Source organism: Eleutherodactylus coqui, chromosome 10, assembly GCF_035609145.1.
Source record: "Eleutherodactylus coqui strain aEleCoq1 chromosome 10, aEleCoq1.hap1, whole genome shotgun sequence".
Classification (NCBI taxonomy): domain Eukaryota; kingdom Metazoa; phylum Chordata; class Amphibia; order Anura; family Eleutherodactylidae; genus Eleutherodactylus; species Eleutherodactylus coqui.
Genome location: NC_089846.1, coordinates 97,231,167 through 97,303,255, shown reverse-complemented (window position 1 = coordinate 97,303,255; position 72,089 = coordinate 97,231,167). Strand labels below are relative to the sequence as shown.

The 72,089-nt window shown below is 44.4% G+C and overlaps 1 protein-coding gene across 1 annotated transcript; it reads right to left on the bottom strand.

The window, feature by feature from the left end:
* Window positions 1-34,044: 34,044 nt before the first annotated feature.
* On the bottom strand, window positions 34,045-52,449 carry LOC136580753 (mucin-2-like). Its single transcript, XM_066581580.1, has 4 exons — window positions 52,148-52,449; window positions 39,642-43,139; window positions 35,226-35,320; window positions 34,045-34,411 (listed from the first exon to the last, which is right to left on the bottom strand). The coding sequence occupies exons 1-4, from the start codon at window positions 52,203-52,205 to the stop codon at window positions 34,097-34,099; spliced, it is 3,966 nt and encodes a 1,321-aa protein (XP_066437677.1). The 5' UTR covers window positions 52,206-52,449; the 3' UTR covers window positions 34,045-34,096.
* Window positions 52,450-72,089: the final 19,640 nt, after the last annotated feature.

Here is a 72,089-nt window from a genome sequence, read left to right as displayed (position 1 = left end):
AACTGCATACACTAAAATTGACAACTAACATGAAGTACAGCGTGTCACAAAACAAAACGCTCTTTGAATCTCTTGCATAAGTAAAGCATTCACGGCACGCACGGAATCCGGCCGTGATCGAGCCCGGTAACCCCTGCATTTTTCTTCATACTCTGTACCACGGATGGACCGTCCGTTGCTCTGCCGCACATGTGCAGTACAGACATTCCTGTGCCGTCGCTAGACGATGACGCGGGTCCCGCGACCTTTCCGAAACTGACATTTTAGAAAGGCTGAGGGTCAGACATCAATGGAAGCCGTCCATGCGGAAAACACACCGAAATGGAGCATGCTGCGATTTTTTTCGCGATTTCCGCTTGTGTGCGTGGAAGAATCAGTTTTACACTAGATGCTATGGACGGACATCACTGCAGAACCTGTGGGCAGACGCCGCCCTGGATTCCGCAGCAAAAATCCATCCGTGTGCATTAGGCCTTAAAGTGACATGTCAGATTTGAAAAATGGGGCCTAATCTGACTGCAAGGCGGAAGGGGTTAATGATCAGGCAATATTTCCATTTTTGCACCATTGCATAAGAGTTTTTTGCAAGACTAGCATCTATCAAAACATCATTTTGGGGTACAGAGGGCTTACTGAGGGGACCCGAAGCTGTGGTCCTGCAGCATATTCTGCCTGTCAGCGCTACGAGTAACATTTTCTGTGTGCATTTACGCAGTTTTTGCACGCTTGCCCTTGTATATTTGAGTGCCTTTTTACCTTTTCTTGCATGCAATTATTTATTTCAATGGGCAATTAATTCCAATTACTTTAATACCTGCTATTTCCATGTACAATGTGCACAAAAAAAAAAACATTCTGCATTTTTTTCCTGGAACGAAATGCGCTCGCAAAATTTGCAAATATGAATGAACCAATTAAAATCAATATGTTCTATTTACTATGTATTAAATGCGCAAAATTTGCATGCGGAATATGCTGTGCAAATACATCTGTGTGAACTCGACCTTATAGCTAAGCTTGGGCACTTCTCACTCTCAACAGGGACGGGAAGCATCGTCCTGCAGGTTCTTTAACAGGTCGGGGACAGGGGGCATGAGAGGCAGAGTCCTCACTCATCGGGGCATTCTCAGCCACATCCTCCATCTGATAGACCAGAAACCCATACACCAGCACTGGGAACTAGCGAGAAAACTCTGAGTGACATGTTCTACCACGGCTACAGTCCGGCTGCTCCCCATCAGAAGGACTCAGATACATCATCTTGCTGCAACCAAACTTTATTAATGACAAATACGTCAACTTGCTTCACGGGGCTGTGCATGGATCGGCCTGCTCTCGCCGCTTCTTCCTCGCAGAGGTTCAACGCAATTTACTTCAACAGACGGAGCCTTTCCTTACAGCTTGCACCTCAACAGGGTCTTTGCATACTTAGCCCAAAATGGCGGGTACCACCTTTATAACTATCATGCGTTGCTTGGCAATCAACATGTCATGTGACTGATCACGCGGTAAGCAGACTCCTCACCTGCCACACTCCGGGGGTATACGACTTCAATGTTACAAACAGAGTACACAGAACACCCTAGACAACCTTCCATCTGCACCGTACGTCAGTCACCTAACGGTCATTGCTGCTCCTTTTATTTGCACTCCCGTCATCTCCAGAGAATTTCTGGTGTAATTAGAAGAGGAATAATTGGTGATTTAGGTAATTACGGCAATTTAGTGGCTGGCGCCATGCCTCACGCCCCAGGACATGCCTTCACGTTTACAGCTTTTATCATAAAATCCATATAGAAAAATAATTAGTGTTAATTGTAGATGACAAATGACCCTCATTACTGGGCGCTGCTGCCAGATTATACAATCGCCGAGGACGAAAAAGGGCCAGTACTTGGATGTTCAACAATATGAGATATCCAAGTCATGTAACTACAATTCACACTAAAGCCAGCCATACACATTAGATAAGAATTGGCCAAACCCACCAATGTGAGCAGTACCGCCTGACCATCCAATGTACAATAGGGTCCCTATTTCTCCACAATGACACATGTTAAAAGGAAGGATCAGACAGATGGAATTCACAATACTGGATCTTTTAGTTCTCAAGGGAGATAAGTCTCTGGACAGAGATGTCTGGAGAGTGACAGAGGAGTCTGGAGGTCGGCAGAGGAGTCTTGAGCCAACAGGGGAGTCTATAGGAGTACAGAAGAGTCTGGAGGAGAACAGAGAGCTCTCAAGCCGGACAGAGGAGTCTGGAGGGGACAGAGGGGTCTGAAGGAGACCAGAGGGGTCTGGAGGCAGCAGAGGAGTCTGGAGGAGAACAGAGGGGTCTCATGCCGGACAGAGGGGTCCGGAGAAGGACAGAAGAGTCTGGAGAAGACACAGGAGTCTGGAGGGAACATAGGTGTCTGGAAAAGGATAGCGGGGACAAACAGTCTGGAGGGTAACCGAGGGGTCTGAATGGGACAGACGGGTCTGGAGGAGACAGAGGAGTCTCAAGGGAATGCCAGCATAGGGCTAAAATGTACATTGACAGTAGCACTGTCTTGCTATATTGGCCCGGCCTTAGGCTGCTGGTCTTCATTAGGGTCAGGGCATTTGGCATCCTTATTAACCCCAGCTTTGGGAGCTTTGTGCTCCTCTTGTCGGCAGTGTATGTGTTGTAAACGCTTCCAGTTGGGATAAGTCCCTAGGGGTGGTGGAGCATTAGGTTCTGGGCCTAATAGTCCCAATTTCAAGTCATTTTCCACATCCCAATTGGTTTCTTTTACTGGAAGCCGTCCAATCTGTTCATTGGGGTGATGCACCGCCAATGTTCATGCCCCTTTCGGGCTCTCCTTGCAAGTAAAGAAAATCCGCTCGCCCTGGCTTAGATCCTGATGATCAAGGGGTAAGTCCATTTGGTCAATGGAAAGACGGTGAACAAATATTTCATCCTTCTATTAGAAGTCTTTTATGAATCCATAGCCATTATTCAAATCAAAGTGGACAATTAATTGGTAATTTGGGAATTTGGCATGTTCCTCCACAGTGAAAGTCGCTGGCCGGGACCTTTTAACTTTCTCCATTTTTATGTGTGTTGCATAAACCATAAGCCGTGTACAAACCTCTGGACACATGATGAGAGGGCAATCGCCCACTAACTATGGTGATAATAGTCTTTTACACTAGCCATCAGAATTTACACCCTGTGCTACAAGCATTTCCACCTGCTGAGTCTCTGCTGGCACTAAATGAGTCTGTGTTGGGGCCTCCGCAAGTTTGGGTATTTACTCCTGGTCATGCGCTGGCCCTTCCCACTTCACATCCCTCCCTGCTTGCAGCCAAAAAAAATGTAGAGTCCAGTGGGTCAGGCGGGTATGGATGAAAGTGGGGACAGAAGCAGACAGGACTATAGTTGAGAAGTGGCCCCCTGATAATGACCGCTCAGATATGGAATACAGAGCAGTGTAATAATCGAGTGAACAGGACGCCACCGCATCTTGCAAAGCTTAATGCTTCTTTAATGAAAACAGTCTTTCACGACTTCTTATGTCACGAAATGGGTCAGAGCGGTAGAGCATGCAGCGGTAGGGTACAGAAGTTTCTAGAATGTGTCTGAGTGATCTATGTGTCTATGTATTGTCAGTGTCTTCGGTGTGAGTTAATTTGATGTGTATTGTACCTCTGTTGCACTGAATGGGTTACTGTCTGGGTTATGGCTGTAAAATGTATTTTGCCGTGTGTCATGTGACTATGTTTTATATATGTGTTTGCAAGGTGCATTAGGGAGTCTTTCTCTGAGTGGAGTACAGCCTGAGTAAGTGAGCCTGTCTGCACACCAACACCTTCAGTACGTGTGTGGTGAAGATGGAAGAGGCCGAACGAATGCCATGTATGTGTCCTGGGCCCAATCTACCCAGGCCTCTATGCTATTGACTGGAAGAACAGTAAGTATACGAGAGCCCACTGTGCAGCGCTGAGTGCCCCTTCTTAAGCGTGAGTGTTGACCGTAGAGGGTAGGAGAGAGAGTAGGAGAGTGGCCAGGAACAGAGCCCCACGGATAACTTGGCCTGTTGATTCGTGTGTCATCTTGTGATTCCTCCCTCTCACACTGCTAATTTGCCTGCACCAGTGGATGTAATTTGTTGTTGGACTATTACAAGTTGTTCTCAAGTAAACTCTACCCTGCTGTCTCCTCGGATGCTGCACTAGTGGTGGGCAGGTTCCAGTAAAGATTCTTGGACTCCCTGAGTTAGGGGGTGTTGTTCAGGAAGGGCTTGGCTCTGGATCAAGTCCAGTTTAATGCCTGAACTCCTAAGCGGAACGTCAGTGGCCAAAGTGTCGGAGATACAATAAACTTGCATCAACATTAATTTACTCTTGCATTATACGCATGTAACTTCTGTTTTCGGAACCCCCTCACAGGATAAGTAAGGCCCCAGCGCCACCACACTTTCCCCTGTTAAAGGCATAGAGGCCATATAAAAGTTACAAAAAACAATAGCCAGCAATGAAATACATCAGAAGAAAAAAAAACTGTAGGGAGAGAGGGATACCCTCCTACACTACTGGGCTTATAAGACGCACTGAGCCATGACTCAGCACAGCTATACTAATTGCGTAGCACCGCTGTTACTCACTATATCACTATTCACCGCATAGTGGCCCCAATAGTAATAGTGACCCCCTTAATCGCCCCATTATTGGTCTCAGTAGCACGGTAATATTGACCCTATTAGCAGTCCCATTAGTAATATTGAATGCCATAGGGGCTTCAGTAGTAAAAGTGCCAGCCATACTGGCTTCTGTAGTCATAATGACCCCATTAGTGGTTCCAGTAGTAATATTGACCCTGGTAAAAGCCCAGAACTAATAGTGACCCTCATAGTTGCCCCAGTATTAATAGTGGCCCGAGTATTAATAGTTTTCCCCATAGTGGCTTTAGTAGTAAAAATGACCCCCTTACTGGACTTCCAGGTGGGCAACAACCACGCAAGCAGTGCGCTTTGTCTGCAGCTGAGGTTGGATGGCTGCCGTGCTGTCATCAGTCTGAGATCCTTGACCTGTTCCCCTGGTGTCTGCATGCAGGAATGCAGAGGTCGGAAGGAGAGGCCAGAGACTGAGTATAGTGCAGTGGCCACCTGGCCAGAGCTGCGGGCAGGGTGGGTGCACTGCTTGTGGGGTTGCTACATGGCCGTCTCAGCCATTAATACGGTCAGTAAAAAAGAAATACTGGCTGGGTAGCAACATTAGCGCCACCTCTCTTAGGTCCTACAGACTGCTGCCTGAGGTGACAGGCTTAGGTCGCCTCATGGAAGGGGTGCCCTTGATTGTGGTGTGAGTTATTAAAGGCTTTACGTATTTTTCTGGCATAAAAAAGCCTCAATTTATGGTGGACACTACAATTGTGTAATTATTTGTGACTTTTTGCTGTTTTATAGTTGTTCCACAACTTTGGAAAAGTGTTGAGAGAATAGATGAGGTTAGAAAAAGAGGACAGGGCCTCTAATAGATAGGCTATAATTTATGCCATAAACTAGTATAAATGTTCTACCGAGCTGCGATCGCTGATATGCTGATGGTCACATGACTGTACAGGATAATGTAAACAAGTATTCCTAGTATCTTAATGACAGGGTTATTTTCAGGATGTTCTCGCCTGGCAACAATTATTGCCAAATAATTCTCTATTGTCCCAGATTACTCAGGCTAAGAATATACAAGAAGAAACAAGACGTGGAGAACAAAGAAAATGCAAACAATACAAGAAAATGGACCACAAAACGTTTCTGCGTATTTGGATTCATGGCATAGAAAATCTACAGTCCATAATCACTGAGTACCAGAGAGGCTCAGTGACTAGGAGAAAATAACATAAATAACCTTGAAAGATCCTTAAAGATCACGAGAAGCTGAAATTATACACACACATAAAGCACTCATAAAGGACAAAGAAAAACACAAACTGGAATCACAAACTAAACATAATTACCAATTGAAATGGTATTTCCATCTTAAATATACACCAAATGACCCTTTTATTAGAGCCCCGGCCTCTTTATTAGAGCACCCAGTTCTTTATTAGAGCCCACACACCTTTAATAGATCCCTCAGACCTTTATTAGAGCCTCCAACCCCTTTATTAGAGCCCCCAGCCCTTTATCAGAGCCCCCAGCCATTTATTTAGCCTTTATTAGAGCCATTGGCCCCATTATTAGAGCCCCCTCCCCTTTCAGAATTGGAGCATCCCTGTATGGAAATTATCCCAATTACCCCGGAGTGAAGCATAAAAGCACGTGACAAGTTTTCCGTGGATCAGTTTCACTGTGAATTCATATTAAATGGTAAAATCCAGCAATATGAGCGACTTCCAACGAGGTTGGGCCATCAGGGATAGACTAGCATGCCTTCCTGTCAGCTGGTCAGAACATGTCAGCACCTCCATCTAATCTTCAGCAACTACAAGAAGCTTACTGTCCGCAGGGGCCAATATTCCTGCAAAATGGGTTTCACATCAAAAACTCTTGTTAATCAGGAAAATATGAGTCCCATGTTCATTATGGTGTCCATGGTCCAAATCGAGTACGGTGGGAGTATATGGGACTTACAGTAAGGAAGAAACATAGATTTACCTCTTCTCCATTGAACTCTATGGGGAGTAAAACCACTAAGGATTGGCATACCAGTAAGACCCTGGTTCTCCTATTAGGTGGAGGTCTATGAGATTTTCTATGGCAAGATTGGAAAACTCCTTTAAATAAAAACTAGAAAAATATTATTATATGGTATTATTTTGCCACAATGGACACCTAACCGGTCAGTTTCAGCCTGAGGCTCTTTGGGTGCACTAGGGGAAATTATCCTGAGAGCCACCCTCTGTTTTAGCACATATTTTGATCAAATCATGTTGACCCATATGCCACATCCAGGCAAACATTCCTTTCAGACAGGTCCTAAGACTAACAGATACCCCCTTTTGGACCTGAGCCTCCAATTGATTCAAGCAAAGCAGTAAATGTTATTATATGATATTATTTTGGCACAATGGGCACCTACCTAGTCAGTGTCAGACTGCAGCTTCTTGGGTGAAGCAGAGGAGCTGATTCTGAGAGTCACCCTCTATCTATATGGTACACATTTGAGTCTCTGGTAGGATACTCTGGTACAAACCACAGGTTACTTGTGCATGTCTAACATCCCCTCATCGGTGAGTCGCATGTAGTGGGTAAGAGCATTGCGAACCAGACAGTAGGGATGAGAAGAGGGGCATTTATAAGCACACGGGGGAATGGAGGCATCAGGTTGAGGGGAAGTCAGATGGGGCACTGGATCCTAAGGCCATCATGGAGTGGCATGTGGGCTGATGTTAAACCCGTGTCAGACCGGTGATGTGGCAATGGTCCAATGATAAGCCAGTAGATGTGCTGGTGATGCAGCATTGCATGGGTTGATGTTAAGCCAGTGACAGCCTGGCAAGGTGGTATACAAGTACTGCCTTGAGAAGATTTCAGCAGGTGGAGGCGGTCTCAGTGGAGCCGATTTCACAGTGCACGCAGGAGTCGATGGCAAACGCCGCCTGACTCACCTCTGAACCGGGTTTCAGGCAAGGGGCATAGTTCGTTTCAAATTGAATCTAGTCCATTGGAGTGTACAGAAGTTTCTAGATGTTTCTGAATGATCTATGTATGTCTTGTGCATATGTATTGCCAGTGTCTTCTATGTAAGTGCATTTGATGTGCATTGCATAGCTGCAGCACTGAATGGGTTGCTGTCTGGGTTATGGCTGGAAAATGTATCTTGTATGTCTGTGACCTTGTGTTATGTATGTGTTTGTGAGGTGCATGAGAGGGGCGATCTGTTTTTTCAGTCTCTCCTTGCAATTAGTTGGGAGGCTGGCTGTGCACAGACACGTTCAGTCTGTGGGTAGCAAAGATGGAAGAGACCGAGCAAATGCCATTTGTGTGCCCTGAGCCCAATCTACCCATGCCTCTATGCTAAAGACTAGGAGAACCGCAAATCTGTGAGAGACCACCATGCACCACTGAGTGCCTATCCTAGAGCGTGAGTGTGTACCGGTAGAGAGAGAGGGAGAGTGGCCGGGATTAGAACCCCGCAGATAACTTGGCCTGTTGATTCGTCTGTCATCCCATGATTCCTCCGTCACACCACTAATTCTCCTGCACTCGTGTCCTTACGATGGATGTAAATTGTTGCTGGACTGTTTTGCAAGTTTGTTCTCCAAGTAAATGGGCTTTACCGACCTTCCTGGTTCAGCCTTAAAAAGTCAACTCTGTGTGTGTGGACTCTTTATTACACCTGCTGGATTTACCGCAGATGACGGAACGGTGGCGTCACACGTGACAAGAACTGAAGGTAAACCCCAGTTGGGTTACCCCCATTTAATAGCCTGCCCTCGGTTCCTTGGATGGGTCCCTTTGCTATCCTCAGGGTGGGAAATGGTAGAGCCCTGTGACGAGGCCCAAACTATACCCCGCTGTCTCCTAGGCTGAGGGCCCGCTCCTGGGACGCTGTACCGAGATTTGGCATCAAGATTCTCAATGTGTGCTTTGTAAATCAAGAAGTGGCGAATGCCACAAACATTTTTGCTTCCTACCACAGAATCCCTATAACTGATTAGTGAAATTTGTGATGATATCAGCTTTTGACTAGCCAATTGGCATTGCACCAAAGTCATATAGTCCCCAGTATTGTAAAGATAGCAATGGACCTCGCAGGGTTTGTGCAGACTATAGAATGAACTAGAAAAAAGTAAATAGAGCCATCTGTAACTTCATTAACCTTAAACAGGGGGTCCGTGGCCCCTCATGACCTAATAAATCTCAAGTGTCAGAAACTCTGCAGGCAGCATGAGATGTGTCTACTGAATGTCACTTTAGACATATACAACAATGCTTTACAGGCCACCTTGATAGCATAGTGGAAGACTCTGGGAATAGAGACAAGTGGCGGGAAAAGTGGAATAATAGTGGTAGGACTGCGGCGTCCAGGCAGAGAATACGAGGACCCCTGTGTGTGCACGCACTGCACCTTGTAAAAGAGCGGTCAGCGACTGATGTGATTACAGACTGCACACCTCACTGTATAATATACTGCTGGTAAAAGCAAATGCAGAATAAATTATCTTTACGAGGTGTTGTGTAGTCGTCAGAGATAATATTCGCCCTCTTGCCTACAGGTTACTTGGGTTATTACTAGTTCACATAAGTGCAATAAAACATTTAGTGATAAAGAACAGGTTCTGTTATTCTGAGTGAACTTCACGCCCAGAGGATTTTAAAGGGATTGTCCACATGTAGCAGCGCCTCTCCAGTTCACAGGCTGTGTGTGGTATTACAGATCAGCTATACAGAAGTGAATAATGCTGAGCTGCAATACCACACTCAACCTGTGGATAAATTGTAGCGCTGTTACTATAGTAAGGTAGAAATAATTTTCTAATCCTGAATAATCCTTTTAACCAAGGTATGGGAGGCAGTTCCCACTAATGGGCGTACGTTTATGTCCTATGGATAAGAACATCAATCCCTACTGTTAACCCTTTACATTCCACAATCAATGTTGATTGTGGTATGTAAAGGGGTCACAGAGGAAGAGTGCTCCCTCTGTGACATAACTGGCCCTCGGCCATGTAATTGCAGAGGGACGATAGGTTGCCATGGCAGACCTAAACGCCAGTCAATGGCATCCGGGTTTGCCATGGTCTATGATCACTATGTTGAGTGATAATGCACTGTAGTACAGAAGTACTGCAGCATATTATCAGAGTGATTATAGCAGTGCAGGTTCAAGTCCCCTACATGGACATAAAACTGTAAAAAAAAATTGTAAAAAAAAGCATGTAAAAAAATTATTTTTAGACATTTCAGATCCTTGTTTGAAAAAATGTAAAAAAAAAAAAAGATTAAAAAACCCATGCTTGGTTTCATCACATCCGTAGTAACCTGTACAATGTATTGAATAGACTTTTTATCCTACACAGCAAATGCTGTAAAAATAAACAAAACTTTTTGTTTTGTTTACTTTTTGCCTCCGCCAAAAATGCTATAAAAAAAGTGACCAAAAAAGCCATAGGTACCTTCAAAATGGCACCAATAAAAAAATACAGCTTAAACACAGAAAACAAGTTCTCACATGGCCATGTTGATGGTACAGAAAAAGAAGTTATGGGACTTTGAACGAAACAACATGAAAAATAATCTTATCTAGAAAAAGGGTTTTCATTGTACAAAAGTGGTAAAACCTAAAAAAATATATTTGTATTTGTAAAAAAAAGAGCTGTGGTGATTAGATAAACGATCTTGCCACCTGAGGTCCTAAAAGTGGTTCCCCCCCTTGGCCTATAAAAAGGCTCTCGGAGGCTCCTTGTGTGTAGTGACCTCTTCTTCCGTTTGTGTAGAGCTTGTTGACAACTAGACGCCTCTAAAACACAGAGAAGAGATTTCGAGGCACACAGGGAACACAAACAATTCGAAAGTTGCAGAAATTACCAGAGTTATATGTGGTATTAAATTATTTGTAAATAAAGGGGGTGGGGTGATACAGAAGGTACAGGGACAGGAGGTGGAGCAAGGGGGGACATAGCAATGCGACAATAACATGTGATATATGCAGCGTCCCATAGGGAGACCCCGGACACCTGACATACGTGGGGAGCTGGGAGAATTAAGTGATGGCTTGTCACGACGGCACTTACCAGGCTCCTTTTCCTGAGTGACACACGGAGCCAAGGCCAAAGTATACCTGCAGACAACCAAAGACACCCGTAGGATAGGGAATGCCAATAAACAGGAAAGTGGGGGTAGTAGTTGTCACGGGTAATGCCACCTTTCCTACAAACCGGAATGATCCTCAGCGGAGAATAATCATAGACACAGATAGTCTTTGCGTACCTCGGGTCCCTTGGAACAGTTAGGGCCTGGTATAAACTTTACTTTAGCAACCTTGAAAACAATTATTACAAGGCAGTTTCATTAAAGTCTTTACAGTGCAAGCAAGACAAGAGATTTGAGGTCAGGGAAGAAACTCAGGATGACACCGGTCCTGCAGTCTATGTTATCTGCCAGGAACCGCTCCTGGAAGAGGAACACTCCGGAGAAGGAAAGGGGTAGGGATCACTGCACAGATACTCTGACAGAAGTTAGAAAGGGTGTGCCTCTACATGGTGATCCTGTCTGTGGAAGGCTGCGTAGGAAAGTGAAACAGTCAAAGAATTGATTAGTACCTCTTGTAGTGAAGTAAGGGGTAAAGTCCTGGATGGTGTGTATATACCACGGAGATTACTTAACTCCAGGATATAACTCCAGAGTTTGCATGAGACAAGGGCTGTCCAGGTCACACGTATATTCCAGTCCAGGAAGTACCTGAACCTGGAACACAGCTGAAACATAATTGAAAAAGGAGCAGGAAAAGCTCAGTAAGAGAGAGATTGTTGCAGAGTGGGTTCAGCCAGACCAGAGAGAGGACAGACTGTGTGCAGAGCCCTGGAAAGCCAGGTGAAGACAACCTGGAGAGCTGAGTGAAACGAAAGCCTCCGTTTGTTTATGACTGAGAGTTTGGCAATAAACCACCCTGCTTTACCATCACCTGCCTCTGCTGCCGCCTGACTTCCTACGGCGGAAACATACCTGTTGTGGATCCTGCTTACATATGGTGGAGGATGCGGGCATTAATTTATACAGCGGTGCATGTGGCTCCAGACAGCAGTTAAAATGCAAACAACCACTGCAAGTATGGAGGAGTTGGTGAAGCAACTAGTACAGATGAATGTACTGCAACACAAGACAATTGCTCAGCAGCAAAAAGCCCATGTGGAGGCTTTGCAGGTGCAGCAAAAAGCCCATGTGGAGTCTATGCAGATGCAGCAGGAGACAAATCGGCTCCTTGTGAAGCAGCTTGCTATGTCAGGGTGAAAGAGATTTCAGTCCACTTTGAGCAAAGTACTGGTAAAGATGCACTGAAAGCAGTGAGAGGGGCTTTACAAAAGATGACCCCAGAAGACGATGTGGAAGCCTTCCTAACCATATTTGATAGAATAGAAGAGAGAGGGAAAAACTGCCCTCTGAGCGGTGGGCTGATGTGGTGGCCCCTTACTTAACGGGAGAATCTCAAAAGGCTTATTATGACCTGACCCAACAGGACACAAAGGAATATAGCAAGCTAAAAGCAGAGATTCTTGCTTGCCTGGGAGTAAACATCGCGGTCCGAGCTCAACGTGTTCGCCAGTGGATGTATAGCGATAATAAGCCTCCCAGGTCACAGATGTTTGATCTATTTCATCTTGTTCAAAAATGACTGCAGCCTGAGACTTCCTCTCCCACGCAGATCATAGAAAGAGTGGTAGTTGACAGATTTATTCAGTCTCTACCTAAATCCATACAGCGCTGGGTTGCTCAGGGAGACCCAGAAAACGCAGATCAATTGGTAAACCTAGTAGAACGATATGTCACTGCGGAGGACACTAGTCGGCTCTGCTGGAGGAAGACTTCCTTACCGCGGCTTTAAACAGGGCGCCAAGCCTAGAGGAGCAAGGCCCTAAGTTGCCCCACAGTGGAAGCGGCGGAATAAGGAGAGGTTTCAGTATACTGGACAAAGTCCAACTGGCCCCATTATTTGCTGGGAGTGTCAGGTCCCAGGCCATGTTGCTGCATGCTACCGTACCCTTATTGAACCAATGGATTGCAGCTATGGACTCCGCCATTCTCTATACACACACCCTGTGTACAGTGCAGTTTCCTTATTGGAGCAACAGCCCCTACTATATCAAGTGAGCATTAACAATGTGACAGTCAATGCTCTGCTGGAATTGACGAGTTTGATCACCTTGGTGTCTGCCTCCCTTCTCCATGTGTTGATTCCACAGGAACGCATGAGAGTGCTATGTATTCATGGGGATACAAAGGACTATCCTGTGGCTCAAGTGTCTATAAACACCGAATGTCGGGTGGTCCCCCATAAAGTTGAGGCCATGGGAAATTTGGTGCACCCCACTATAATTAGGAGAGACTTTCCGCTATTCTGGGATTTGTGCGCTCGAGTTATACTTCCCAGGGGCCTTGGGGGTCCTAAAGGATCTTGTGATACTACTTCAGAAACTGGGGTAGAGACCCCGGTCAAGTTAACAGAATTTCCCTGGACAGTGTTAATAGGGGATGAAAAAGAGGATCTGCCGCAAACCCCCACTATACTTGATTTGGGGGTGTCACGGGACAATTTTGGTACCGAACAACTGACTGATCTTACCTTGGAAAATGCTCACAACAATCTGTCTCTGGTGAATGGGGTCCCCCAAAATCCCGGGGCTGAGAATCGGTTCCCTCATTTCGCCATGAATCAGGGCATGTTGTATCGGGTAATAAAAGTTAGAGACGAGGTGGTGGAACAGCTTTTGGTCCCGACTTGTTATAGACGCACAGTATTAAACATGGCTCACTCTCATGTCTTGGGAGGCCATTTGGCGGTCAATAAAACGCAGGAACGTATTCTGCAGAGATTTCTTTTGCCTGGATGTCACAAAGAAATCTTGAATTTTTGCCAGAGCTGTCCCACGTGCCAGCTAACCTCACCAATTGCCCATTTTAAAAGCCCGTTAGTTCCTTTACCGATAATCGAGGTACCATTTGACCGTATTGCTATGGATATTGTAGGACCGTTAGTAAAATCTGCTAGAGGTAACCACTACATTTTGGTAATACTAGACTATGCAACTCGGTATCCAGAGGCGGTTCCACTAAGAAATACCTCATCCAAATGCATTGCGAAAGAATTATTTTCCATGTTTACTAGAACCGGCATTCATAAGGAAGTATTAACAGATCAAGGAACACCGTTTATGTCCAAGGTTATGAAAGTATTGTGTAAACTGCTAGGAATTAAGCAACTGCGGAACTCAGTCTATCATCCCCAGACCGATGGTCTGGTGGAACGATTTAATAAAATCCTTAGGAGTATGTTAAGGAAAGTAGTTATGAAGGATGGCCATGACTGGGATTATTTACTGCCCTACCTACTGTTCTCCATTAGAGAAGTTCCTCAAGCATCCACCGGGTTCTCACCATTTGAGTTGTTGTATGGTTGACACCCATGTGGATTGCTTGATGTGGCTAAAGAAACTTGGGAAACCAAGGTTACCCCTCACAAAAGTGTAATAGAGCACATTTCCCAAATGCAAGAAAGGATTTCAAGAGTAATGCCTATTGTGAAAGAACACCTCCATAAAGCTCAAGAAAACCAAGCACGGGTTTATAACAGGGATGTGAGAGTTAGACAATTCAGTCCGGGAGACCGGATACTAGTTTTAATACCCACAGCAGAGAGTAAGTTTCTTGCCAAGTGGCCAGAGCCATACGAAATTGTTGAAAAAGTTGGAGAGGTTAAAGGGGTTGTCCCGCGGCAGCAAGTGGGTCTATACACTTCTGTATGGCCATATTAATGCACTTTGTAATGTACATTGTGCATTAATTATGAGCCATACAGAAGTTATCAAAAGTTATTCACTTACCTGTTCCGTTGCTGGCGTCCTCGTCTCCATGGTTGCCGTCTAATTTTCGCCGTCTAATGGCCAAATTAGACGCGCTTGCGCAGTCCGGGTCTTCTGCTCTTCTCAATGGGGCTCGGTGTAGCTCCGTGTAGCTCCGCCCCGTCACGTGCCGATTCCAGCCAATCAGGAGGCTGGAATCGGCAATGGACCGCACAGAAGAGCTGCGGTCCACGGAGGTAGAAGATCCCGGTGGTCATCTTCACCGGGTAAGTAAGAAGTCACCGGAGCGCGGGGATTAAGGTAAGCGCTGTCCGGTGTTCTTTTTTAACCCCTGCATCGGGGTTGTCTCGCGCCGTACGGGGGGGGGGGGTTGAAAAAAAAAAAACATTTCGGCGCGGGACAACCCCTTTAACTATAAAGTGCACCAACCCGGTAGAATAAAACCCTTTCAATTATATCATGTAAACTTACTAAAGCCCTGGAGAGGACGAGAGGCCCTTAATTCTCCTTGTTGTATGGTTGAGGCAACAAGTGGCATTCCGGACGTGATAATAGCGGAGGGCCTATCAAAATCCCAGAAACAACAGGGAAAGGAGTTGTTACAGAAAAACAAAGATTTGTTTACTGACTTGCCCGGTTTGACTAATGTAATTGAGCACGAGGTCATTACAGAACCCTACGTAAGAGTAAAAGTAAAACCCTATTGAATTCCCGAAGCCCACCCGGAGATAGTTTCGCAAGAGATAAAAAAAAATGTTAGAACTAAAGGTGATTGAAGAATCCCAACGCAAGTGGTCGAGTCCAATAGTCTTAGTACCAAAGCCCTTGGGGGAGTGGCAGTTCTGTAACGATTATAGAAAACTGAATGAAGTTTCTAAGTTTGACACCTACCCTATTCCTAAGGTAGATGAGCAAATTGAACGATTAGCTCCTGCCCGGTATATTACCACCTTAGACCTCACAAAAGGATATTGGCAAATTCCCATGTCCGAGAGTGCAAAGGAGAAGACGGCCTTCTCTACCCCGGAGGGCTGCTTTGACTATGTGAGGATGCCATTCGGGTTAAAGGGGGCTCCTGCCACTTTCCAGAGGGTAATGGACAAGATTTTAAGTCCCCACAAGAAATATGCCGCGGCCTACCTAGATGACATAGTTATATTTAGCCGGGATTGGGAGAGCCACCTGAATAGAGTTCAAGCAGTTCTGGATTCTATCAGAAAGGCGGGGTTCACTATAAACCCTAAAAAATGTGGATGAGGTAAAATATCTAGGCTATGTAGTAGGAAGAGGCCTGATTAAACCCCACGCCAACAAAGTTGAGGCAATACAGAATTGGCCCCGACCTTTAACAAAGAAACAAGTAAGAGCTTTTTTGGGAATTGTAGGCTATTACAAGTGTTTTGTCCCTAACTTTGCCACAATAGCGGCCCCATTAACAGAGCTCACAAAAGGGAAAAGCAAATCTGTCATGGCTCCATGGGCCCCAGAAGCCAAACAAGCATTTGAGGAACTGAAGCTAATGTTGTGTCAACAACCAGTATTGGTGGCCCGGACTTCGCAAATGAATTTATAGTGCAGACAGATGCCTCGGACGCGGGCTTAGGAGTTGTTATGTCTCCAGAGATCAACGGGAAAAAGCGCCCGGTTATGTTCTTGAGCCGAAAACTAACCCCGTATGAACGAAGCTATTCAATTGTCGAGAAAGAGGGTTTAGCCATAAAATGGGCATTGGACTCCTTCCAAAACTATCTGCTGGGTAGAAAAAATTCAAATTAGTTTCTGACCATGCCCCACTTAAATGGATGAGCGAACGAAAAGGGGATAATGCTAGGGTAATGCGGTGGTTCTTAGCATTACAGGACTTTAACTTCCATATAGAACACAGGCCAGGTAAATTACAAGGGAATGCAGACGCCCTGTCAAGGGTACATTGTGGGCTGGCAGTAGATACCCAGCCCCTCGGCTTTTGGCAGGGGAGGGGGGGATAAGTAGTGAAGTAAGGGGTAAAGTCCTGGATGGTGTGTATGTACCACGGTGATTACTAAACTCCAGGATATAACTCCAGAGTTTGCATGAGACAAGGGCTGTCCGGGTCACACGTATATTCCAGTCCAGGAAGTACCTGAACCTGGAACACAGCTGAAACATAATTGAAAAAGGAGCAGGAAAAGCTCAGTAAGAGAGAGATTGTTGCAGAGTGGGTTCAGCCAGACCAGAGAGAGGACAGACTGTGTGCAGAGCCCTGGAAAGCCAGGTGAAGACAACCTGGAGAGCTGAGTGAAACAAAATCCTGAGGAAAGGGTTGGGTGAGAATCCCTGCATCAGATTACAAAGACTTATTTTGGGTGCCTTATGGACATCATATTGCTGGAGAAAGCCTGTGATTGTTTATGACTGAGAGTTTGGCAATAAACCACCCTGCTTTACCATGACCTGCCTCTGCTGCCGCCTGACTTCCTACAGCGGAAACATACCTGTTGTGGATCCTGCTTACACTCTGCATTGATCTTGTCTGGAGAATTGCTTACAAATGCTCTCTCATCAATAGGACTCACTCCACTCACATCCAGTATTCAATCATCACGGGATATCTCTTCTCCACTTTCAGCTTCACCACAAGGAAGCTGAAGGTGCTTTCATGTAGCTCTGTGTTAGGTATCAGCCAAGATGGAACTCCTCTGAACACAGACTGAAGACCCTTTCCCACTCTCAGGCACTCCTACTTATACCCTCACGCATACCACATGACATGACTGACTGATACATTTACATGCAGACTATGATTTTATTAAAGTAACTACTCAAATGCCGCAGCTGTGCAAGAGCAATATTCCTGAGGTATATGTGGCATGTTCGGGCCAGAGATTGGATATGGGGGGTAAAGGAGAGGTGTGAATCCAGTGTGACCACAAGGCAGTGAAGACCCCCTGTCTGGGGTTATGATGTTGCTAGATACTGATATAAAGATGTTGGGGGAGGTCGGCTGGTGGAGAGCGGAAAAACAAGGAGGTCAGTTTTTAAGAGGTTATATTTGAGAAAAAGGGAGGACATGGTGTTAGAGACAGCGGACAGACAGTTGGTGATATTTAGGAGGAAATGGTGCAGAGATGTGGCCAGAAGAGGTGTATAGGTGGGTGTCGTCAGCATAGAGGTGGTATTGGTGGCCGAAACGGTGGATGCTTTGTCCAATTGGGGTTGTGTAGATAGAGAAGGGAGCCAAGAACTGAGCCCTGGGGGACTCCGACAGCGAGAGGAAGTGGAGAGGAGATAGAGCCAGTGAAGGAGACGCTGAAAGAGTGGTCAGAGAGATGGAAGGAGAACCAGGAGAGAGCAGTGTACTTAAGGGCAATGGAGCAAAGCATAGCAAGGAGGAGGTCATGGTCAACAGTGTCAAATGCAGCAGAAAGGCCAAGGAGTATTAGTATGGAGTAGCTACCCCTCGATTTAACCATCCTCAGGTCATTTGATACTTTTGTGCATAGGCGTAGCGTCAGGGGGTGCTGGGGTCGCCATGGCGACCCGGCCCCTGTGCTCAGGGGGCCCCGAGGCCGCCCTCTGCAATACCAACATGCACATTTAGTGCATTAATCGCTGGCCGTTCTGACTGCCGCAGAATTCTCATCATGCGGCAGCTGGAACGGCCAGCGTGAGAGGAAGGCTCGGCAGAGCAGGGAGGAGGAGGGAGGTACTCACATGGGCCGGCAGGGGAGGATGGAGGAAGTCACATGGGACGGCAGGGGAGGAGGGAAGAAGTCACATGGGGCAGCAGAGCACAGTGATCATGTGCTGCCCCCTGCTTCCTGCTGAACGGGAAGCTTCTGAGTTGCTGGCTTGCTGCTGCTGTCACATGAAGGAGAAGTGGACCGGGCCCTGGGGTAAGTGCATATGTGTGTGTCTGTCTGTCTGTCTCCCTCCTTTATCTATATACTATCTATCTGCTATCTATATACTATCTATCTATCCCATATCTATCTATATACTATCTCTCTATCCCATATCTATCTATATACTATCTATCTACCCCATATCTATCTATCTATCTATCTATATACTATTTATCTATCTGCTATCTATCTATCTATATACTATCTATCTATCTATATACTATCTATCTATCCATATACTATCTATCTACTATCTATCTGCTATCTATCTATATATATATTATCTATCGATATACTGTCTATCTATATACTATCTATCTATATACTATATATCTATCCCATATCTATCTATATACTATCTATCTCTATACTATCTATCTATCTATCTATCCCATATCTATCTATATACTATCTAGCTATCTATATACAATCTATCTGTTATCTATCTATATACTATCTATCTATCCCATATCTATCTATATACTATCTATCTATCCCATATCTATCTATCTATCTATCTATCTATCTATCTATCTATCTATCTATCTATCTATATACTATCTATCTATCCCATATCTATCTATATACTATCTATTCATCCATCTATCTATATACTATCTATCTGCTATCTATATACTATCTATCTCATATGAGATAGATAGTATATAGATAGATGAATAGATAGTATATATATAGATAGATAGATAGTGTATAGATAGATGGATGAATAGATGGTATATAGATAGCAGATAGATAGATAGATAGTATATAGATAAGTATGAAATAGATAGTGTACAGATAGATATGAGATAGATAATGTATATAGATAGATATGGGATAGATAGATAGATAGATAGTATATAGATAGATAGTGTATAGATAGATAGTGTATAGATATATATGAGATAGATAGATAGTGTATAGATAGATATGAGATAGATAGATATAGGATAGATAGATAGATAGATAGTATATAGATAGATATGGGATAGATAGATAGATAGATAGATAGATAGTATATAGATAGATATGGGTTAGATAGATGGATAGTATATAGATAGATATGGGATACATAGATAGTATATAGATATCAGCTGGATAGATAGATAGATAGTATATAGATAGCAGATAGCCAGTATATAGATTGATAGTATATTAGATAGATAGTGTATAGATAGATAGTGTATAGATAGATATGAGTTAGATAGATAGATAGTGTATAGATAGATATGAGTTAGATAGATAGATAGTGTATAGATAGATATGAGATAGATAGTGTATAGATAGATGGATGAATAGATAGATAGTATACAGATAGCAGATAGATAGTATATAGATAGATATGGGATAGATAGATAGTATATAGATTGATAGTATATTAGATAGTGTATAGATAGATATGAGATAGATAGTGTATAGATAGATATGAGTTAGATAGATAGTGTATAGATAGATATGGGATAGATAGTATATAGATAGATATGGGATAGATAGATAGTATATAGGTAGATATGGGATAGATAGATAGTAGATAGATAAATATGGGATACATAGATAGTATATAGATAGATAGATAGTATATAAATAGATATGGGATAGATAGATAGTATATAGATGGATATGAGACAGATAAATAGTATATAGATAGCAGATCGATAGTATATAGATAGATATGGGATAGATAGATATAAATAGAAATGAGATAGATAGATAGATAGATAGATAGACAGATAGATAGATAGATAGATAGATAGATAGATAGATAGTACATAGATGGATATGAGATAGATAGATAGTATATAGATATGGGATAGATAGTATATAGATAGATATGGGATAGATAGTATATAGATAGATATGAGATAGATAGTATATAGATAGATATGGGATAGATAAATAGTATATAGATAGATATGAGATAGATATTATATAGATAGAGAAATAGACACGTGTTCAGAAAACGCAGCTTGTGATCATGGCATTTTTACCAGGATTTCGAGCAGCATTTCTGAACACAGGTTACAGTGTGTGACAGCGCTTTTTAATGCACCCCATTGTTGTGAGGAGGTGTGTTAAAAACCACGACAACGCAAAAATAGAACAGACAGCTCTCAAAAATCACAGCGTTAGAAACATCGTGTTTGAGGGCCGGTTTAAGTAAGCTCATTAAAATCTCTGGGAGTGTTGTACCGCGGTTAGTACGGCGCTCGGGACACCGCGCTAATAGCGGTAAAAAGTGGTGTGTGAGAGCGGCCTGCGGGGCTACAAACAAATGTTCATGTGCAGGAAATGCATCATGTTTGGAAAGATTACACCAAGGGGGAGATCATGTATGCAGCACGATCTAGGTATGGGTACGGGGGAGTGTGGGATGGAGGCCCAAGGGGGGGCCCCGAACAGAACTTTTGCACCCGGGCCCCTGAGCCCTTAGGTACGCCCCTGCTTTTGTGAGAGTGGTTTCAGTCGAATGTAGGGAGCAGCAGTCAGACTAGATGGGAGCAAGGAGAGAGTTATCAGAGAGAAAGCATGTGAGGTGGGAGTAGACCATGCATTCAAGTTGTTTTGAGAAGAAGGGGAGGTTTGAGATGGGTCGGTAGTTAGCAGTGTCGGCCAGGTCAAGGGTCGGTTTCTTTAAAAGAGAGGATGTGATGGAGTGTTGCAATGAGGAGGGGGTCAGGGGAAGGTTGAAGATGTTGGTGAGATGGGTAATGAATGCTGGGGAAAGGGACCGGAGGAGGTGTAAGGAAAGAGGATTGTTAGCGCAAGTGGTGAGGCGAGCAGTGGAGAGTAGTCTGGAGACTTCTTCCTCTGTCGTTGGTTCTAGTATAGATACTGAATGAGTAATGGATGCAGTGTTGAAGTGGCCAGAGTCGGGGCTAGCCATGTAATATTCGGAGATTTCTTTGCAGATGTTTTTGATTTTCTCTCTGAAATGGACCACTAGTTCTCCAGCACTGAGATCTGTCACGGGGGCCTGTTCTTTGGGCCTGAGAAGGGAATGGAAAGAGTTGTTTGGGGTTGTGGGATAGTGAGGAGACAATGTCACCTCAGCGATATGTTCAAGACATCCTGCAGCCACATGTGTTCCTCTCATGGCGGCTTCCAAGAGGCATTTTCCAGCAGATTAATGCTCGGTACACACACAAGGGGGTCACAGGAAGTCTCCATAACATTGTCACACTTCCGTGGCTGCCCGGTTGCCAAACTTATCACCAATAGAACATGTGTGCGACCATCTGGGATGCCAACTTTGACAGCCTATGATTTTGCACAATCTAAAGGCTCAGTTAGAGCAAATGTGGAGCGATATGCTGCAGGATACCAGACAGAACCTGTATACCTCCATGCCTACCTGTATCACATCGTGTATCCAAGCTAGAGGTGGTACAACAGGGTACTAGAGCCTCCATGCCCACCCATATCACATCTTGTATCCAAGCTAGAAGCGGTTCAATAGGATATTAGAGCCTCCATGCCTGACCATATCACATCTTGTAACCAAGCTAGAGGCAGTACAACAGGGTACTAGAGCCTCCATGTCTGCCTTTATCACATCTTGTATCCAAGTTGGAGGTGGTTCAACAGGATACTAGAGCCTCCATGCCTGACCGTATCACATCTGGTATCCAAGTTAGAGGCAGTAAACAGGGTACTAGAGCCTTCCTGCAAAGGGTTAGTTTTCCACAATAAATTATCCTTCTACTCTGATATTGTTATCACTTACTTATATTAGCATATTCCATTCCAACAGCACCTTCTGTGTGTAGCGGCCCACCCAGCACCTCAGAATGCATCATTTATGTCTGTCTAGTGTCACAGTCTTACACGTGGAATGCATCAGGTTTATGTGAATTGGAAGTTTGCATTCATGAAACGGTTAATGGCTGTTTATGTCTAGTGTTGTCTGGAAAAGGTATCATTTTATCTTGTGTGGTATAAAAGCATGGTCACGTGTCAGTCAGTGTCAGTCAGAGAGAAAGGGAAAAAAGGAGAGAGAGATCAGTCAGTGAGTTGGTCTGTTTGTCCGTGAGTTAGTGAGATAGAGCGAGCTGATCGGACTTTGGAGATAAAGGAGACAGACAGCAAGAGTCAGTAATGGAGGAAGTAGAACGGCAGCCTGCGGATCGTATCAGGAACCTTCCATGCAACTGTTGCTCTGGAGAAAGTGATGGCCCGGACATGTTGGGAAACGCGTGGGCTGCATGTGCTGAGAGTAACTGCATGTGCTGAGAGAGACTGAAACCACTACTTAGTGGAGAGGACACGTGAGTGTATGTCAGTGGAGAGCTTTGTCAGGAGAAAGGACCTGCATATAACTTTGACTGTAGAGGTACGGGTGCCTCGAAAATCTTCACTGCTACACCACTGTACAAACTGTTATTTGTACAAAATGTTACTTAAACATGCAGAAATGTTTAAGTAAACGGACAAGACCGAAAGTTCCTGGTTCTTACTCTTAAAAAGGACTTTGTGTGTGGACTACACTATTGCACCTGGGAGATCTTCCGCAAAGGAAGGAACATTGGCGTCACGAGTGACAAAGAGGAATACAGGTAACCTCGATTACTGATTTGTAATCTCCGCCTGTCGGTAACAAGGTCGGGTCCCGTGACAAGGTATTTCTCTACCCCGCTGTCTCCTCCCCTGAGGGCCTGCTCCTCGGAAGATGCACAGGGAGGACATTTTTTTTCAATATATATATATATATATATATATATATATATATATATATATATATATATATATATATATTTATGTTGTATTGTAGTTATAGCATCCCACAGAAAAAATCTGCATGCTTAACTTTGTGAGAAAAAAATGCCTGAATCGATGTTTTTTCTGCTCTCTAAAAGAATTAATAAAAGTTTTACAATACAATATTTCTACCCTAGAAATGAAACCAACAAAATCTACAGCTTGCTGCACAAAAAAAACAAGCCCTCATTAGGTCGACAGAAAAAGAAAAAATTAGGGCTTTTGATAAGTGAAGATGGGAATCTCCCAAAAGTCGTTGCATCCTTAGGTCCAGATCGTAAGGCCCTTTTAGGGAATTCTAAGTTTATAGCAGGAGATCCCCAGCTCAGTGTCCTCACGTTTCTTACTCTGGACAGCCCTGGATACGTTTGGCGTAATCCTGTATTTTCCTTAGGCTTTATTCACACAACTGTACATATGCAGCTATTTTATTTGCATTCAAAAATTGCGACCATCTGAAGTATTAGGTTTCCGATGTATTCACTCAGATTAGCGATTTTTAGCCGCGAGAAAAAATTGTGTCAGGAACAATAAGACATCAGCGATCTATTTTATATGGCACGTGAAAAGATAGGTCTTGCCATATCTTTTGACGAGACATGCTGGAGGCTCCCATGGGCTTCTATGGGAGATAAAAAAAGGGGAGGGAAAGGGGGTTTTCTGACATCCAATGTTGGGAAATGATTACAGCTGCCTCTATTTAACCATTACAAGTCATTCTGAGGATTTATGCCGACCAAGGGATTTTCTCGCTGCAGCACATGATTTTTGGCTGCGATGCGGTGTGGCCTGAAATATATATATATATATATATATATATATATATATATATATATATAGCCCCTCCATAATTGTCTATAATTGACTTAAAGGTCATGTATTCACTGTGAATGCTCTGTGCAAATTGTCTTGTCACTAGTTATGTGTATTGCGCAGCTGCAGCATGTGAGAGGTTAATGTCTGTGAATTTCTGGGTTATGTCTGGAAATGTAACAATTTGTGATGTCACGTGAGCATGAGCGATATATGTGGGTGCAAGGCGAGAATAAGGAGGCCTTCCTAGCGAGAGCTGGTCAGAGAAAGGAGTGAGTGCTGGCCGCATGGGGGTACCTTCAACCATAATGTGGTGAAGAATAGAGGGAAGAGAGAGGTACCCTGGAGGTCTATTCCCAGGACCCATACTCTAAGAGAGAAAAAGTGAGTGAGAAGAAACATCTATCCCGTAATCTCCTCAGTGGTGCACCTTGTGCCTCGGTCGCTGCAGGTGCTATGTCTGCAATACCATGCCGGCCCAATGCACAATGAACGGCGCTGTCTGCTTCCTGCTCTGTACACCGTGACAGCTGATCGGTGGGGTCCTGAGCTATCGTGAGGATGGGCCATTATTTTCTTTATTGATTGTAGAATTTTCGGGGAGCTCTTTCTTCTCTCTGCACTGCAGTCAATAACTCATTCACTGAACCCTGTGACGTTATTAGGATTACTTAACCCAATTACAGTAAATAATTAGAAATGAGTAATCTGATAATGACGCAGCTATGAATAATTTATTACATGACTGGAATAGCTGTGATCTGAGTGATCTACCGAAGCTGAGCAGCAGATGAATATTCAGGAGGGCAGAGAGAAGAGGCAGAGTGCAGGAAAGGAAGAGCGTAAGACATATATGGTGGAACTTATCACAATTACTGCACAAGTGGGACACGAGCCACAGCAACCAATCAGTCTTCAGCTTTATTCTCACGAGGGCCTCTGAAAATGAACATTGGGATCTGATTGGTTGCTTTGGGAAAATAATCAATTTTTCCCTAGCACATGAAAAGAGCCTTGATTTAGGTCAAAATAGCCCCCTGAAATCCACCACGAAGTCGGAAGTCTGATAATAACTTTCTCCTGCTGAAGAAGGGGTAGCCTCTCTACATGTTACGTTGCCTATTGGTTTTATTGCTGACTAAAAGGAATTAGTGCGTGCACCACACCACCTAGTGGTTGGACGGATCTCAACATGTTCAAGTTGTGTGATTGTTGTACTGTAAAGGCAGTGCTGGCTCATTGGTGGGACAGAGTCATGTGACTGCAGCATGTGGTTGTGCTACCTGCATCCCTCCTATGGAGGGCAGTGTAGTTCCAGAAGAGAAGCAGACCAGACATTCCTGGTGATTGCTGGTGGGAGGGTGAAGTACTCCAGAAAGGCCATAATGCTTAATTGTTGCACAAGCTAGAAGTGCTTGTTGCCAGTTCCCTATCGATTGAGAGGGGGAGCCACACGCTCTGGCTGTCCCAGCTGGAGAAACCTGCAGCCGCTGCTGCATGACCCTGCTCCACCCTTGGCCAGAAACTGACTTGCTTGTGTGTTCCAGTTTGTTCCAGTAATAAGGTGGCCAGACGTCCCTCTTTGGGATCCTGTGTCCCGCTTTCCGACAGGACCCTAGCGTGACAGCCATTTGTCCCGCTTTCAGGACATTTGTGGTGCGTTTGTCCTGTCTGGTCACCATTAAAGTGATTACTGGCTGGGGTGCTCCCTAGGCCGTTAATCACTCTGCAGCCCCCCACCGTGGCTGGGCACACACACTGACTGCAGTGTCTGCATCTTCCTCCACTCCCCTCACCTCTCCTTTTTGGTTCCGCAAGAGGAGAGAAGAGAAAGTGCTGTTGCGGGCGCACACACTTCCGCTTGCAGCAGCACTGAGACGAGCAGCGTCGCTCTGAAGACCAGGAGTAGGGTCAGTATATGGCTCTTAGGGGGGCGCTAATACTATTGGGACTTTTGTGGGGGTCACTGTTATTACTGGAGCTGATATAGGGCAGCGCTTATACTATTGGGGCTAATATGAGGTCACTATTACTACTCACGCCACTGTGAGGGTCACTATTATTGTTTTGGGCTGGTATAGGGAAGTGATAATACTATTGGGGCTGCTATGGGGATCACTATTATTGCTGGGGCTGGTATAGGGGAGCGCAAATACTACTAGGTCCACTCTGGGGGTCACTATTACTACTGATACCACTGTGGGGGACACTAATACTACTGAGGCCACTGTGGGGGAGACTATTACTACTGAGGCCACTCTGCATGTGGCAGAATACCAAAAGCTGACTTAGGAGATGTTTACAGGTGGCACAAATGCTGTGGAATGTCCGCAGCAGAAGATTCCGCAGCAAACTCTAAAAAAAACTGTCAAAACACATACCATTGGTGCAGATTTTGAATGGAAATCAGTCGCGTATTCACAGCTGATTTCATACTATGTAGTGCTCCCCTCACTTCCTCCGTAAGCTTCCTACTGTCAGCACTCCCCGGCTTCCAGTTCCCCGCAGCCTGGTCAGGTGCGACGCCGCTGGTCAGGTGATGCCACTACAGGCCGCTGGCAACCAGAAGCCTTCTGAGAAGGTGAGGGGGAGCGCCGCATAGTAGGACATCAACTGAGGCTGGTGGCTGATTGCCAGTCAAAATCTGCACCAATGGTACAGACTTTGACTGTTTTTTGGATGCAGAAATGCTGCGGAATTTGGGCCCTTTCTTTTTTGAGAATGACACAGATAAAATCATATGCTGTGATAAGCCCCGCCCCTGACCACACTCCTTTGTCCCACTTTAACCCTAGGAAAATCTGGTCACCTTACCAGTAACCAAGTAAAAAATGGCTGATCATCTGTACTGAGTCCTGTGTGATGGCTGAGTATTTGTCTTCTGTCACTGCTGTGTGGCATGCTGCCACACTCGTGAGCCCCCCATCCAACCCTGTTCAACACTGCACCGCCCACTCCATTACCCTTAGCCAGTTAACCACCCTTGGTTTGCGAACATTGCACTTCCTCTGAAGATGGCTGTCCTGCATCAGTTCCTGCTACCCAGTAGTAAAGAAGATGAGACCAACCAGTGCTGGACTTTCTCGTTAGTTGTAGAGTGGCGCCTGTTACAAGCACTAGATCTAACCAATCAGAAGCTGTACTGAAGTGCAGGGAAGAAGATGGAACTGGAATTCCTGCTCCCCACAGCTAATTTACATGCAACTAGGATAGAAACAGCGCCACTCTTGTTCACAGGTTGTGACTGGTATTACATCTCAGCTGAAAAAAATTCCAACCCTTTATTGTAATTTCAGAAGACCTTAAACTGAACCCCTTGGATAACAGAAGCTGCATAGACTCGGCTGCATTGTTAGCATTTCATTTATTCTTTATTGCGGGATTGTATACTGCATTTAATCAGCGCAAATAAATTTCATCTCTTCATCCTCATAACTCTTAGTATAAAAATAAAATAAATATATCCAGATACATTTCCATAAAAAGTGAACATTCAATTAAAGTTTTGTCTGTCAGCATGAAGAAGAAAACTACAAATATAACAGCCAGGCCTGCTGGCCGCAGAGCTAGGCGGAATATGTCCATATCAGGGCAACCACCAACGGCAGAGTGGCATCTACTGAAAACTACTGAATGGAGACCTAGAAAGAAAAAATACTATGAAAACTGCTTTTAACCTCTTAAGGGCGCAGCAATTTTGTGATATTTTTATCTAAACAAGTGGCTCGAGGTGTAAAAGGGAACAGTTTAGGTTCCTGTACAACAGGGCCGACTGTTGGCTACATGTTGTACCATATGGATGGGCTATATCTCAATTGGGAGGGTGCAGCTGTGCTGGTGAAGAAGATGGCTGGAAGGTTGGAGGAGTGTTTAAACTAAGGGACTAGGGGAGGAGGGATAACAACAGAGATAAGGGGCAAGACAGTGTAGACAGTGGCCTAAGAATAAGTAATGGAAATGGGGGTGGAGCAGTGAGAGGGGTTAGTACAGTTAGATCTGGCAGAACAGTTAGTAGGGATACATTTAATATATATAAAAATCCTTCTAAAATGTATGGTGACTAGAGATGAGCGAGTATACTTCGCTAAGGCACATTACTCGAGCGAGTAGTGGCTTAGCTGAGTATCTCCCCGCTCATCTCTAAAGATTCGGGGGCCGGCGGGGGGTGGGGAGCGGCGGGGGAGAGCGGGGTGGAACGGAGGGGAGATCTCTCTCTCCCCCTGCTCCCCGCCGCAACTCACCTGTCACCGCCGCCGGCCCCCGAATCTTTAGAGACAAACGGGGAGATACTCGGCTAAGGCACTACTCGCTCGAGTAATGTGCTTTAGCGAGTATACTCGCTCATCTCTAATGGTGACTAATTCTAGAAGTCTGACCAATAAAGTAGGCCAACTGGAAGTAATATTGTCTGAAAAAGAACACAACATAGTGGGAATAACAGAGACCTGGTTGGATGAAAGCTGTGACTGGGTGGTGAATTTACAGGGTTACAGTCTGTTCAGAAGGGATTGTAAAAATTGGAAAGGGGGAGGAGTTTGTCTTTATGTAAAATCCTGTTTAAAGCCCACATTATGGGCTATATGTGAGGGAGATGAACATATGGAGTCTCTAGCAGTAGAGATACAAGGAGGGAAAAACAATAAAATCCTCCTAGGGTATTTCTATAGGCCACCAAATCCACAAAAAGACACCTAAAATTTATTACTGAAGCAAATAGATGAATCAGTAAATCCCAATGAAGTCATTTTTGGGGGAACTTTAACTATCCGGATATAAACTGGGATGCCGAAACTTGCGGATCTCATAAAGATAACAACTTCTTGTCAATAACTAAAGATAATTGCCTTACCTAACTTGTACAGGACCTGACTAGGCCATTTTGGACTTAACCCCTTAATGATGCAGCCCCTTTTTCTTTTTCCATTTTAGTTTTTTCCTCCCCCCTTCAAAAAAGTCATAACAACTTTATTTATCCATCGCCGTTGCTGTATGAAGGCTTCTTTTTTGCAGGACGAGTTGTATTTTTCAATGGTGCTATTCAAAGTACCTTATAATGTACTGAAAAACTTTAAAAAAAATTCTAAGTAGAGTAAAATGAAAAAAAAAAACAAAAACAACATTCCGCCATCTTTCAATGTGTCTTGTTTCTACTGCACACAAACCGCAACAAAAATGACATGATATCTATATTCTATGGGTCGGTATGATTACTACGATACCAAACTTGTATAGTTTTTTTTTTTTACTATACTACTCTTTTTTTTTTTCAAAGACATTTACTTTTTTCAATTATTTTCTGCCGCCATCTTCTGCGCACAATAACTTTATTTTTCCGTCGACGTAGCTGTTCGAGGGCTCATTTTTTGTGGGATGTCCTGTAGTTTACGTTAGTACCAATTTGGAATACATATGACTTTTTGATCGCTTTTTATTGCTTTTTATTGCATTTTTTCTGGGATACAGGGTGACTGAAAAAGCACATTTCTGGCGTTCTTTTTTTTTCGGACGATGCTCACCATGCGCGGAAAATAATGTGCTAGTCATCGTTCGGGGGATTTAAATGCCGCTGTCAGAATTCACAACGGCATTTAAAGAGTTAATAACCGCAATCGGTCGCATAGCCAATTGCAGCTATAGCCCGTGGGTGTCAGCTGTAATAAACAGCTGACGCCCGCACTGTATGAAAAGAGGTCGCCCCGCGACCTCTTTTAATAATACCCTGATGCTCCAGAACGTACCCTTACGTCCTTGGTCATGAAGGAGTAATTCAACAGACCAGACAGAATAATAGGGGTGCAGGTTGGGGGGCACCTGGGAAATAATGACCACAATATAATAAATTTCCAATTGTCTTTCAAAAGGGAGTTTTATAGGGGAGCCACAAAAAAACTTTGGGAAGGAAAAGTTCATTCAGCTTAGTGATGCCCTTAACCTTATTGAGTACAAACAATAAATGGGAAATGTTTAAAAACATCTTAAATACTGTGAGTGGTTCATACTTTACAGGAATAAAGGAATTAAGAATGAGAGTGAGAAAACCAATGTGGCTCTATAAAGATGTAAAGGGATCAATAAACAACAAAAATAAAGCATTTAAACCACAAAAACAAGAAGGCAGCGAAGAAGCACTAAGAGCCTATAGGGAAAAAAATATATGTTAAAAGCAGCAAAGATGGAGACAGACTTATTGCCAAGGAGAGTGAAACTAACTCTAACTACATTAACAGTAAAAGGATTAATACTGAAAGTGTTGGCCCTTTAAAAAGTAATGAGGGTAACATTGTAGAGGGTGATGATGAGAAAGCAAATCTATTAAACAGCTTTTTCTCCAGTGTATTCACAGAGGAAAGTGAAATGTCAAATGAGATGCAGATAAGGGAGATGGAATAAATCCTCCACAGTGCCACCTACTAAAAGGCAGCATTCCTTCGAGTCAAAGTGGGACTTTTTATACAAGTCTTGCTACAATGACTGGGAATCAAAAGCAAAGCCAGACCCCATGTACATACATTGTAGCAAGACTTGTATAAAAAGTCCCACTTTGACTCGAAGGAATGCTGCCTTTTAGTAGGTGGCACTGTGGAGGATTTATTCCATCTCCCTTATTTGCATATTACCCAGAGGAGCGTGCGTGGCCATTTGAGTCTCCTCACTTATTTATAGTATATAGTTGCTCTCCCTAAGGAGAAAAGAGCGTTTCTGACCCATGAGATGCAGAGTGATAACATAAAGTCTCCATTAAATGTCAGCAGTTTAACTGTAAAAGAAGTTCAGAGCTGCCTTTAAAAGATTAAAATAGACAAATCGCTGGGTCCTGATGGCATACACCCCAGGGTTCTAAGGGAATTAAGTAATCTGATAGACAGAGCCTTGTTTCTTATATTTAAGAACTCTATAGTAACGGCATCTGTTCCGCTGGGTTGGCACATTTAAAAAGGGGTCAAAAAGTGAATCTGGAAACTACAGGCCAGTAAGTCTTACTTCTATTGTGGGTATTATGTTTGAAGGGTTTCTAAGAGATGCAATCCTGGAGTGCCTCAAGGATAATAGCTGTATAGCTATCGTGGGTTTGTGAGAGATTGCTCCGGTCAAATCAACCTGAACAGCTTCTACGAGGAGGTAAGTTCTAGACTGGACCGGGGAGTCACTGGATCTTGTGTATCTGGACTTATCCAAAGTGTTTGATACTATGCTGCATAAAAGGTTGGTATATAAAATGAAAATGCTTGGTCTGGGCGAGAATGTATGTAAGGGGGTAACTGGTCAGTAATAAAAACTAGAGGGTGGTTAAAAATGGTACATACTCTGATTGGGTCACGGTTACTAGTGGGGTACCGCAGGAGTCAGCGCTGGAGGGGTCATCATTACTAGTGGGGGGCAGAACTGGACCCTATTCTGTTTAACATATTTAACCCCTTAGTGACGGAGCTTTTTTGCTTTTTTCAATTTTTGTTTTTTCCTACTCCCTTTTAAAAAATCGTAACTCCTTTATTTATCCATCGACGTCGCTGTATGTGGGCTTGTTTTTTGCGGGATGAGTTGTATTTTTCAATGGCACTATTTATTGTACCATATAATTTACTGAAAAACTTTTAAAAAATTCTAAGCGGAGAGAAATGGAAAAAAAACGACATTCCACCATCTTTCGGTGCGTCCTGTTTCTACGGCGCACAAACTGCAAAAAAAGACCTGATATTTTTATTCTATGGGTCAGTACGATTACTACGATACCAAACTTATATAGTATTGTTTTTGCTGTAATACTGGTATTTTTTTTTAAGATATTTAATTTTTTTCAATTATTTTCTGCGGTCATTTTGTGCGCGCGATAACTTTTTTAATTTTCTGTCAACGTAGTTGAGCCAGGGCTCATTTTTTGCGGGATGTCCTTTAGTTTCTGATAGTATCAATTTGGAATACATACGAGTTTGTGATCGCTTTTTATTGCATTTTTTCTGGGAGACAGGGTAACTAAAAAAGTGTATTTCTGGCGTTCTTTATTTTTTTTTTCGGACGACGTTCACCGTGCAGAAAAAATAATGCACTACTTTGATAGATCAGACTTTAATGGACGCGGCGATACCAAATACATATTTTTATTTTATGATTTCGATTTTTTTAATAGATATGGCAAAAAGGGGGTGATTTAAACTTTTATAACTTTTTTTTTTAACAATTAAAAAAACTTTATTGATTTTTTTTTTTACTTTACTTTGAAGTCCCCCTGGGGGACTTCAACATGCGATGCTTTGATCGCTCCTGCAGTATGACGTAATGCTATAGCATTACGTCATACTGCTGTTTTACAGGCAGTCTATCAAGCTACCCTGTGTGGATGGCTTGATAGGCAGTCTGCTAAGGCAGCCCTGGGGCCATTCATTAGGCCCCCCGCTGCCATGACACCTGCACGGATCCCCCGATCTCACCGCGGCGGGACCCCCGAACAGCGTTCGGGGGATTTAAATGCCGCTGTCAGAATTGACAGCTGCATTTAAAGGGTTAATAGCCGCGAACGGCCAAGCGCGGCTATTGCCCGCGGGTGTCAGCTGTAATAAACAGCTGACGACCGCGCTGTATGGAGGGAGATAGCGCCGCTACCTCCCTCCATACACGTCCTGCTTGCAGGACGTAGTTTTACGATAGCGCCGTCACTAAGGGGTTAATAATGACCTGGTAGAAGGATTGCACAGTAAAATAGCAATATTTGCAGATGATACAAAACTCTGTAGCGTAATTAACACAAGTGAAGACAGAATGCGGTGACAAATGGATCTGGATACGTTAGGGGCAAAAAAGTAGTAAATGAGGTTTAACACTGATAAATGTAGGGTTCTGCACATGAGCGAAGGAAATACATGTCACCATTATATACTAAATGGGAAACCACTGGGGAGCACTGACATGGGAAAGGACTTTGAGGATTGTAGTTAACTGTAAGCTTAACTGGAGCAACCAGCGTCAGGCAGCTGCTGCCAAGGCAAATAGGATCATTACGAGTCACCGGTCAGACCACACATGGAATATTGTGGACAGTTTTGGCCACCGGTACTCAAGAAGAATACATCAGAGCTTGAGCAGATACAAAGGTGGCAAGTAAAGTAATAGATGGAATGGGCGGACTACAATACCCAGAGAGGTTATCAAAATTAGGTTTTTACTTTAGAAATAAGATGTCTGAGGGACGACCTAATACTTATGTATAAAAATATCAGGGGTCAATACAGAGATTTCTCCCATGACTTGTTTATACCCAGGTCTGTGACTGTAACAAGGGGGCGCTCTAATAACTATGTATAGCTATATCAGGGACTATACAGAGATCTCTCCCATCATCTATTTATACCCAGGACTATAACAAGTAGGCGCTCTAATAACTATATATAAATATATCAGGAGACAATACAGAGATCTCTCCCATCATCTATTATACTCAGGACTGTAACAAAGGGGCAACCTAATAACTATGTATAATATATCAGGGACAGTACAGAGATCTCTCCCATCATCTATTTATACCCAGGACTATAACAAGTAGGCGCTCTAATAACTATATATAAATATATCAGGAGACAATACAGAGATGTCACCCATCATGTATTATACTCAGGACTGTAACAAGGGGGCGCTCTAATAACTATGTATAATATATCAGGGAACAATGCAGAGATCTCTCCCACCAACTGTTTATACCCAGGACTGTGACTGTAACAAGGTGGCGCTCTCTACTTCTAGAGGAAAGAAGGTTTCTACACCAACATACAAGGGGGTTCTTTACTGTAAGAGCAGTGAGACTATGGAACTCTCTAGCTGAGGATGTGGTGATGGGGAACTCACTAATAGAGTACATGTTTAGATTACACCCTTCTTGATCGTTACAGTAGTACATGTCATAGTCACTGATTACTTCAGAAGGTTCCGGTGATCCAGGGATGATTCCGATTGCCAGACTTCTACCTCATTGTTTTGTTTCCTTTTTACTTCCTCTGGACCAACATTGGGGGCTAATGAGCTAAACTAGATAGACACAGATCATTGTGACTGAAATACGGGCTGTGACTACCACCATGTGTGTTATGTACACAAGAAAACAACAGCAACAGAAAGCTATAAAAATGAATCAAAAACCTTTTATGCAAAGTATTTACAGGAAAGTTTGCGCTTATACTTTATGGGGTCCTCGTCCTCCCTCCTGGCTGGGATGGTGACGTGGTGACTGTTCTCTTCCGTGGTGCTGATGAGGTGGTGAATGTTGTGGGAGACGCCTCGGTGGATCGCTTGGTGGTTGTGAACGAGGTTCCAGATGAAGCTGTATGGGCTCAGTGTTATCACTCCCAAAGGTATAGTTCAGATGGTGTGATGTGTAAGTGGAGGGGCCGGGAAAAGTGCTTGCAGTATTTGGTAGAACACTGGAGATGCCCGGAGCAACACCTGAGCTTATATTCAGGAAACCAGAGGGGAACATTGAAGCCAAGACCTACAAGGAGAAAAATCAGGTCATCACCATTCTACATGAGGCGTTAATAAGTAGTAGTGTTTGGGACCCCTGTATTGTGTGGGATATCAGCATTTTTGGGGCTGACCTCTGCCTTTACAGACAACATTTGCATGTTTTTTTTAATGACTTTTCCATAATGCGCAATGTGCATCAGGTTCAGTCAATGCAGAAGTAGTTAGAAAATTACTGCAGCCATCTTGAATAGCCGAAATCAGAGCCCAATGCCAAAGAATCAGAGGCGCGGCAGAGAAGAACAACTGCAAGTTATATATCCCCTGCCCCTCTTGTCCTGGAACAGAACTTTGTCCTAAAACCAAAGGGTTGCTCTAATAGCCCGTTTCCCTTAAAATAAGACATACCCTGAAAATAAGACCTAGCATGATTTTCCAGAATTTTTGAGGATGCAAAATGATTTTTCAGGCTTTTTGAGGATGCTTGAAATATAAGCCCTACTCAAAAATTAAGCCCTGCTAACAGTTAATTAAAAAAGTCAATTTAAATAGTGTCCAGGCAGCTATACATGTAAAAAAGTTAAACCTTTTTGAACAAAAATTAATATAAGACACTGTCTTATTTTCAGGGAAACACGGTAGAAAGTGATGGTGCAGGCACCCCTCTGCCATTACAAGTTGGCGTATATTATAGATATATGAGGGGGATATAGTATTGATTTCCTTTTGGTCTAATTTAAAATAGAGGTGATTGGGGACACTTTTTTAATGACCTGTGCTTCATGTCAATAAAGAATCCACTTTTTCAGTGGACATTTTTGCATAACCTAATTAATACTTACTGAAAATAAGCCGAGCAGAGCTAAGATGCCGCCAACCGCTGCGGCTAACGCTATCAGAATCACCGCCCAGTATGGAAGTCCTCCAGCATCAGCAGCTGAAAATCAAACATAATGATAAAGGTAAGTAAGGGTTAAACTTGCTGAATATCTGCTGAAGAGTCAGAATTTTTGCACAAAAGAAGTCAAAGTTGTATCTACAAATGCAGCAAAGTTTAACTTGACTCATTATGATAACTTCCTGCGACGGTTTATTCATCCTTTCAACTGCTTTTCAATGGTCTAGGAAAGATAACTTGCCACAGAAAGTTATCAGTCACATCAGATTTTGCTACATCTATAAGTGAAGATATTGATACCGATGCCTTATGGGTAGTCAGACGATAGACTATATTGATAAATGTAAGTGATGCTAATAGCAAGACTCCCTGAATGCTAAATGGAATATAGCTGAGCAAAACGACTTGGAGAAGGGCTAGATCTCTTGGCCAACTGCAAACCAAGGATCAACACTCAATGCCAGGCAGCAGCTGCGAAGCAAGTTAGCTTCCATAAATCAAGAGATACAAACTGGTAGTTCGGGTTTAGTTTCACTTACATGTAAGCGGATATGAGGCCACCTATTAATGTTACATGGGTTTTTGTACTTAAAGGGATTGATTTATGAAGACAACCCACTTTTTAAGTTGTTGCGGTAACTATCAGAAGGGCGCCATGAATCCTGGTTCTCTAACCCCCTGGTGAGCAGCTCCTATCACCAGGGGCAGTTGTGTCTGGCTAGATATTTCCTCTGCAGCTACCAGAAAGTGTCCAAACACGTAATGCCTGGAGGGGAAACCCAGGGGTGCTGAGAGATTATATACTCTCTGAGGTAAAGTGTGAAGTGGCGCCCCCCAGCACAGAAAAACAGTTACTTTACAGGCATTGAAAGCATCAATACATAAGATACCCACCACATATCTGAACCATTGAGACCATTGTCAGAAATCACAGAGTAATAATGTCCCATGTAGTGGCCCAAGTGGTGAGTAGCCCTCTTAGTGCCCCTCATTACTGCCCCCCTATAGTGGCCCAGTAGTATTAGTGATGTGGTTGATGGTTTCAATATCAATAGTTACTCCCCATAGTAATCCTAGTATTAACCCTTTCCAATCCAATTTGTAGCCTGGTTTTCCTAGGGGGCTTACTCTTTTTCTGCCGTTATACAACAGCGCTGTCTGCTGGCTAAAGCCAGTACTGCATGAGGTGACACATTGGATAGGCTCTGACAGCAGAGAGGCTGGCAATATACAGTAAGAGAACCCTGACGGACGTCTTCCAACATCGGAGCTGTACAGCTTTAAACCATAATGTCTTCAGAGGTCAGACAGTGGATTGGAAAGGGTTAATAGTGACACCAGTAGTCATAGTGACCCCATAGTGGCCCTAAAAGTAATAGTGTCCCCCATAGAGGCTTCAATTATAATAGTGATCCTCATAGTGGCTGCAGTAGTAATAGTGGCCCCCATAAAGACCCTAGTCATAATAGAGAAAGAATGTGGAGATGGCGAATAGACATTTGTTAACCCCTTAATGCCACAGGGTGTAAGTGTACGTCCTGGCTGCAGGGTACTTAACACAACAGGACATACACTTATGCCCTGGGGATAGCGCGAGATCAGAAGAGATCTCACGCAGCAGCCGTCCTCACGCTGCAACAGTACGGGGGCATCGGGACAGCACCCCCTGCTGTTAACTCCTTTCCCTTCCCTGTACAGGGTTCACAGAGGGAGTGCGATCCCTCTGTGACATCATTGGACTCTCGTGATGAAATCACGGAGGGACAACAGGTTTCAATGGCAACAGGACACAAAGCTACAGGTGTCCTGCATTGCCAGTGCCTATGATCGCTAATACAGGCGATAAGGCATTGCAGGACAGAAGTCGAGGAATGGAGGCAAATCGCCCTACATATCTATGGGAATTTGGTGGAAAGTGGCCGCTGAGGGTTACTGCAGTCATTGCTCATACACCCATATGACACTGGTCTTAATCATTCTCTAAGTTGTAGTATTACAGACTGCTCAGCAGGTGGCGCTATAATGCAATAAATGGGGCCAATAATAATGTCACTATGAAGCTCACTCATAATTGCACCACTTATATGAAACGCTTCTCCTGAAGGTACTTGACAGCAGTCCCTATAGATAAAGCTTAGTCACTGTATAACAAATGTTCTGTAGCTTTCTGATATATGCTGTTTTTATTCCTCACAATTTTCAAGATTTCTGCTTGCTGTCAGTGAAAGTGATGTTCTTACATCCAGAGGCTAAAGACTCCTACAGACTGAATACTTTGCAGCCAGAACTGCAGGCTGATACATTGTAACAAGCAGAATTTGTGCTGCTGATGTAGTAAACGAGAGAAGTTATAGCTCTGTACAGGTTTTCAGCCTCCAGCGGGGAACAAGAATGCTTCTATTCACTCAAAGTAAGCAGAGATGTTCAAAAGGGTGAATCATTAAGACACAAAGTAAAGGCAGCACAATATAGTTCCTTCTTATTTCCCCAGTAAAAGGCATCTTCTCAACAATATTGGGAGTGGCAGCGGCACACTGTGACTTTATTCATGTTATGAGCTTATTTCTGGAGATGCATTTATGTTATGAGCTTGGTTCTGGTGCTGTATTTATGTTATAAGCTTTGGTCTGGTGCTGTATTTATGTTATGAGCTTGGTTCTGGTGCTGTATTTATGTTATAAGCTTGGTTCTGGTGCTGTATTTATGTTATGAGCTTGGTTCTGGTGCTGTATTTATTTACTAAACATACTTATGGTGTTCTATTTATGTTAACAACTTAATTCTGGAGATGTATGTATTACTGAGCTTGGTACTGGTGTTGTATTTATGTACTGAGCTTGGCTCTGGTACAGTATTTATTCACTTCTGTTCTTGTGTGGGTATGCTGCTATCTTTCTGCACAAGCAGACTGGCCATCCATCAGCACAGGCTCCCTAAGCGATGCCATCCACTGGCCATCCATCACCACAGGCTCCCTAACCGATGCCATGCACTGGCCATCCATCACCACAGGCTCTCTACCCGATGCCATCTGCTGGCCATCCATCACCACAGGCTCCCTAACCAATGCCATCCACTGGCCATCCACCACCACAAGCTCCCTAACCAATGCCATCCACTGCCCATCCATCACCACAGTTTTCCTAACCGATGCCATCCACTGGCCATCCACCACAGGCTCCCTAACCGATGCCATCCACTGGCCATCCACCACAGGCTCCCTAACCGATACCATCCACTGCCCATCCATCCACCACAGGCTCCCTAACCAATGCAATCCACTGCCCATCCATCACCACAGGCTCCCTAACCGATGCCATCCACTGCCCATCCATCACCACAGGCTCCCTAACCGATGCCATGCACTTGCCATCCATCATCACGGGCTCCCTAACCGATGCCATGCATTGGCCATTTATCACTACATGGTCTCTAACCAATGCCATGAATTGACCATCAATCATCACAGGCTTTGTAACCCTAACTAATGCCATCCACTGGTCATCTATCATGTGTGTTCCCTAACCGATGCTATCCACTGGCCATCCATAACCATAGACTCCCTAACCTCAACTGATGCCATCCACTCATATTCCATCATCACAGGCTCTATAACCTTAGCTGATGCCACACACTGGCCATCCCTTACCATAGGCTCTCTAATCCTAGCTTATGCCATACACTGCCCATCCATCGCTGTAGGCACCCCAATGAGATATGGGAAGGCCTGGAAAAAAACCTGAAAAATTGGGGGAAAAAACTGTTGTTTCCCATTTTTTTCAAAGCCATATTTTATGTTATATAGTTTGAATACCATGCCATAGATATATTTATCCTTGGAAAAGAACATATTCTACACACTTTTTTTTCCAATTTTTCTGGGAATAAAAAACAGTTTATTTTTCCCAATTTTTCTGTTTTCTTTCCAGGCCTTCCCATCTCTAACCCTAACCGATGCTGTCCATCACCGTATGCTCGACAACTGTAACTAATGCCATCCACTGTCCATCCATCATTGTAGGCACCCTAACCAATACCATCCATCACCGTATGCTCCAAAACTGTATACAAGGCCATCCACTGGCCATCTATCACTGTAGGTTGCTAGTTTAAAAAAAAGGAAAAAAGTGATATGTTTTTTACTGAATGGTGTAGGATTATATTGGTTATATTATATAATTATATTTGGTTTCCTGGCAAGTACAAGAGCAGTTAAGGCAGGACACATCTGTATAGTACATGTCTACTCTCAATGGTTAACATGACTACGCTGACTCAATGGATAGAATAGTAATGTACTTTTTGATGGTTGAAGCATTAATTGGCACTATAGTCAATAGTGTTCATATAAAAGACTGACCTGCGGAAGCTCCAGACTCAGTGGTTTGTGTAGTAGTAGTAGTTTCAGTAGTAGTAAAACCTCCTGCCTTAGTAGTTTCAGTAGTAGTAGTGGAACCTCCAGCAGCAGTAGTTTCGGTAGTAGTAGTGGAACCTCCAGCAGCAGTAGTTTCGGTAGTAGTAGTGGAACCTCCAGCTGCTGTAGTTTCGGTAGTAGTTGTGGAACCTGCAGCCGCAGTAGTTTCGGTAGTAGTAGTGGAACCTCCAGCAGCAGTAGTTTCGGTAGTAGTAGTGGAACCTCCAGCCGCTGTAGTTTCGGTAGTAGAAGTGGAACCTCCAGCAGCAGTAGTTTCGGTAGTAGTAGAGGAACCTCCAGCCACTGTAGCTTCAGTAGTAGAGGAACCTCCAGCCACTGTAGTTTCGGTAGTAGTAGAGGAACCTCCAGCCACAGTAGTTTCGGAAGTAGTAGTGGAACCTCCAGCCACTGTAGTTTCGGTAGCAGTAGTGGAACCTCCAGCAGCAGTAGTTTCGGTAGTAGTAGTGGAACCTCCAGCAGCAGTAGTTTCGGTAGTAGTAGGGGAACCTCCAGCTGCTGTAGTTTCGGTAGTAGTTGTGGAACCTGCAGCCGCAGTAGTTTCGGTAGTAGTAGTGGAACCTCCAGCAGCAGTAGTTTCGGTAGTAGTAGAGGAACCTCCAGCCACAGTAGTTTCGGAAGTAGTAGTGGAACCTCCAGCCACTGTAGTTTCGGTAGCAGTAGTGGAACCTCCAGCAGCAGTAGTTTCGGTAGTAGTAGTGGAACCTCCAGCAGCAGTAGTTTCGGTAGTAGTAGTGGAACCTCCAGCTGCTGTAGTTTCGGTAGTAGTTGTGGAACCTCCAGCAGCAGTAGTTTCAGTAGTAGTAGTGGAACCTCCAGCAGCAGTAGTTTCGGTAGTAGTAGTGGAACCTCCAGCTGCAGTAGTTTCGGTAGTAGTGCTGGAACCTCCAGCAGCACTAGTTTCAGTAGTAGTAGTGGAATCTCCAGCCGCCGTAGTTTCGGTAGTAGTAGTGGAACCTCCAGCCGCAGTAGTTTCGGTAGTGGTAGTGGAACCTCCGGCAGCTGTAGTTTCGGTAGTAGTAGAGGAACCTCCAGCCGCCGTAGTTTCGGTAGTAGTGGTGGAACCTCCAGCCACAGTAGTTTCGGTAATAGCAGTGGAACCTCCAGCCGCTGTAGTTTCGGTAGCAGTAGTGGATCCTCCAGCAGCTGTAGTTTCGGTAGCAGTAAAGGAACCTCCAGACGCTATAGTTTCGGTAGCAGTAGTGGAACCCCCAGCCACAGTAGTTGGAGCGGCAGACGTTGTTGGGGCTGCTGTTGTAGTTGGAGCTACAGTAGTAGTTGTAGCTTCAGGAGTAGTTGGGGCTGCAGTGCTAGTTTGATCTGCAATAGTAGTTGGAGCTGCAGTAGTAGTTGTGGCTGCAGAGGTAGTTGGGCTTGCAGTGCTAGTTGGAGCTTCAGTGCTAGTTGGGGCTGCAGTGGTAGTTGGGGCTGCAGTAGTAGTTGAAGCTTCAGTAGTTGTTGGAGTTGCCGTAGTAGTTGGAGTTTCAGTAGTTGTGAGAACTGCCGTGGTAGTCGGGGCTGCAGTCGTAGTTAGAACTGCCATGGTTGTTGGAGCTGCCGTAGTAGTTGGAGCTGCAGTGGATGTTGGAGCTGCTGTGGTTGTTGGAGCTTCCGTAGTAGTTGAAGCTGCTGTGGTAGTTGGAGCTGCCGTGGATGTTGGAGCTGCCGTGGATGTTGGAGTTGTCGTGGATGTTGGAGCTGCAGTGGTAGTAGGAGCTGCAGTGGTAGTAGGAGCTGCAGTGCTTGTTGGAGCAGCAGTGGTAGTGGGAGCTGCAGTGCTAGTTGGAGCTGCAGTGGTAGTTGGAGCTGCAGAGGTACTGGGAGCTGCCGTAGTAGTTGGTGCTGCAGTGGAAGTTGGAGTTGCTATGGTAGTTGAAGCTGCAGTGGTTGTTGGAGCTGCCGTGCTTGTTGGAGCTGCAGTGGTAGTTGGAGCTGCTGTTGTAGTTGGAGCTGCCGTGGTTGTTGGAGCTGCAGTGGTAGTTGGAGCTGCTGTGGTAGTTGGAGCTGCTGTGGTAGTTGGAGCTGCAGTGGTTGTTGGAGCTGCAGTGGTAGTTGGAGCTGCACTGGTAGTTGGAGCTGCAGTGGTTGTTGGAGCTGCCGTTGTTGTTGGAGCTGCAGTGGTAGTTGGAGCTGCTGTGGAAGTTGGAGCTGCTGTGGAAGTTGGAGCTGCAGTAGTTGTTGGAGCTGCAGTGGTAGTTGGAGCTGCTGTGGAAGTTGGAGCTGCAGTGGTTGTTGGAGCTGCAGTGGTTGTTGGAGCTGCTGTAGTAGTTGGAGCTGCCGTGGTAGTTGGAGCTGCCGTGGTTGTTGGAGCTGCCGTGGTTGTTGGAGCTGCAGTGGTACTTGGAGCTACTGTGGAAGTTGGAGCTGCAGTGGTTGTTGGAGCTGCAGTGGTTGTTGGAGCTGCAGTGGTTGTTGGAGCTGCAGTGGTAGTTGGAGCTGCTGTGGTAGTTGGAGCTGCTGTGGTAGTTGGAGCTGCCGTGGTAGTTGGAGCTGCAGTGGTAGTTGGAGCTGCAGTGGTTGTTGGAGCTGCAGTGCTAGTTGGAGCTGCAGTGGTAGTTGGAGCTGCAGTGGTTGTTGGAGCTGCAGTGGTAGTTATAGCTGCTGTGGTAGTTGTAGCTGCAGTGGTAGTTGGAGCTGCGGTGGTTGTTGGAGCTGTAGTGGTAGTTGTAGCTGCAGTGGTTGTTGGAGCTGCAGTGGTAGTTGGAGCTGCAGTGGTTGTTGGAGCTGCAGTGGTTGTTGGAGCTGCAGTGGTTGTTGGAGCTGCAGTGGTAGTTGGAGCTGCAGTGGTTGTTGGAGCTGCCGTGGTTGTTGGAGCTGCCGTGGTTGTTGGAGCTGCCGTGGTTGTTGAAGCTGCAGTGGTAGTTGGAGCTGCTGTGGTAGTTGGAGCTGCCGTGGTTGTTGGAGCTGCCGTGGTAGTTGGTGCTGCCGTGGTAGTTGAAGCTGCAGTGGTTGTTGGAGCTGCCGTGGATGTTGGAGCTGCCGTGGATGTTGGAGCTGCAGTGGTAGTTGGAGCTGCTGTGGTAGTTGGAGCTGCAGTGGTTGTTGGAGCTGCAGTGGTTGTTGGAGCTGTTGTGGTAGTTGGAGCTGCAGTGGTTGTTGGAGCTGCCGTGGTTGTTGGAGCTGCAGTGGTTGTTGGAGCTGTTGTGGTAGTTGGAGCTGCAGTGGTTGTTGGAGCTGCCGTGGTTGTTGGAGCTGCAGTAGTAGTTGGAGCTGCAGTGGTAGTTGGAGCTGCAGTGGTAGTTGGAGCTGCAGTGGTAGTTGGAGCTGCAGTGGTAGTTGGAGCTGCAGTGGTTGTTGGAGCTGTTGTGGTAGTTGGAGATGCAGTAAGAATTTGAACTACAGTACTAATTAGAGCTTCAGCAGTCGTCACAGCTACAGCTGCAGTTGCTGCTACGGCGTCTGTTTGTGCCTCACAAATGGTTGGAGCTGTAGTAATTGTTATAGGAGACAGTAATAGTGAGAAATTAGTGAAGGCATTACAGCTATTACGCTCATGCACTATAACAATACCCCTTTTCTGATTACATTATAGACCTGGTTACTCCTCATGTTCTGCTGGAGGACAGACATTCCATTCTAAAGGGGTATTCCGACCTTATGAATCCCATTGCAATGTAATGCAAACAGGAGAATGTAGCGCTCACCAATTATGTATTTCTCAAATGACGTGTGTTTTTCTTGGAAACTTGTACCTTCTCTAAAGTTACTAACGCTGTGGAGCGGAGCCGCCGGCGCTTGCTGTTTCTTTGCATAGCAGGGCATCTGATTAGTGCGATCAAGGCTTCGTTGTTTGTGCTGCTTAGAACCCTTCAGAGCCCTTACTAATGTACAAGCCCGGGCTATCTCATCTCTGCTCCATAGACGGTGGGTTCCCCGAGCAACGGGCAGGAAACAACTTTAAAGAAATACAGGTTTTCAAGAAAACAGGGCATTGGTGAGCGCTTCAGTTTCCTATTTGCAGTGCATTGAAATGGGTTTCTTGAGATGGGAATACCTCTTTAATATTTGGCGTCTATCAACAGCTCATTGCACTACTAGAATAGAACTCTGTATATCACTGGATCATTGGCGGTGCGGCACCATGTTTAATCAATGTGCCTAATGTTATGTAGTATTGTATAACCTGGGAGCTGTGAGTCTCTGCCCTGATGAGTACGTCCTGAGTCATCAGGACATGATGTCCACACATCTTATAGGATGTATGAACAAGGCTTGCCCACTTGGGGCGCACTTGTTCTGCTGTAGGTAGGGGCATGCTTTACACTACAGGCGCGCTCTGCACTAGTGCCTGCAGGGATAATACATAGCTGTCTGTGATAATGGCTGCTACTGAATGGTAAATAACTGTTTATATCAATGGCTTTAAAAAAGGTTCCGAGGTCTCTTCGGCCTCCCGCACACAGGTGTTTGGCAAAGCGCTGCGATTTCAATCGTGGCGCTTTGCCGGGATTTTACTTACACATTTTGAGCCGCGGCCGGCAGTGGAGTTTAGCATACATCATCATTGATGAGGTGCGCTAAACGTCCAAAATACAACAGACTCTGTTCTAAAATCGCAGCACTGGAAATCACCGCGATCGAGCGGCTGTCTGAGAGGCTTCATTGAAAACAATGGGAGTGTCATACAGCAATTAGCGAAGTGCTGAAAACGCCGTGCTATTCGAGGAAAAAAACGGCTGTGTGAGGCAGGACTTCCCAGTGTTTATTTAGTACCGACCTAATCGTTCCCTCTTCTGAGCTACAAGTGGTGTAGACATGTGCAAGGAAGAGTAGTGGAGACAGGGTACATTACACCCAAATGCTTAGCCTGGGGTCCAGGTCTGGGTCCCAGTGAGCTCAGCTGGACCCACTGAGTTAATCACTGGGACATAAAAGGCTGCAAGTCCAGGCCGTCAGAGCCAGGAGTGAGCACACCTACCTGGTGGACTTCTGCTGTTTGCTGACCATTGCTGCACATTAGGAGTAAGCGAGAGTACTGCTGTTTAGTTAGCGCCTTAAAGGGCAAGTGTTTGTTTTGTTAATCACACAAACTATATTTGCTGCCAGTGGTGATTGTTTTCTGTTATTTCTGAATACTTAAGAAAATAAAGTTATTTGGACTTTTACATGGACTGAGTGTGCCGCTGTGTTATCACTACCCCCCCCCCCCCCCCCCCCCCACCACCACCACTTATGCGCACATTGCCACAGTGGTAATAAAGTTAAATTTAAATTGTTCCTTTTATTTGTTACATAGCAGGAGCCTCTGAAAAAGCTTTGCATGCTGCAATCTACCTTGATTCTGGCATGTAAGCAGTTAACAGTGGGGATCGGTGCTTTTACTGATCCCCGCTGTTGCAGTTGCAGCCGGCTTTCGCTGCAGGATAGCAAAGGCTCACTTCTGCCCCCTTTCTTAAATTTATGTTGTGTTGCATTAAGGGGTTAATCCATCAGATTTTGTAATTATGGATACAGACTATATTAGGTCTAATTCAATGGGCAACGGATCCCTGTGACATCTTTGTAATGATTTGGAGGAACTCTTGTTTTATCTGTTTTGTAAGTATCCTTCTAGACTGCCCACCGTGACTTGGCGCCGGTTCCTGCAGCAGTTATTACAGTGAGTGGAAATGTTCCTGCTATTCCTATAAGAAGTTCTTGTACCTCAGAGAACAGCAACTCCCTTCTCAGAAGCGATTCAGAATGATGGATGAGACGCCTCAGAGAATTGTCTAATATATTATATAAGTGGAGCTTATGGCACTCCTGCCGACTATTACCGGTAATCACAGACATTAGTTACCCCTCCCATTCATCCTAAATATACATCTCATTGTGTAATAATTGGGACATTAGGGCTGCTTTCCCATCTGTGTTGGGGAATCCGGTTTCTGCTATGGGAGCAGGAAAGGAGAATCCCCTAGCCAAACGGATCCGTCCTATAACTGAACGGACGCCATTGACTATAATTGTGTCCATTCAGTTGCCCGGCCTTTCACCGACAAAAAAGGCCTGCATGTAGGATTGAATTTCCCAGTATTTTTTGCCAGATCGGCAGCAGAACCTCCAACTGGAGATTCCCGTGCCGATGTGAAACCGGCCAAAACTAATCCAATGCCCTTCCCTTAGGAATAATCTATTTAAAGGGGTTGTCCCGCAAAAGCAAGTGGGGTTATACACTTCTGTATGGCCATATTAACGCACTTTGTAATATACATCGTGCATTAAATATGAGCCATACAGAAGTTATATACTCACCTTCCCTGCGCTGGCGTCCCCGTCTCCATGGTGCTGTCTAATTTTAGCGTCTAATCGCCCGATTAGACGCACTTGCGCAGAAGGGTCTTCTCCCTTCTGGTCGGTCCAGGCACGAGCGGCGTTCTGGCTCCGCCCTTCTACGCGTCATCTCGTAGCTCCGCCCCGTCACGTGTACCGATTCCAGCCAATCAGGAGGCTGGAATCGGCAATGGACCGCACAGAGCCCACGGTGCACCATGGGAGAAGACCCGCGGTGCATCGTGGGGGAAGATCCCGGCAGCCATCTTGGAGGAAAAGAAGGAAGAAGTTGCAGAGAGGGGATTCGGGTAAGTAAAAATTTTTTTTAAATTTCAACACATCCCTTGGGTTTATCCTGCGCTGAACGGGGGGCCTATGAAAAAAAACAAAAACATTTTGGCGCGGGACAACCTCTTTAAGTTTATGTTACACAAACTTTTATACCAATAGAAAATAATGGGAGTTCAGTACTAAAACCTACCAGATGTAACTAATAACTGAACAGTCTCATCCTGTTAGAGAAGCATCCGCATGTATGTAGAGTAGCACAAACAGATATACTTGGTTTTCACAAGATACTGCGGTGCTGAGAGCTGGCAGATGTAGCCAAATCCATTAGTCCTTAATAGAGATGAGTGAGCGTACTCGCTGAGGCAAACTACTCAAGCGAGTAGTGCCTTATGCGAGTACCTGTCCGCACTTTTCTAAAGATTCGGGTGTCGGCGGGGGAGAGCGGTGAGTTGCAGGAGTAAGCAGGGAGGAGCGCGGGGGGGGGGAGAGGGAGAGAGAGATCTCCCCCTGACCCCCCCCCCCCCCCCGTTCCTCCCCGCTCTCCCCCGCAGGCACCCGAATCTTTAGAGACGAGCGGGCAGGTATTCGTATAAGGTACTACTCGCTCGAGTAGTTAGCCTTAGCGAGTACGCTCGCTCATCTCTAGTCATTAAATTACAGATGAGCAGCACTTAATAAAAGGAAACATCCAGGTTAATTAAAAACATTCCTGTGAGGATTGTGCCTGCAACAAAGTATCCAAGTGGGGAATCCTCTACAAGAGCGACACCTGCTGACATAATTTGAGAATGTCGCCCCATAGATGTTAATAAAAGCAAAGATCACAAATATCCCCTTCCCCTATTCCCCCGCAGCAGAGGATCCCAGAGTTCTCCCCTTGCTTTCAATGAGCCAACTGCTGCACCAGCGCCATTGTAAACAATGGGCGATATCGCAGACAGATAGAACATGCTACGATTTGTTTCCTGCATAGCATCACATAGGCTCCATATTTGTGCGTCTCGCAACGCACAAACCTCACAGATTCTCACCAGTGTGAGGGCAACCTTTGGGTGCAAAACTAAAAATAACAAAATTAAGATAATGTGGCTGCATAAGTGTGAACACCATCTTATATTTGGGGATGTGGGTGTTTTCAGAATCAGCCAATCACATTTAACCTCATGATCAGCAGTAGTCAGCACTCCGCTGCCATTATTTACAGGGATGCTGATGTCACCCATATAAAGTTTGTCTCTTCTAGGAGGATTTTCCTGACATTTTCTTAGTTGGTCCATAAAGATCTTACAAGACATCAAAGGGTTCTGATTGTTGGAAGGCATCAGTCAGGGGAATGGGGCCAAGACATCTCCAAGGTATTACATATACCATGAGGCACAGTGAAGACCGTCAGCAAGAAGGGGATTACATTTGGCACAACAGTGACATCACCAAGAACTGGACGGCCCTCAGAAATTGATGAAATGCCAGAAGAACATTGTTCCAGGAGGCCAAGAGGCCGACAGTAACAGTAAAGGAGGTGCAGGAGTATCTGGCAAGTACTGGTTGTGTAGTCATGTGACAACCATCTACCGTATTCTTCATATGTCCGGGCTGTGGGGTAAGGGGGCAAGATGGAAGCCTCTTCTAACAAAGAAGAACATCCACACCCGGCCATAACCTCCATCCGATCTGCCCGAAGTCCGTGGAGAACGTGTTCTGTCTGATGAGATTGAGGGGGAACTTGTGGGCCAGAATTCCAGAAGGGATGTCTGACACAAAGCCGACACTGCCATCACTAGAAGACCCCCAGTGAGGATGGTGGGGGCTGCATTATGTGGGGGCTGTTCTGTTGCCAGAACTGGGGCTTTAGTCAAGGGGGAGGGAACTATGAAGAGTCCAAATATCAGTCCATTTTGGCACAAAACCTACAGGCCTCGGCTCAAAATCTGAAGAGGAAGAAGAATTTCACCATTCAGCACTATAACGACCCAAAGCAGAACTCCAAATCACCAAGAGGATGGCTTTTTCTAGTTTTGGAATGGCCCAGCCAGTGTCTGACCTGAATCCTATTGAAGATCTGTGGGTGACCTGAAGAGGGCGCTACACAGGAGATGCCCTTGCAAACTGACAGATTTACAGCGCTTTTACAAGTAAGAGTGGCAAAGATTGCCAAGTCAAGATGTGCCATGCAGATAGACCCCTGCCGAAAAAGACTGAATGCTGTCATAAAGTCAAAGGGTACCTCAACAAAGCGTTAGTTTTAGGATTAATGCCCACGGCCGTATGTGTACAACGCTGTGGGTCTCTGAACCCTACATGGACAGCCAGACACAACACTCGTGGTCGGAAAAGAACGCACAACTCGCGATTCCGTAACACGATGGGCCATAACAGCAGACGACCAGTTCCAGTGCCATAGTGTCTAAGAGAAACAAAAGAGCAAGACTCCAGCGGGCAAAAGAGCGCAAAACTTGTATCACTGAGCAGCAAAAAAATATCTGATCAGATAAATCCAGATTTCTGTTGCCCCGTGCTGATGGGAGGTCAGAATTTGGCGCAAGCAGCATGAATTGCTGGCTCCTTCCTGTCAGCTGGTGGAGGAGCAGTGATGGTGCGAGAAGGTTTTCTTGGCTCTGGATGGATGCCATGATGAACTGCCGCGGTTCTGAAGGCCAACGGAGCTGCAATGTATTCCTAAACAGGGGTCTGCAATAAAGGGACCGCTTGGTGTATACAGTACGTGGTTGTGGGTGTTTCATTACAGTTTTCCATCGAAGTTTCACATAAGACGGTGTTTGGCTGCAGCTTCACTTTCCTCATGTCTGTGTTTGATGATCCGTGTATGCAGGGTGTTTACAAGCATCTAGCAGCCATTAATAAGCGCCTGTGCCATCTTACAGCCCCTAATTACATGTTATGTCTTGTGCAAGAACTTCAGAGACAGCGATGTAGTAATGAAAGCGGCGGCATCTAACAGGTAGGGTGCACGGCACTGAGATTTGTAGGGATTAGAGGTTTCGGGAGGGTTTTGGGTCTTGGGGTCCACATATGGGTGCAGGACTCTGTCCTTGCATTGTCTTGTGTGCTCCTGGAGTTTGGTGTCAGGAGGCTGCCAGCAAGTCATTCCGGCTTGGTCAGGGCGTGGCTGCAGCTTTATTCTGCTCTGCTATAAGAACTGATCATACAGAAGATCGGCTGCTTTCCCATCTGCATTGGGGGTTCGGGAGCAGGAAAGGGGAATCCGCTGGCGGAACGGACTCATCTAATGATGGAACGGAGCAGCGCCGAATAGACCCTATTATTATCAATCGCGTCAGTTTGATGCTGTTTGGTTCCATCATAAGACTATAATGGGGTCTGTTTGGTTTCCACTCAGATGTCCGCCATTTTACCGGATGAAAAAGTCCTGCAAGCATCTAGCAGAGGTTCCAACGCGGACGTGGATGTAGCCTTACTATCGCCACAGATGTCATAATTTATCACCAGTCTATTCCCGCCTCCCAATGATGTCATTCATTTCATGTTTTGTGCATTTTTGTGTTGTGGTTTCTATTGTTTGTTCCCCACCAAAACATGGTATAACAGCCACAACACTTGTCACCCACCCCCTAGATGGATAGCTGGAGATCTAATTGCTGGGACCTCCACCGACTACTTGAACGGGAGATCACGACTCTCTATCACCCAGCAGATCGGCAGACTATGGAGCGGCGGTCCAGCCCGCACATTGCCAATGGACGGTGGCCGCCTCATGAGTGAACATGAGGACCATCAGTGATAGAAAATTAGAGACACGGACAGAAAAATACTAAAAAGGCTGAACACAAAATTATTAGTGATGCTGGGATGTATGTAGGGTTGCCGCCCGGCCCGTAACTTACCAGCCCATCAGGCAATTAAGTCCTAAGGCCAGTGCCGGTATTTATCTTTTAGCAGTCATATTAATGGGCAGTAAAAAATAATTGGCAGCTAAAAGCCCCTTCGACTGGGCAATGACCCCGCGCCATCCAGCATGTCACCCTCTCTCTTTAGCTCCTGTAATCAGAGGTGTAACCTCTCCTACGGGTGCAGGTTCAGGGTATGGAGGGCGCATAAGGCGCCTTATTACTATTGGAGCCACTACTAGGGTCACTATTACTACTTGGGCCACTGCTAGGGGTGCTATTACTGTTAGAGTCACTACTAGGGTCACTATTTTTACTCAGGCCACTGCTGGGGGCACTATTACTGTTAGAGCCACTACTATAGTCACTATTAATACTTGGACCACTGCTGGGGGCACTATTATTGTTAGAGACACTGCTAGGGTCACTATTAATACTTTGGCCACTGCTGGGGGTGCTATTACTGATAAAACCACTGCTAGAGTCACTATTAATACTCGGGCCCCTGCTGGGGGTACTATTACTATTGGGGCTACTATTACTATTAGCACACAGCTAAAAGAAAAGAGGACCCCTAGAGAGACGGGGCTCCAACAGGTTATACCAAACTTGCCTACAAGGCAATAAATGCCCGGGGTTATGTCCACCCGAGCGTAAAACATCAATCTTTATTGGAAATAGTATAACATTAACTATCAGGCACACATGTAGTTTAAAGACTCTAGGAAGCCGGGAGCTCAACCATCCACCAACTCCATATAGAGTGGTTAGACTCTGTAGTGTATTCATACGTATAGTTAGTATGATACTAATATTCCAAACCAGAAGTATAAGAACGTGGCTCTAGTCTGCAGCACCTACATAATATGTACTACAACTCTCAGCGATCCCTGCAGCTAAAAGATCCATCCAGCAGAAAAAATAAAGACACAACGGCTGAATTACACTTTTTTGGTCCCTCGTCTCCAAGAAAAATATAATAAAAAGCGAACCAAAAGTCATGCGCACTACAAAAAAATACAAATAGAAACCACAGGATGTCCCCCAAAAAGCCAGCCCTCGCAAAATAATAAGTTAGTGGTCCAAAGATGGCGGCCTATATACATTTATATTTAAAAAGATATTAAGATTTTTTTTTTTAAGTAGTTCAGCAGATAAAATAGAAATAAACTCTCAATATAATCATACTGACACATTGATCAAAATTATTATGTCACTTTTGCAGCAGTATGTACACCATAGAAACAAGACGCCCCCCCAAAAATGGCAACATTGTGTTTTTTTGTTTTTTTTTCCATTTCACACCACTAAGAAATTTTTATAAGTTTTTCAGTACAATGCTGATCCAGAGGGAGGGAAAAAAACAAACAGCGAGGTAGAAGCCAATTTTCCCCTAATTATGGGGAAAAATTCTTTCCTGACTCCAATCTGGCAATCGGAATAATCCCGGATCACCGACCCGTCTGGAGTTATTATAGGTTACATTAAATAGCATCAGTGAGAAATACAACTCCAAAAAACAAGCCTCAGGCAGCTGCGTCAACGGGAAAATAAGAGGTACAGTATTTTCTTTGGGGAGGAGAAATCGAATTTATTAAATTTTTTTTTTTCAGTAAGGGGTTAAAATTTCCACTTAATTACTTGGAAGAAACTTTCATTTCATGCCGAGGCAATTTTAAACGATTGCATCAAACTATGTGGAATACGCCGTAATCTATCGTAAAGCAGAACATGAGAAATAATACTAATTGTCCTCCTGATATAATGCAGTAATATCATGTAATCTAATTACTAAAAGTATCGCAGCCCCATCCCATCACAACATCCCGGCAGCTCCGGTGCATAACATTATTCCTTCCTCATTGCTGGTCATTATACTGTTATAATAGTCCACTTGATCCGGTTAATCACACCACCGTTATCTTGGCTTTGATAGATAATTCCCAATTACGGATCTTACTAATTAGTTCCTTTATCATTAATTAGAGCGATGTGGATTAGAGCAGTGCGTCCGGTACTCACCTCCTAGGAGCAGCAGGAATATAACAAGGAGCCCGGCAGGCCGCTTTCTCGTCCCCATGATGTCTGTCGCTGAGTCTTAGAGATGTGTATCAGTGATATCCCAAAGTCTTGGAAATAGGGAATTCCATCTTTATATAGTCTATAGACGGGGTGATGGACTCCATGAACAATGTGTGACATGTCACCTCGTAAACATCTCCATGTCGGCGGCCCCAATCACGTTCCATAAATTGGCCTTCATTTCACTAAGGTACAATATTAAGACAATTAAGAGAGTTTTACAAGGTTGGTTATTTGTTGTCTACATGTGTGACTCATGGTGCTCATCTGGTTGGAATGTGTCCCGACTCCCCGGCCTCCTCACTGGAATGGGATGCAATGAATAAGAGAGAAACGTCTTGGAAGAAGAAGATCAATACTGAAACCAATGACCATGGTGGGGAATGTAGACCGGCACTGTGCCAGCCCACCACCCTATTGCCCAAAAAAGTTGCTTCTTTGTAGAATCTGTCGGTCCCTATTGAAATGAATGAAGTGCTGACCGCGTATGATCAGCCAGCGCTGCATTCACAGTGATGTCACTGCGGAGGGGGAGGAGCGACTCTTGCAGTGACAGGCATAGTGGGACACAGGAGTTGTCTTCTGGAGATTGGCGGGGGTCTCGGCAGTAAGAACCCCGTCAATCAGCGTGTTATCCCCTATCATGTGGATATCCTGTGTACCAAGGAGAACTTGTGATTATGTTACAACCCTTTAACCTCTTAAGGACCAAGCACCGTGAATTTACAGCACTTGGTCATAAACTTTAATCCCAGCCCATGGTAAAAATATGGTGTGGGATTAAAGCGCCTGTTCCTGCAATGTAGCCGAGGACCCAGAGGAGAAGCGGTTTTTAACTACTTCTGCCCTCTGTCTTGCAGGCTACATAACACTCAATGATCACTATGCAGTGAAAAGAGTAAGAGGAAGTATTACTTCTACTATTCGACCCAGTGATCATGTGGTCGACAGGTGCCCCCTGCCACAGCAGAGCGGCAGAGTCCTAGCAGATACAGATCTGCTCTAGCAGTGACTGCTGTCACTACAGGGGGATATTATGGATACTGCTTCCACAGATGCCCCAGTTACAGTGGAAAGTGTGAATTTAAAGATAAAAATTGACAATGTGAATGACCCCAGAGGTCTTATATGACATCATGGGGGACATAGACGGTAAAAAAAGTTACAAAAATAAGTAAAAAAAAAAATTACAGAATAAAAAAAACTATATATATATAATATACTAGCTGATATACCCGGCTTCGCTGAGTTAATTTGGTACTGGTGTTTATCTGGTGTTCACACGGAAAATCTTATGAAGTCGTGGTTACTTTAGAGATACCGAGGAAAAAAATATGTTCACCATTTTGCATGGTTCTTTGCATTACCCAGGAAACACCACGTGGAGGTAACCATGCGACGTTTCCTTTATCTAAAATGACATCAGGAAGTGAGAGAATTAGATTACCTACGTAAAATTTGGACGCTAATTCTTTTACGCTTAGAATTGAATAATCGAGTTGGGACCCATTAACTTTTCCTATTTATGACATAATCAATGCTCATGCCAAATTTCAAGTTTTTATGACATCGGGAAGTGAAAGAATTAGATTACGTGCGTAAAATTTGGACGCTAATTCTTTTGCACTTAGAATTAAATAATCCATTTGGGACCCCTTTACTTTTCCTATTTATGACATAATCTATGCTTGTGCCATATTTCATGTTTCTACGACATCAGGAAGTTGGAGAATTAGTGGCGAGTCAGTCAGTCAGTCAGTCAGTCAGTCAGTGAGTCAGTGAGGGCTTTCGTCTTTATATATATAGATATGAGAACGCTATACAAATTATATATCAAAATGTCCGAAACAAAATGAGGAACCCATTCCTGTACTTTATTTTAGTGTAAATATACAAATTTTAAAAATAAACTATCAATTTTTAAAAAATCTGTTTTGTTTTTTTATTCTAATAAAACTAAAGAACACAAAGAAAATTCAGTGAAAAAAATGTAATAAAAACAGCCCTGTATGTCACGGGGAAAAAACACCCTGGCCCTTAAGGAGTTAAAGCCAACAAATGCCATTTTCTGCAAAAGCGGAGTTTCTGTGGTGACTTTAGACATTTTGGAATATAATGTGATCTCGGTAGTGAATGTTTTGTAGGTATTTGTGTGATTTTGGCTGTGACACATTACAGTACATGGCTGCTCCTACCTCTAGAAGTCATTTTGGAAATCTCCTCTTCAATTCTAAATGAACGGAACGACTTTATAGATTTATCAATAAATCAGCGCAGAAGGTAATAACTGGAGTAACGTCATCGTATGCCGATCGTGAGTGAATGTTGTTGAAACGCAGATTCATGATACGATGCAGCAGATGGTGTAACCAAAGTGTACAATTATTATTCAAGAACAGAAGAATGAAACTAAAGAAAGTGCTGATGGCGATCAGGCAGTTCATCTTTTACCTTAAAGGGAACCTGTCATCAACTATAAGCACCATAAACTAAGTTCTGGCGCTTATGCTTTAGGTGACGTCTGGGAAGTTGTGCACTGAGTTTGCCTGGGGGACACTGCAGGAATGGGGCACCAGGTGAGTATGAGACACAGCTCCCTGGACTCTACGTCACCTAAACTATAAATGCCAGAACTTTGTTTATGATGCTTATAGTTGATGACAGGTTTCCTTAAAACTGGTGTATCATTATCCCTTGCTAAATGCTAGGATTAAGATTAATCCTTTCCAATACAGTGTGAGTGCTCCGCACATAGCTCTGATGTTGGGCGAGGTCTGACATACGTTTTTAACACTAGTCAGGACAGCTCTCCAATATTGGAGGCTGTTCTGTATATGTATATTACGCTATGCAGGACAGCTCTCCAATATTGGAGGCTGTTCTGTATATGTATATTACGCTATGCAGGACAGCTCTCCGATATCGGAGGCTGTTCTGTATATGTATATTACGCTATGTCGGACAGCTCTCCGATATTGGAGGCTGTTCTGTATATGTATATTACGCTATGCAGGACAGCTCTCCGATATCGGAGGCTGTTATGTATATGTATATTATGCTATGCAGGACAGTTTTTCGATATCGGAGGCTGTTCTGTATATGTATATTACACTATGCTGGACAGCTCTCTGATATCAGAGGCTGTTCTGTATATGTATATTACGCTATGCTGGATAGTTCTCCAATATTGGAGGCTGTTCTGTATATGTATATTATGCTATGCAGGGCAGCACTCCAATATCGGAGGCTGTTCTGTATATGTATATTATGCTATGCGGGGCAGCTCTCCAATATTGGAGGCTGTTCTGTATATGTATATTATGCTATGCAGGACAGCTCTCTGATATCGGAGGCTGTTCTGTATATGTATATTATGCTATGCAGGACAGTTTTTCGATATCGGAGGCTGTTCTGTATATGTATATTACACTATGCTGGACAGCTCTCTGATATCAGAGGCTGTTCTGTATATGTATATTATGCTATGCAGAACAGTTTTTCGATATCGGAGGCTGTTCTGTATATGTATATTATGCTATGCAGGACAGCTCTCTGATATCAGAGGCTGTTCTGTATATGTACATTACACTATGCTGGACAGCTCTCTGATATCGAAGGCTGTTCTGTATATGTATAATACACTATGTTACACTATGCAGTAGAGTGCTGTGTAACTTCATAGTCCTGTACAGTGTAATATACATATGCAGGACAGCCTCTGGCATCTGAGATGTGTTCTGCATACTGTATATAATTTCTAATTGACATGAAACTCAATTCATTTCTAATTTCTCTAATTCAATCTATCATTACAGAAATTAATAGAGTCTTATTATATAAATGTGTGTTATATTAATATACATATATTTACAGGATTATTACAAATGATCTTCCTGATGTGACTCATAATGTGTCATTTTCCAAAAATGTCTAATAAAATCATCACAACGGGTCATTTTTATGTGTTTCTGTTGCGTAAATCCAAGGAATCCGCAACAACGCTATTTCCCACCAAAATAACTAAAAGCTGGGGAGTGTGTGGGTGGCAGGAATATTGGATTGGAAAGGGTTAAAGGGGTTGTCTCGCGAAATCAAGTGGGGTTATACACTTCTGTATGGCCATATTAATGCACTTTGTAATGTACATCGTGCATTAAATATGAGCCATACAGAAGTTATTCACTTACCTGCTCCGTTGCTGGCGTCCTCGTCTCAATGGCTCCGTCTAAATTCGCTGGCAGCTTGCTTTTTTAGACGCGCTTGCGCAGTCCGGTCTTCTCCTTTCAGCACGAGCCGCTTCAGTGTGCTCCCCGCTACAGCTCTTCTGCGCATGCGCAGACGAGCTGTCACTGCTCGGGAGCGCGCTGGAGCGGCCATTCTGTACCATCCTCTGTTAGAGGAAGGTGCAGAGCCGCCCAGCTGTCCCGAGAAGCCGCCCAGCTGTCCCGCCGTCCTGCCGTCCTGGTAAGTGATGGGCCGGGGGGGCTGCCGCTGTGCCGGGGGGGGGCTGCCGCTGTGCCGGGGGGGGCTGCCGCTGTGATGGGGGGGCTGTCGCTGTGTCGGGGGGGCTGCCGCTGTGCCGGGGAAGGGGGCTGCTGCTGTGATGGGGGGGCTGTCGCTGTGCCGGGGGGGGGCTGCCGCTGTGATGGGGGGGCTGTCGTTGTGCCGGGGGGGCTGCCGCTGTGCCGGGGGGGGGCTGCGCCGCTTACCTGCTGCCTGGCGGTGGGTGACTGTGTGCCGTGGTCGGCCGCGTTCAATCCGGGGGTCCGGTCGGCGGCTGCGGGGCGTCTGGTTGTCAGGGAGACACAGCTGGTAGCGTCTCGGGAGCGTGCACGTCGGGCTACAGCAAGCGACGGGAAAAGAGCTGGCGGCCATCTTGGGAAAATTTTTATAAGTTGCTGAAACGCTGGAACTGTAAGTACAAACCAGCTAGAAAAGTCATTTACAGGGGGGCTTAGTAATGTATGCTTAATAAGGGGGACTGGGCAAAAAAATTCACTGCTTCCTCGAGACAACCCCTTTAATACTATTGTGTACTTAAAGGGGTATTCCAGATACTGGGCAAAATTTTCAAATTTTTCCTAACGTTTCCGCTTATTGTCATTATTCCAACTGTCATTATCTAACTAAATAGTGAAACTGAACTTCAGTACCATTTTTGGCCTCAGTCACACGGGTGCATCGGCACCCGTACACCGGCACCGATGCGCTTGTGTGACTGACAGTTAGAAGACGGCCGTATCTGAAGACGCCCGTCTCTCTCCAGCGCTGATCATAGAACATATGACCGGCAATGGAGCTGGTCACATGTTCTTCCTCCCGGCGCTGCAGAGAGACGGCCGTCTTCAGGTACGTCCGTCTGCTGGTGTCAGTCACACGGGTGCATTGGCGCCGATGTACGGGTGCCAATGCGCCCATGTGACTGAGGCCTAAGTGTGTAAAAACGACATTCCCCACAACACTCCATTGCAAGTTACTGACAAGACGCATTCATAACGATACAAACTGTCGTCATTACAGAATGTGAATGCACTGAGCGTGCCCGACCAGTAAACAACAGCGTATACTGGTACAACCACTGGATATCAATGGAGAAGTAAGGGTTGAACCACAGGTAGAAGAATAACCCTGCAACTTTGTAAGACATTATATTGTAAAAATTACATATTATGTCCTCATGCAGCGCAGAACTTTCACTTTGCAGTGACGGAATACCTCTTTAATACGAAATAATGCCAATGCTGGAAAACAGTATCAATAATGCTGTAAACACATCAGTCCTGTTGAACAGAAATATAAACCACATGATGTACAGTGATGGTGAACCTTTTAGAGACTGAGTGCCCAAATTGCAACCCAAAACCCACGTATTTATTGTGAAGTGCCAACACGTCAGGGGGTGGGGCTTATCACAACCTATGAGTTTACATCCGTCGTTCTAAAAAGGACAGGGCTGTTTCGAAATAGACCGGGTGCACATTTTGACTGCTTTTTGGATGCAGAAATGCTGTGTAATTTGCCACAAAAATTTCCGCTGAGGACATTTTGCAGCATTTCCGCCACATGTAAACATAGCCCAGTAGTAATAGTGTCCCCCAAAGTGGCTTCAGTAGTAAGAGTGGCCTCAGCAGTATTAGTGTCACCCTCAGTAGTAATAGTGACGTCCACAGTACCCCAGTAGTAATAGTGACCCCCACAGTGCCCCCAGTAGTAATAGTGACCCTCACAGTTTCACCAGTAGTTATAGTGACCCCCACAGCAGACTCAGTAGTAATAGTGACACCCACAGTAGCCCAAGTAGTAATAGTAACCCCCACAGCAGCCCCAGTAGTAATAGTGACCCCCACTGCAGCCCCAGTAGTAATTGTGTTCCCCACAGTGGCCTCAGCAGTAATAGTGTCCCCCACAATGGCCGAGTAGTTATAGTGACCTCCACAGTTGCACCAGTAGTTATAGTAACCCTTTCGGCGTCTCAGCATAATTAGTGACCGCCCCCACAGTAGCCTGAGTAGTAATAGTGACCCCCATTACACACCACCCACACAATTTGCAGTAGGTGGAGTTATGTACTGGATGATTTTAATTTGGATGTATTTATATTAGAGGTTTTGTTGTATGTGTAATCAGCTTGACAAAGACCCCTTTGGGGTTGAAACATTGCTGGAATGAACCATGGGCAATAAAGGTTTTTTACTTTTATAAATCATGCATGTTTCAATCCTGCCTTCTTTTGTGAATTGATTTGGACTGAAGTTGTGGACCCTGGATCTGGTCCCGTTGCAGGTGAGCATCCATGGAAATGAACTTTGGTAAGTGCTGCTGGCCTCTATCTTTTATATATGCCAGTAATAGTGATCCCCACAGTGGCCCCAGTAGTAATAGTGTTCCCCACAGCGGTCTCAGTAGTAATAGTGACCCCCACAACAGCCCCAGTAGTAATACTGACCCCCATAGTAGCCCCAGCAGTAATAGTGACTCCCACAGTGGCCCTAGTAGTAATAGTGACCCCCACAATGGTTTCGGCAGTAATAGCAACACCCACAGTGTTCTCAGTAGCAATAGTTACCCCCAAAGTGGCCTCAGCATTAATAGTGACCCCACAGTGGCCCCAGTAGTAATAGTGACCCATGCAGCAGCCCCAGTAGTAATAGTGACCCCCACAGTGGCTCCAGTAGTAATAGTGACCCCCACAGTAGCCCCAGTACTGATAGTGACCCCCCATAGCAGCCCCGGTAGTAATAGTGATCTCCATAGTGGCCCCAGTAGTAATGGGGACCCCCACAGTGGCCCTAGTAGTAATAGTGAGCCTCACAAGACCCCAGTAGTAATGGTGACCCTCACAGCAGCCCCAGTAGTAATAATGACCCCCATAGCGGCACCAGTGGTTTTGCTGTTACTACTGGGGCCGATATAGGGGACAGTATTACTAATAGTATCACCTATATGAGCCCCAGTAGTAATACCATCCCCTGAGATCCATATACTTACCTCCTCCTCCTCTGCTCAGCGCTGTTGCAGTATCCGAGGAGCAGGCAGGCCCTCAGCCTAGGAGACAGCGGGGTAGAGTTTGGGCCTTGTCACGGGGCTCTACCATCTCCCACGCTGATGGTACCAAGGGGAGTCGTCCAAGGAACCGGGGGCAGGCTATTAAATGCGGTAACCCAACTGTGGTTTACCTTCAGTCTCTGTCACAGGTGACACCACAGTTCCGTCCTCTGCGGTGAATGCAGCAGGTGTAATAAAGAGTTCACACACACAGTTGACTTTTCAAGGCTGAACCGTGAATGGTCGGTAAAGCCCGTTTACTTTTAGAACAAACTTTTAAAACCAGTCCAACAACAATTTATATCCACTGTCAGGTGCAGAAGGATTTGTGGTGTGACAGGGAGGAATCATGGGATAACAGACGAATCCACAGGCTAAGGTATCTGCAGGGTTCGGTTCCCGGCCATTCTCCTCCTCTTTCTCCAACTCTCTCTACCGATACACACTCAGCGTTGCACAGTGTGCTCTTGCATACTTGCAGTTCTCCTAGTATTTAGCATAGAGGCCTGGGTAGATGGGGCCCAAGACACACACATGGCATTCGCTCTGCTTCTTCTATCTTTTCTACACACAGACTGAAGGCGTCTGAGTGCAGGCAGGCTCTCCAACTTACACTCCAAGGAGAGACTGAAAAGACAGACTGATTGACTCTCATGCACCTTGCAACCACATATATATAACAAGGTCATGTGACATACAACAAGATACATTTTGCAGACATAACACAGACAGTAACCCATTCAGTGCTGCAGCTATGCAATACACATCAAATGCACTCACATAGAAGACACTGACAATGCATAAGCACAAGACATACATACATAATTCAGAAACGTCTAGAAACTTCTGCACGCTACACTGCAGACATCAGTATGTGCGTCTGGATGCCTCCTCTCTTCTGCTCTCGCAGAACCAAGGAGAAGATGTCAGGGAAGGAGGATCCCGGGTCCATACTGATGTCACAGTGTGCTGCTGCGATCAGTGCCGCTAGCAGCACCGCTGAGTGAATACTGGCCCGACGAGCTGCCGCACGCCGACCGGTATTCACTACCATGGTGAGCAGCCACCAACATGCGTGCCATAACTTTGCCACCACTGGATTAGCACTTCCCTTTCTATGATCTATCTCTCACCCAGTCTCTTAGGAAAGCTAGTTTCCATTTTACTTGTGCGATGTTCCTTTAAATAGCATAGTCCTTACTAACCCTACCTACTATAGCATACGTGCTGATCAACAAACTAAGTCCCTTTTTGGTGTGCATATCTATCTGTTGGAGGCCGGCCCCACGTACGGCTGCCTCAGGTTAGGAACACAGCTCCACTGCGTTATTCTTGTTGCTCCTGGTCACATTCTTGATGCCCCCACCAGTTCGGGTCTGTAGCACAGACTCTCTCCTTTTGGACATCTATGCTGCCTACTACTGTTGCTCTCATTGGCGCAGCTCAACTCAATCTCTCTCACATTTGGGGTTCCAGACTCCCGCTACCCTTTCCATTCACTTTTCAGCAGCAATTCTTCTACAAACTGTTGCACCCCTCCCTATGCTTTCAGCAGCACCTCCATTCATTATAGCAATCCTTGTGCTCTGCTTATGGCAAGCAAAAATTCCTTTTATATGGCGTTTGAGGTTCTGAGAACATTCACGGCCCAGGGGTGGGGCTTAATTTCTTCAGTGCTAACAAGCGCTGAAACTTTCTGACAGATCTGTCTGCATGAGAAAGGGAAAAAAGACAAAACCCAATAAACAGATGGCCACAAGCTAAACATCTATAGCTACTGGGGTAAGACCACCTAATCCCACATAATCAACTGCTGGCAGCCCACCAACACTTCATTCTCAACCCACCCCTGCAGTGCAGCACTCTTGCATCCAGTAATATGAATCCAGGTTCTCTCATGGTGATCACAGGGGTCATTTATCATGATGTAACTCTCCATAACCCTACAAGGCCACCAAGTCATCAATGTGGGTCAAAAAGCTTCCTGGACCTGTCTAAGTGCAACATGTCAATGTGGGATAATGATGTGAACTCCGCTCACAGAAGGTGCAGCTTGAGTCTTCTGGGGGACCTGTAAACTCTGTAGCTCCCTTCTACCATACGTTTGCCACTTTTGACATAAACAGATACGGGCGAAGGCAGAAGGGGGCATGGTTTATGTATGATATTAACTATGTTATTCTTGTGATTCCAACTAATAATTGTGTCCTCTTCAGTGTCCCCAAAAATAACAGTGCCCCAGTAATGACCCCCACTGCGGCCTCAGTAATAATAGTGACCCCAGTAGTAATAGTGTTACTCACAGTGGCCTATAGTGATCCTATAGTGGCCCCAGTAATAATAGTGACCTGGATAGTGGCCCCAGTAGTAAATGTGATCCAGTTAGTGGACCCAGCAGCAATAATGATGCCCACAGTGGCCCCAGTAGTAATAGTGACTCCCACAGTGGCCCTAATAGTAATAGTGACCCCCTACAGTAGTCCTAATAGTAATAGTGGCCCCAGTAGTAACAATGCCCCCATAGTGGATCCAGTAGTAATAGTGTCACCTACATTGGACCCAGTGGTAATAGGGACCTCATAGTGTCCCCAGTAGTAATAGTGACTCCATTAGTGGACCCGGCAGTAATAGTGACCACCACAATGGCCCCAGTCATAATAATGACCCATACAGTGGCCCCAGTAGTAATATTGATCCCATTACTGGAACCTGCTGCAGTAGTGACCCTCACAGTGACCTCAGTAGTAATAGTGACCTCACAGTTGCCTCAGTAGTAACAGTGACTCCCATAGTGGCCCAATACTAATAGTGACCCCATGGTGGTCCCAGTAGTAACAGTGAGCTTGTTAGTGAACCCAGCAGTAATAATGATTCCACAATGGCCCCAGTAGTAATAGTAATCCCAAACAAAGTGACCTCAGTAGTAATAGTGTCAACCACAGTGGGCCCAATGGTAATAGTGACCTCATAGTGTCCCCAATAGTAATAGTGTCCCCTATAGTGGACCCAGTAGTAATAGTGTCACCCAGAGGCGTAACTTTAAGCTTCTGGGCCCCAATACAAGATCTCTGACAGGATGCCAAACTATAATGCTTTATTCATAGCACTAGGCTCTCTATATGTAGAAGAGAGGCCTTATGGGACCCCTAATGCTTCTGGGGCCGGGTGCAACCGCATCCCCTATAGTTATACCTCTGATGTCATACACAGTGGGCTCAGTGGTAATAGTCACCCCATAGTGGCCTCAGTAGCAATACTGACCCTCGTTAGTAGACTCAGCAGTAATAGTGACCGCAGTAGTAATAGTGACCCCATAGTGACCCCAGTAGTAATAGTGACTCCCCACAGTAGACCCCAGTAGTAATAGTGACCCCCCACAGTAGACCCAGTAGTAATACTGACCCCTTCAGTGGCCCCATTAGTAATACTGATCCCCACTGTAGCCTGCCGTTTGATACAGTCTCTTCCCCCCCACACACACTGTAAACTGGAGCCAGATACAACCTGCTGCTCTACATGGTGTTCTCCACCCCCCCCCCCCCCTTCCATCCCTTCACGGTGCAGTATGTGCAGACCTCAGGGTATTAGCTGCTCCATAGTGGATAGCAGAGCGATGTTGTCAGTGGCAGCCGGTTGTGTATGATTGTGTGAGTCCTCCTGCTTCCTACCGAGTACAATGAGAGGGTAATCACCCAGTCTAAATAGTTTTTTTACCGGCAATTAACATTGCTGGTAAAAAATAAATACTGGCACTGGTCTCTGGATCTAATTACAGGCCGGCCTGAAGGGTTACCGGCTGGGTGGCAGCCCGTCCATGCCCCAGTTATAGTCCTGCTGTCATCCAATGTGACTGTGTTCCCTTATAGCTAAAGTCTTACCAGTGAGTATAGTTATATTAGACTCCAACACCCCTAGTGTGGCTTCATATGGGTGTATGAGCAATCACTTGTCTAATTGTGCTGCGTATTTGCGCATTTTTGCACGTACCAATCTGTTTTTTACTGTACTTTTTAAACATGTATCCACAGGTCCAGCCATTGAAATGGTCAATTAGTGTAATTCCATGTGTTGTTTTTTCAATGCGCAGGAAAATAGGACATACTGTGTATTTTTAGTGCGATGCAATTGCGCACACAAAATACACGCTTGTGAACAAACCCACTGAAGTGAATGAGCTCTGTTCACTACTTATTGTTTGCACAAATCTGGTTGTGTGGATCTGACTTTAGGATGCTTTCACACGGAATGATTTTTGTTCAAAAAATTGCTTGATTTTTGCTCTGCTAACAAAACCAGACTGAGCGCCCCTTTAATTCGAACTTCTCATTCCTGCCTCCAAGACTTCTCCAGAGCAGCATCGGTCCTCTGGAACGCACTACCAAAGGCTACCCGAGCAATCCAGGACTCGCAGAACTTCAGGCGTGCTCTAAAAACGCAACTCTTTAGGGAGGCATACCGCATACCCTAAACCGACTCCTCTGTACGCCGACTGATAACATGCTCCCTGACCTACTGACTGCAATCCCTGCTAGCCATCATAAACCGCTCCTGCAGTCATACCGATTCTGCCGTCACACTGCTAAATGTCTGACCATTGTTTATGTGTATAGCATCCCTCACTCCACCCCGCCATACCGTGCACATCTCCAGCCCTTTACCTTCTGTATCACCCCATTACTTGTAGCATGTAAGCTCGTTGGAGCAGGACCCGCACCCCTATTGTTTCCATCAACTGATTACTATGTAACCGTGGTTCTGTTATATTTGTACTTTTGTCTCTCTGTATTCCCCCTGTCTATGTAAGCGCTGCGGAATACGTTGGTGCTATACAAATAAGATTATTATTATTATTTATTATCTGTTCTCATTCCATTGTACATCGAATGTGAATGACTGAACGATTTGCGACCGAACCATTTATCTGCCTGTATGAACAGTCTGTACGAGAGAACAAGCGAGCCTGGGATTTTTGCTTGTGCAAATGATAAATTGCTCAATATAAAAGCACCCTTAGCCCTTATGGTTTCAGCTGCATCTTTAACACCTTAAGGACCAGGACAATTTTGGTCTTGGGGAACCAGAAATTCTTTTCACTGTTATTTCTTTGCATTTCACACTAACATTTTTGGCTTTCCGTCTATCTGTTCTCTTGTGGGAGCAGCAAAACTGAAAGAAAACGTTAGTTTTCCTGCCCATAGAAAAGCAGTGACCCTCGGTTTCAATCTGTTTTCCAATTTATCATCTACATTTCATTTTTTTTACAGTGGAACAAAAATGCAGACTGCTGGGCTTTCATGTCCAGTTCAAAAAACAGAACAAAAACGGATATTTCTTTTTACATTGTAGTCAACAGGAGAAAATAAGTAACAGAAAGCATCTGTTTTCATCCATTTTTCCCTCCTGTTTTTGTATCATGTTTTATTTCTGAGCCTGCGCAGATGGCGAGAGACGATGAGGACCGAGAATAAAACAGATCCCTTCAAAATGCTAAAAGATGAAAGTGAAAAAAAAAGTGCAAAGAATGTTTTCTGTTTATTTCCGTTTTAACTTCAATTTTGTATATTTCCGTTTATTTTTTTTTAAACAGGATCCACTGAAAAAACGCTGGTGTGAAGACTGTCGTCTTTTTTAAAATATTTTTTTCTTTTTTAAGAAACTTTTTACAGATTTTTTTTTATTTCCGAGTAGAACATTAATCTGACATCTCTTATGCCACCCACAACGTGCTGACAACCCCTATTATTTTTGTCATTTAACTCCTTAAGGACCAGCCACCTTTTTAATTTTTTCATCCACACTTTTTAAAAGACATAACATTTTATTTTTCCATCAACATCGCTGTATTAAGATTTGTTTTTTGTTTGCAGGATAAGTTGTGTTTCATAATCCTTTTTCATATAATGTATAAAAAACTTTCAAAGTTCTTAAAGGGATTGTAAAACAACTGACTTATCACCTATACATAGGATAGGTGAGAAAAGTCTGATTGGTAAGAGTCTCATTGCTAAGAACCCCACTGATCCTGAGAATGGTGACCAGGTGTCCTCCCTCCTCCTCCTTTCATGCCTGCCTCCCCCACAAAGAAGAGGAGATTGAATAGAGTGGTGGTCGCGCATGCACGGTGCCAGTCCATTCATTTTCCGTGTCACTGCCGGAGATAGCAGAGCGCTTATACTCAGCTATTTCCATCAGCGCTACTGAAATGAATGGAGAATGATTAGATTACTTAGAAATGACTCATTTAATACACGAGGATCAGTCCGGCTTTATGCCAAGAAAATCAACTGCTATTAATTTAAGGAGGTTATACCTGAATCTTCAGGCGGATCATGGAGTTTGTGGGAGCAGGGCTGTTGCTTCACTCAACGCTGCCAAATCTTTTGAAAGTGTTGAGCGGCATTATTTGCCTCTGTGATCAGCACCCTGTGATCATACAATGGGGCCGATGGGGTAATGGTGAGGACCTTCAACGGCAGGGTGTCATCTGTTTAATACAGCCAGGATCCAGGTATGGAGTGCACTCAGCTCCCAAGCCTCCTATATACCCCATCCACCTATGATGTGTACAAATATCACAGGTCACAAAGAAGTTAAGGTTCTGTTCACATTTGCGTCGAAGGCTCCACTGCAGATGTTGCACATGCAGAGCTATTTTACCATCAAAATGGCGGGCACCCAACAGATCCTATTGTGAATCAGTGGGGTCTTGGTCAAGCATCTGTGGTGTTTGCCATTCAGCGGTTCCAGCTGAGCATTACCTCTTCCATTAGGGATGAAGGCTACAATATGGATGTGAGCAGAGTCTTAGATCTATAGATGTAGCACACACCACCTTGCTACATCGCAGATTATGTCACTAGCCAATTATCAGCCCGTCATGTGATAAAATTAAAGTGACAATGGAGGAAAGAAACAATGCAACTGTTGATGAAAGGGAACCAAGTCAGATGACAAGTTTTCTAGAAATGGCTTGGATGAAATTCCACTACAGGAATATTTGTGAAATGTCATTAGATGTGATGCAGCTTCCAAGTATCTCCAAATCTAATTAGTTTCTGAGTCACAGAGCTAAATTGCAGTGAAGAAATATTAATTTCTAAATGTGGCTCGAGTAGCGGTGAACACCTCAACATACTGAAGTGCTAAGCTCACGGAGGAGTGGCAAGAGCCAATTTCGAAGCAAGCCGTACTTGCCAACTCTTTCAAAATACGTAGTAGAGCTGAGCCCGCCGTGTTATAAGAACTGTCTTACACTATCTCCAATGTGTATATATAATTATTTGGGGGGAGATGGGGTAAAAATATGTCTTGGAGCTTGTGCCCTAATCTTTAAAGACTCTAGCACTACTCCGGGTAGCTAGTGCTAAATAGATAGATGACTGAAACCCAGCTATGAACAAGCAACCTTGGTGTCCATATGACATTCAGGGGTGGCACCCTGTTGCATAATATAAGAACGGTCTCTCTGCCCAGCACTTGATCAACCAAGTAACAATCCTTGTTTCCTCAGCAGTTGTGTCCTTGTTATTGCCTCAAGGGCCCCTTCTCCTGTCATGCCCCCATCCCGTAGTGTCCCTGATCAGGTATATAACCCCTTGTAGTGTTATATAATAAAGAGGTTGGGACCTATGAAAAGGGACATTGTCTGTGCCCCACAATTTTGTGTAGTGCCCTTGCTTCTCCTTGAAGTCAAGTACTCAAAGTTGATAAGTATGTTCTTCACAAACTCTTCACAAAAGTTCAGCCTACATTGACATTTTTAGCCATTTCCCCAAATCCACAACTGTTATGTAATGGTGGATCCAAAGAAGATGAAGAGAGGGTGGTCCTATCCCTCTAGGAGTTACCAAAGGTAACATCATGCCTGAGGACTGAGTAATTTAAGTGAAAATGGTCTTGTGATAGATCATAGATACATATGAATAGACCCCATCAGTGAAGTCTATGATCTTGTACCATCTTTTAGGTACTCAAGGATTTCTCAAAATCAAGACCTCATTCTAAGCTGTTATTGATTTCTGTGCTGCAACCAAGTATTCTAAGTTGCCCCATCATTCAGTGGTGATTGGAGATCACAACCTTCATTTATATGACTTTCTCCCATAGGTTGAACATGTCCTTGGCTGAGAATGGGTTGCTCAACTGGGATTTTGCATTGCTTCCATGTACTGGTCACAGCCATATTATAGTCCAAATCTCATTTAGCCCGATTACAGATTTCTAATTCCCTCATAGGCCGCCTCCCTAGGAGCTTAGCTAATCCTCTGTAATGCAGTGGGGAAGTTCTTCCTACATGAGATAGCTGTACAGTACAGTAAAGACTAGAAATCCCTGGAACACGTTCTGTGCAGATAGTTTAAAAGCAAAGAATACTGAGAGATTTCAGCTCTGAGACCTGCAGATTTGTGAATGCAGCCCTAAAGTATAACACAGGCTGTAATTGTGCATCAGTTCAAGATAATGCAACATATTATGTTTTAACAAAGTTACTCAAAATTAATTATATGTGTAAAGTGTAAAATGAGATCGTAATCAACACTTTGTCTGCAGTAAAATCCCATAATTAAAGATGTAAAAAAAGGTGACATTGACTTTTTTTTATTTGTAAGCAACTTTGCAGTTCAGTTTGTAAATCACCAAAATCTGTCTTGCCGGCACATGTCGGCCATAAAAGCAGAACTGGTAGCTCGGCTACTCCTTCATACGCCGCCCTTATGTAACATGTTTCTTCATTTCTATAAAAAGGAAAAGACTTTGAAGTTCTCGTAAACGACAAGTGTTGGCCTCAAGACATCCAAAGTAATTCATTGAACTTGGCGTTCAGTTCAATGACTGAGATTTTTATAATAGGACATTTATTCTTGAAATTTCCTTCTTCTCAATGCCTGGAGGCAGCACAACAGCCCTTCTAAAAGTTTTTTTTTTGCTGCCTCTGTATGGCTATGTTATTTATGCATGTGACAGGAAGTGTGGATCATTTTGGGGGACGTCCTTCTTTTGATATGTTCATCTTGTCTGTCTGTGCATGGTTTCTTATCACCCTGGAAATAGTGTTCTGCAGAAGACATGGAGAAACAATGGAAAAACATTTATGGTCAATATTGAACGAGGACAATATTTTGGAGTACAGACATTTGGTTCGATCGACTCTCCAGAGGGTATAAGTTCAACAACACAGTAAAGGTCAATCATGGTAGATAAAAGTTCACAAAACCTGCCAATTTTGAAGGACATGGCCAACCATCTCACAAAGGGGTGAAACAAGGGGATTCTCAATGTGCTGATAAGAGACTTGGGAGACTTGGTTTTCCTGTTTTGGTGGCCAATGATCTGACAATGGCCTCTCAAAAGTCCCCTGACAACAGTTATGGGGAAAAATAAGGATCAGGCGTGTTGGATTTCAATCTGCCCAATTCATTGCTTCTACAAGAAATTAGGAAATGGCTTATTCTGTTCTAGCCATTGAAATAAACACACAGATTTAGCAGAGCGCCATAGTTATGGTGGAGTCATTAGTCTGTTACTGCATGTATATGCCCGGGTGTAATCCACTGGGATTTCCTACTATACTAGAGGTAAATATGGGGTGGAGAGCTGTAACTAAATCATCTTTCAATACCATATAATTTACAGTGACTCAATCAGTATTATGACATGCAGTTAATATCTACATTTCCTTAAGCATTATCAGGTAACTCACCCAACAACATTCAGGTTTTTGTGACTACGCAGCTGCTAGACATCTCTCTTTCCACTTATCTGAGGGAAAGCCAATGAGATGGGAAGGTGAAAATCAAAGCCATCCAATCGTTGGTAAACAGAAAACATTGCTGTATGTCTGAAGGCCCTAAAGAGCAGTGTTACTTATTGTAATTGGCCAAGCAATAAAATCTTGCAAATTTCTGCAAAATCACATCAGGTCCCCCCAAGCTGATTTTTAGCAAAAATTGCAAAAAAATCAAATTCCCCAAAAACTTAGTGTAGGTGTCTGTTCTTTGAATGGATGTGGCTCGGTTCTTAGCACTGTTACCTTTTGAGGTCATATTTCATCACAGACAACCTCTACATGGGCTTTGAAAAACTCCATCCAGGTATTTCCCTTGGTCAAATTCGAACCAAGCGTCCAGCACTGCAAGACAACAGTGCTAACAAATGAGCCACCACACTTGTTCTTTCATTTCCAGAGGAGAAGAAGAAATAGAAAGAAAACACAAAGACAACAAAAACTCCATACATATGTTGCTCTTTGTCAGATTTGAGCCTAGAACTCCAATGTTGCAAGACAACAGTACTAACAACTGAGCCACCACACTTCTTCCTTCTGCTGTTTCCCTTCTCCAGAGTAGGAGATGATGGAGAAAAAAAGGAAAATTAAACACAAAGAACATACAAAGTCCATGCATATGTTTTCCATAGTCAGTCATGAAACTAGAATTCCAGCACTAGCTCGAGGCAATAGCGCTAGCCACTGAGCCCCCAAGTTTGTACATTCTTACTTCTCCTAGCTCTTCCTTCTCTAGAGGAGTAGAAGAAGTAAAAGAATCATTCGTATTCATCTCATGATTCTCTTCCACCTTTCCTTCTTCTCCTATTTTTCATTCCTTGTTTTCTTCTTCTCTTCCGGAGAAGGAAGAAAGAAAATGTAAGAACAAACATGGCAACTCAGCCATTAGCACTGTTGACTTATATTTCTCGGTTCCTAAGTTCAAGTCTGATCAAGAACAACATCTGCATTGGCTGTATATTTCTCCTTCTTCTTCTTCTCCTCCTCTAGAGAAGAAAGAGGGAACACCTAGCATGGTGGCTCTGTGGTTAGCACTGTCACCTTGTAGTGCTGAAGTTTTAGGTTCATATCTGTCCAGGGGCCATATCAGGTTGGAGTTTTTCCATGCAAATGTTATTATTAATAGTATTTGAATCCTGAACCGCACCTTCCCCGGAACTGAAAAGTAACCACTGAGTCACATTCATTGAATAGGAACCACCACCATCACCACATTTTTTCCTCACCCTCATTCTGGAAACTTCTGGAAGGTAAATTAGTGAACCCTATTTTTACTCCCATTGATTATAATGGGAGTTGGAATTAGCTCATCCCAATTCACAATTATTCTATGAAAAACAGGTTAGGCACTCCCAACCTGAATATTCCAATAATTACTCTACACTACTAATGAGCCTAAGTTTGCCAGGCAACCCGCCTGAATTAACAAGGCCTTCCACTAATATCAGATGCCTTTGGCTCGCTGTAGAATTTGTTTCTGGGATACATTCCTTTCTTTTTTTATAACATTTTATTCGATTTTATTATCAACAACAGCATAAAAGTGTTAAATGTGGACAACAGTGTTACTGCGTCTCAGGTGATACAGAAGAGCAGAATTATAGAACTATAACAAGATTCAGTGTCATTATATATGCAAATTTAGCAGCAGAGATCACTGTTTTATATATAAGCTATAGGGATGGGCAAACTTTTAAATTAGTTCAAACTGAGCTGGAACTTCACCATACACCTAAAATAATGTGGCTCAGTGGTGAGTGCCATTGCTTTACAGTGCTAGGGTCTTGGGTATTGACAACATCTGCATGAAGTTTGTAAGCTCTCCCCTTGTTTCATAATAAGCACGTTAATTTATATAGTGCATACATATTATGCAGCACTTTACATCACTTCATATTTTCTCTCCCCATTTGGGGTGTGGGAAGAAACGCACACAAACACAAGGAGAACATACCAACTCTATACAGATGTTGTCCTTGGTCAGATTTGAGCCTAGGACCCCAACACTGCAAGGAAAAAGTGCTAACAACCGAGCCACTACGCTTATTTTTTCTTTTCCTCCTGAGGAGCTATATAAATAAAGTGCTACATGATATAAAGAAAACGTGATTCATCAGACCAGGCCGCCTTCTTCCATTCTTCATGGTCCAGTTCTGATGCTCATGTGCCCATTGTAGGTTGTTTTGGTGGAGAACAGGAATCAGAATGGGCATTCTGATTCGTCTCTAGCTATGAAAACCTAGATGTCGCACTCTGTGATGGAATATGAATATTCTGATACTTTTTTTTTCCATTAAAGCCCATATATAAATTACTAGTAGATAGCCCGTCGCAAGGTAGCGACTAATGAAAACAAAGATCTGGTACCGTGTTAGCCAGTAGAGCAAAATGTGATTGTTCTCAGCAAGAGAAACGACGTAATCTTGTAGATATGATACCTTTTAATGGCTAACAAAAATACATGATGTTATAATAGCGAGCTTTCGTACCAACGCAGGGTACTTCTTCCGGCTAAAATGGATTGGATCTGAAGAGGCATGCATATTTATACAT

Excerpts from the sequence above, each read along its gene's own strand:
- LOC136580753 (XM_066581580.1), bottom strand. The coding sequence starts at position 52,205 with ATGGGGACGAGAAAGCGGCCTGCCGGGCTCCTTGTTATATTCCTGCTG. Across the intron at positions 35,321-39,641 it reads TGAGTCTGGAGCTTCCGCAG|CTGCTGATGCTGGAGGACTT; the intron begins GTCAGTCTTTTA and ends TTTGATTTTCAG. Across the intron at positions 34,412-35,225 it reads CTCTGCTCGGCTTATTTTCA|GTCTTGGCTTCAATGTTCCC; the intron begins GTAAGTATTAAT and ends TTCTCCTTGTAG.